Below are 72,089 nucleotides of genomic sequence, written 5' to 3'. Positions count from 1 at the left end.
TTTCCGAAAGATTAAACCCTGCAGGGGTGCTCCAACTAGTCCATCACAAATGTACACAGGCCGCAAAGGCATCCTCTATCACGAATCTCGTGATCTCGTGGATTCCTTAGAGGAAAACCTCAACTGTGGGGAAAACCAAAGCTTCACTGGGATTCCTATATGCAAGATATACCGCTAAGGTAAGACAAGGCTAGCAGGACCTCCCGAAGTGTCAACGACCCTGATAAGAGCCGCGTATCTCAGTCTCAGGACACGCCGGATGAGTCACACTACAGGCATACCAAACCTCAGGTTGCCCTGTGGTGGCCCCATAGTCTGCCCAGTTTGGACCAACACTCATGAGGAGCACTGGCCCGGGTTGTTGATTAAGTTCCTCGGGGTAGCTATTCCCTATGCAGTTAATTATTAAGTGATTAGCAAATTAACACCAATGTTGGGTCCTGCCGGACAAGCCTTAGCACTACGCAATTTATCGAGGGGGTCCCCATAACAACCCGGAACGTGTTAGGAGCGATCAATATGGAATCAAACACCGGTAGCCGGTAACTAAGGCGGCAATAACGGAACAAAGCACCCGGCAAAAGGCTAGGCCTTCCGTCATTTACCAGGTATATAGGTGCATTAATTAAATAACAGAATTTAAGATAATGATATCAAGCTCGTGTTATCACATGAGTCAAAGCACCTGCATCTAGCAACGCTAACATTCGTAGTTGAGCAAAGCCTACTTAGCCATTCAAGTTTTGCTAGGAAGGGATCAGTGTTTGGGTTCATGGCATAACAGGAGGCAATATAATTCAGTGGTAGGCAGCGAGCAATATGACATGGAAACGCAAACTAGCATAACAAGTCTAGAGATGGAATCAAGGTCATATCATCTTGCATGTGATATCCTCAGCTTGGAATGGTTCTTGTTCGTCCTGCACGTACTCTCCCGAATCCACGTGCTCGTTCTCCGATCCCGGTGCTACCCAACATAATAATAACATCCAATGAACAGAAGCACCTCAAGATGCAACGCGCACATGATGCATGAGATAAAAATGAGCATGCATCACTATTTCTATCACTAGCACAAGCAAGAGAAGCTACTACAAGTTTCTGGACAGAAATGTACACTAAGCTATTTTGACATGCATGAGAAGGACATGATCAGATGCGCCTCGTGAAAATGATGCAAAACCATATAAAGAACATTACAATCGGAGCTACGGATCAACGGGAATCAACGAAAGAAGATATGAAGCCCTACGTGTCAAAATCTTCACCACTCACTCAAATGGCACAAATCGGGTTTTCCCAGGTTGCCAAGACATATAACAACCCAACATGAATGGATTGGAGCAAGGAACAACACCACAACATCAACTAAGCACCCACAAACATCAAAATGACAATTCTACATAATCTGCCATAATCTGCATCTTAGCACTTTGTGAGCTACATGCAACATAGCTACAACCCTCCAAATATGACAAATAATATATGTGGCTGTAGCTAGCCAATAATACTACCAGCACAAGCAAGAATCACACAAAAAGGAATTGAACACAGGAAGATACAAGGCTACAAACTTTCCAAAAACCATCAGGTCTCAGGGACTTGGTGAAAATTCCTGCACCTGACTTTCTGTCTTTGTTCGGAAGCTTTTTGACAGCAACCAAAACATAACCTACAGGATTCCAAATGGGATGAAATTTGACAGGGAGCCTCACAAACATATCAGGTCCAAATTCCTAGCACTGAACTAAGGCTAGATCACAAGAAAATGACCAGCACAACCTCATCTACATGAGAAGAAAATGTTTCCAGATTCCCAGACTTAGTGAAATTCCAGATTTCACTAAGCTGGAATTTCCAGCCACATACCCACTTTGGATGGGCGCCACTTGCACACATGGATTCCAAATCATGAATTGAAACCCACATGTGGTAGAGGGGGTCACCCTCTACTACCACAACCAAGCATTAAATACAAGAGCACATCACCATGCATGGAACCAAGCTCTAAACTTAAAAGAAAAGTGCAAATATGACTTTCCAAAAAATGTTCCAATGGAAAATATAAGTTCACCAATGGATTCCTTGGGAAATTCTACCAGAAAATCATATATAATATGTGGGAACTTACTTGGATCAAGTGACCACAAATTAAGGAAGAGGAAACTAGTCCAAATCATGACTAGGGAATAGTGCATCATTTCATGTAGTTTCACTATATCAACTACTACATGGTTGAGCTCATTGGCACAATGACAAAGTGACATGGGGGTTTGAACCCCATGTTTGTGTCATGCACATCAACTTCATAACCACTACTACCAAGCTATCCACACAAACAACATACCATGCCCTCTCACATATGGTCATGTGAAGGTGCAAAGCTTGCTTGCAAAGTTGGAATGCTTCTCTGACACACATCTACTCCACATCACCCACAAGCACATCATGCTCTAGATCAACACACATACCTACACATGCTAAACATAGCTTGCATCACATGGCAAACATACACACATCATAACCCTCATAAGATGCACTTTCACATGGAACTCTAGTGCATCACACACAACAAAAGACTATGCTTGCAATCCTTCCAGTATAGAATAACCTCCACAACACTACTACCAATTAAATATGCACACACACAACAAATCACCAAGGGTTCCCATAACTAACAAACTACCACACTCATATGCTGGTCTGAGAAAGGAAAAAAAATATAAAAGCTCTCATGTGGAGCACACCACAATGCTATAATGAACAGGGCTGCAAGAAGCTAATACAGCAAGGAAGGGAAAAAAATAACAGAACACATAAAAGAAAAGGGGCAGTCTCTGCGAACCCGAGACCTTCTGGTACTGCACATGGGTGCACACCACCCTGCTGTGCCTATTCGCTCGACAAAAAGGGGCAGGTTAACAAGGTAACTATGCTGTTGCGCTCTCCACTGTGCCGAGGAAATAAACCAACAAAAAGGGGTGCCGAGGGGGAATCGAGCCCACGACCTCACAACAGGCACAACAGAACGCTACTACTACGCTACGAATCGGGAGTCTGGCAGAGAGGAGGGCTAAACCGAGATAGGTTAGCACCTCAACTGAATTTACTCTGCACTTGCGCATGCACTGCTGCTCGCCGGCGACAGGGACGCTGGGTTGAGCCACTGCTTCTGCTGCGCACAAATGGCACCGTCTGCTGCTGCGCACAAAGGGCACCGTCTGCTGCTCCTGCTCGACGGCTACGCGGGGAGGGATCCCCAGCTATGCACTGCACCACACACATATCATCACACAGCAGCGAAGCACCTGCAGGTTCTCTGATGACAGAGATCATGGCGACAGGGGTCGGCTTGCTCTGCTCGACAGCAACATCGTTGCTACTACTGCGCCTGAAAGAACTACAACCACCCCCGCTACATCAGCTACCTCTACTGCACATCACGGGATCGACACCCCACTGCCCAACATCAGTTGATGCTGCCGAACTACACCAGAGGGAACACGACGACAGGTTTCCTCGGATCCGGCCGATCTAGGGGGGAATAAGGAAGGGGAGGTGCTAGGTCTCACCTTGGGAGGAAGGGGGAGGCCGATCTGAAGGAGGAGGCCGGCCGGAGAGGAAGAAGAAGCTGAAGTAGTTCCTGCCCTGTCGAACCGAAGAAGAGATGGTAGACCACCGAGTTCGCGGCGAAGACATGGTCGGGGCCGTCGGTGCAGTCGTTCCCCGGGGCTCCTAGCGCCGGGAATGGAGCGCGGGCACCTTCCCCGAGCTCCTGGACATGGTCGCCGGCGACGGTCGACGGAGATGGCGGGGGTAGACGCGGCGGGGCTGCTCTCACCTCTCTGCTAACCCTACAGAGACCTTACCTGACAGAGGAGAGGGGGAGAGAGATGGGGAAAGGAAGGTGGCGGCAGCAGCCGAGGGGCAAAGGGAAACCGTAGGCCGAGGGGGGCACGGACGCCAACAATATATGGGGAGACCTCGACGTTTGTGTCTGACGATGCAACTCTCTCTCTCTGCCTGCTACTGACGGAAAGAACAGAGGGGGCGGACGACGTTAGAAGAAAGAAGAAGGAGGCGCGGGCGTGGGCTCCTAAGCACGAGGGAGGGAGAAGATGGGCCGCTAAGTGGGAGGGAGCCCACTTAGTGCGCCAGATAAGGGAAAATTAATTCCCTTAGGCGTTCTATTTACTGAAAAACAAATAGGGAAGAAGAAAAGCACAAGGAAATATCCAAGTGATAAAAATATCACAAGCACATTCCTGGAGATAGAAAAATAATACCCATTTTAATAAAATAGAAAAGGGATTTTTGTGGCAAGCAAATATTTACAAAACAGTATTTATACCACTGTTTTGTGAATATATAGCACCTCTCAAACAAAGTTTAAAACAACAAATACCTATCTCCACAATCACCACAAAATATACTAAAACATGGACATTTTTAAAACACGGAAGGATCAAGTTAATATTGGGCTTGAGATGCAAAGAGGGAGAGGTTTTGAAGCCTATGCAAACCACATAGTTCATACTAGCAATTGCACCACTCCATCACTCACATGCACTAACAACACATGACATATTCATCACACCACAAACACACATGGATTCACAAAGGCACAAACACAAGACAAGGCATACCATGATATGCTATGCATGCATGCATGGGAAGGAAGGAAAAATACAAGGGACATCACAAGAACTCATGGCACAAATGATATCATCATATCACTGACTAGGTGGACCCACATGCAATAGGTTCCAAATATGGCAAGGTTTACATCTGGGGCACTACAAACATCCTCCATTTCCTCATCATCTTCAGGAATGACGTAGTCAACTCTGAAGGGAACCAGTGAGTAGGATGGAGCTACATTCAGAGGCGTAGCATCCATAGAGGCAGTTGAAGACTTTGGTTGAGTGACCTTTTGGTGATTGGCCTTTGAGGATTCTAAGGTCATTGAAGCTTTTTCTCTTCTTTGCTTCTTTCTCAGCAGCTTTGGTCTTCTTCATGTATGATGCAGATGGAATCATCTTCTTCACCTTTGAGGGTTTAGGTGAAGGAATAGGTTCATAAAGAGCTGGTGCAGACACAGTTCTGGCAGTTTCCTCAGCTGAAGCATTTTCTTCAGCTCAAACAGTTTCTTCAGTTGGAGCAGATTCTTCAGCTCGAGTATCTTGAGGAATTTCCTCTGCAGTAGGTTCACCAGCTTCATCTTCTTCTGTCAGCTGAACCGTGTAGCTAGACTCAGGTAGCTTTTGCTGCACAAGAGGAGCAGCTTTCTTGTTGTATTCATCAACTGCAGTTGTGGCAACCTTGATGAAATTCACCTTGACACACTTTGATGATCAGATAGGCTTGTGTACTTATCTGTCAAGGTTTTCTATTCAGCCTAAGTTGATACAAGAGCTTCATGTGTCAGATTGAGGAGATTCTGCTTGAGGAATTTCTCCTACTTGAGTTTAGCAGCCTTTGCTTGATTGGCCTACTGTTCTTTCCATTTTGCCTCATTGATGAAAGTTTCAACCATGTGACCGACACTAGGGGAAGCTTCAAGTCATCAATGGGAGTGTTTGGATCTTCATACCAGAGGTTGATGAAGTCCAGCAGAACCTTCGGGTCCATGGCAAGAGGAATATAGCTGCCTGAGGCTTGTGCAACTCGTTCCTGCTTGTTTCTGATGACTGCTTGAAGAGTTTCATCATCAAATTCCTCACTTCCTTCTGATGCAGAAGGAATGTTGATGACTTTGCTAGGACTTGGCTTGATGCCTCGTCCAACAGTCATTTTAGTCTTCAAGAGAGATGGTGAAGACTTTGTAGCAGAACTCGTGGCAAATGGCACTGAGGAACTGGAATGATCAGGCTGATGCTTAACTATGTGCTTCTGTTGAGGCTGTGAGGACTGTGGTGCTGCTGAAGGTTTTGGCACTGGTGCAGCCTTCTGAGGCAATTGCTCTTTTGGCACTGAGGCCTTTGGTTTCTTCGGCACAGTCTTCTTTTGAGGAATAGCTGTACCAGAGGCCTCAGTAGCTGAAGAGGTGGCGACAGTGGCAGCAGCAGCAGAGTCATCGTTGAATTTCTTCACGGCTGCTTCTGCTTTCTTCTATAGCTTAGACAAATATTTGTCTTTCTCATCAGGGTAATTCTCAATTGTTTCAACGCTTGAGGGATGAGCAGCTTGTTGATCACCCTAAGGAGGCCTCTTGCATGGTGGCTTGAGGGCGAATTTCTTCGCATATTTTGGAGTTACATAACGGTATTCCTTCCACTCCTTAACCCACCTACGTTCAATTTTCTGAAGCCTTATCTTGCGCTTCGCCATGGTTTCTTTGTCATATATTTCCTCATCCGGAGTGCAGTAGTCAGCATATATTTCTTCAGCAATATCAAGAGTTGTGTTCTGTTCAAGCTGCTTTCCTCCCTTTTGCTTCCTGTCATCTTCCATTTTCTTCAACTGAGGCTTTTGCTGAGGAATATGCACTCTTGAAGATTTTGATGACACTGGTAAAGTTTCTTTGAGGAACACTGCAAATGAGTTAAGTTGATGAGAACCTAGTGATTCATCAGTTGGCATTTTGTACGTGTGAACAGAGTATGGGTGCGAAGAATTTGGAGAGGTCATATGCGTTCTCAGATTTGAAGAAATTGAAATTATTTGGAAGTTGAGGAATTTAACTAGTGGGTTGAGGAATTTGAGTAAGCATTCTGATCTTGGGTTCCAGAGTTGTGCAGATTCGAGAATTTACACAATTGAGGAATCTCATGAAGAATTTGAGTGGCTTAGTGAAATTCATCAAGTGTTTGAGGAATGAGTGTGCGTGGCTGAGAGACACTCTGAGGAAAAACAGATTTCGCGAGTCTAAAGTGAAATAATAGATCAAGAGAGGCAGTAAAATAAGATTTTAATTACCCTGAGCGAAGAACACGAAGAACAGGAGCAGTAAAAGAGGGAAGATCTTCGGTTTAGATCTTCTGCGCCCTAACGTGCATGAATCAGCTACGGCGGTTGCGGAGGGAGAGATTCCACTTCCGGCGTGAGTTCAGCAACGACGAGGGCGAGGCAGTGAAGCTGTTCCTCACCGGCGACGAGATTGCTAGCGGTGGCGCTAGGGTTGAGCTCGAGCGGAGAGAAGATGTGAGGACGAAGAGTTTTAACTAGGGGGGGGGGGGTAAGGACCTATTTATAGCTGAGGTGAAAAACTGTTCGGCCGAAACTTTCGGACCGAACTGCCCTTGCCCATTCGTCTCCACACGACACGTGGAGCCCACGAAGCGGTCGAGTTCGTGGTTATCCGATTGTGGGAAGTGGACCCAGTTACTGTGTAACGTTATAAAAAAGATTTTTGAAGATTGAGGATTTCGTTGCGAAGTTCTTAGCTGATATGGACAAAGTGTCAAATAGAACGCAAATGAAGAAATGAATAGACTGGGTTGAGCTTAGCATAGAGGGGAGTCAGGTCTGATCACTTTCACTTAGATGAAATATCAAATTGAAGAATGAGCTATAAGTGAACGCTGTTGAGGACTTTGAACTCTGTGTCTATATATATATATATATATATATATATATATATGTATATATATATATATATATATGTATATATATATATGTATATATATATATATATACATATATATATATATATGTATATATATGTATATATGCAATTGAAAATCATCAAACGTTTTGAAGAATTTGAAGATTTAAAAAAACTTAAGGATTTTGTGACAAAGTATCAGATTGATGAATTACAACTTTGAAGACAAACAACTTGAAGAATTTCAAAGTTGGGTGGTGGCATGACCCACCGTATAAGAATGATGATTTCAGGCGCCGCGTATAATTGTCGTAGGGCCCTGAGAACCAAATTCTTCATTAATTTCCTCACACTAAGAGTGATATTCTTCATTTATTGAAGAAAATCGATTCTTCGTGTGTTGCACATGTAAGTCATCAATTGTGCATAAGTGTTAGGATGTGTGCATGTTTTCACAAAACATTTGAAGACTCTAAGATATTTAGCTCACACCTCAACCTGCAAAAGATTCTCTCATCCAAGGGCTTAGTGAAAATATCTGCTAGTTGATTGTCAGTCTTCACATGATCAATGATGATATTGCCCTTGAGGACATGGCCCCGAAGAAAATGATGACGAATCTGGATGTGCTTAGTCTTCGAATGTTGTACAGGGTTGTAGGCGATCTTGATTGCACTCTCATTGTCGCAGTAAAGAGGCACATTCTTCATGTTGATGCCGTAGTCTCTGAGGGTTTGCTTCATCCATAACAGTTGAGCACAGCATAATCCAGCAACAATGTACTCAGCTTCGACAGTGGAGAGAGAAACACAGTTTTGCGTCTTTGAGGACCAGCAGACTAATGATCTTCCGAGGAAATGGAAAGTGCCAAAAGTTGACTTGCGATCCACATGGTCACCAGCATAATCAAAATCAGAATATCCAACGACATGAAGATTAGAGCCCTTGCGCTACCATAATCCTAGTGTTGGTCTATGAGCTAAGTATCGAAGAATATGCTTCACAACTTTATGGTGTGATTCCGTCGGCTTTGCTTGAAAACGAGCACACATGCAAACACTAAGCATTATATCTGGCCTAGATGCACATAGATACAATAAAGAGCCAATCATCGAGCGATATACCTGTTGATCGAAATCTTTACATTTTCGTCAGTGCAGAGGTGGCTGTTGGTAGGCATAGGAGTCTTGACGCCTTTGCATTCATGCATGTCGAATTTCCTTAGAACATCCTTGAGGTATTTCTCGTGTGATATGAAGATGCCATTGCGTTGTTGACGAATTTGAAGACCTAAGAAGAATTTCAGCCCCCCATCATAGACATCTGGTATTCTTCACTCATCATGTAAGCAAATTCATCACTGTAACGTTTGTGAGTACAACCAAAGATGATGTCGTCGACATATATTTGGCACAGAAATAGTTCATTATCATAAGATTTTGTGAAAAGAGTCGGATCGAGTGAACCAGGTTTGAAGCCTTTCTTCATGAGGATTTCCTTCGATGTATCATACCACGCCCGAGGGGCTTGCTTAAGGCCATAGAGTGCCTTTTTGAATCTGAAGACTTTGTTTGGATGCTTCGGATCCTCAAAACCTGGGGGCTGAGCAATATATACTTCTTCCTCAAGCTTACCATTGAGGTTTCACATCCATTTGATATAGAGTAATGTTATGATGATTAGCATAAGCAAGTAGTATTCGAATAGCTTCAAGTCTAGCAATAGGTGCAAAAGTTTTATAGAAATCAATTCCTTCAACCTGTGTGTAGCCTTCGGCTACAAGTCATGCCTTATTTCTCACCATTTGACCATCCTCATCTTGCTTATTTCGGAAAATCCACTTGGTGCCGATGATATTGTGCTTGCAAGGATCTGGTCGGTTGACGAGTTCCCACATGCCATTTAGCTTGAATTGAAGAAGTTCATCTTGCATGGCATGAATCCACTCAGGTTCCATGAAAGCCTCAGCAACTTTTGAGGGTTCTGTGATAGACACAAAGGAGGAATGCCCACAAAAGTTAACTAAATGTGAAGCTTTTGAGCGAGTGAGAGGACCTGGCGCGTTGATGTCGTCGAGTATTTTGTCAAGTTCTACTTCATTTGCAATCCTTGGATGAGCTGGTTGAGGATTTTGTGCGGGCTGAGGAATTTTCTCTGGAGCAATTTCCTCAGGACCACCTTCTTGAATTTCATCAGTGTTGGGGACGATTTCTTCAGCAATTTCCTCAGTAGGAACAATGTCTTCAGTAGCTTTGAACTTGATTGCTTGCTCAGGAGATAGTTTATTTGGCACATGAGGCAATTGCTCTCTTTGCGAGCCATTAGTTTCATCGAACCGCACATCTACAGTTTCAACAACCTTGTTGTGATAGGAGTTGAAGACTCTGTAGCTGTAGGTGTGCGAGTCCTTTCCTTAACCAAGCATAAAACCCTCATGTGCTTTAGGTGCAAATTTTGAGCTATGGTGAGGATTTCTAAGCCAACATTTTGCACCAAAGACTTTGAAATAACTTACATTGGGTTTCTTATCAGTGAGGAGTTCATATGAGGTTTTCTTGAGGAACTTGTGAAGATATACCCTGTTGATGATGTGGCAAGCAGTGTTGATTGCTTCAACCCAGAATCGGCGAGGAGTCTGATATTCTTCAAGCATAGTCCGTGCCATTTCAACCAGAGTCCTGTTCTTGCATTGAACGATGCCATTTTGTTGAGGAGTACATGGAGCAGATAATTCGTGAGTAATACCAAGTTCATCAAGATAATCATCAAGACCAGTATTTTTGAATTCTGTCCCGTTATCACTCCTGATGTGTTTGATCTTGATGCCGAAGTTCGTCGAGGAAAATCGTTTGAAGACTTCCTGCACTTCAGTTTTATACAGAATGATATGTACCCACGTGTATCGAGAATAGTCATCAACGATGACAAAGCTATATAAGGATGCTGCATTGGTTAGAGTAGCATAATGAGTAGGTCCAAATAGATCGATGTGAAGCAATTCAGACGAACGAGTAGTAGTCATGATGGTCTTCGAGGGGTGTTTGGATCTGGTCATTTTTCCAGACTCATAAGCACCGCAGAGGTGGTCCTTGAGGAATTTGACTGATTCGATGCCAATGAAAGGCTTCTTCTTCGCCAGCATGTGCAAATTCCTCATGCCTGCATGACCAAGTCTTCGATGCCATAGCCAGCCTTCTGAGGTTTTTTCTAGTAAGCATGTGGCTGGTTGAGGACCTGTGGAAAAATCAACAATGTACAAATATCTTCTCCTAAAGCCTTCGAAGACTTAGGATCTGTCAGATTCCATGATGACTACACATCTATATTTTCCAAAGATAACAATCATATCAAAATCACAAAGCATTGAGACTGACATGAGGATAAACCCAAGGGATTTGACAAGCATCACTTTTTCCATGTGCCTGTCCTTGGAAATAGCCACTTTGCCAAGTCCGAGTACCTTGCTTTTACCTTTGTCAGCATAAGTGATTTGCTTCAGTGGTGATGGAGTCAGTGGCATATTCATCAGCAAGCTTTTGTGCAACCGCTATCAAGAATCCACTCAGTACTCTTGGGTTTGTCATCCTGTAGATGAATTAGTACAGCTTACCATCTCATATGCTTCAGACTTGAAGAATATGCTATCAATTTCATTAGATAGGAATTTCATCATAAACAGTAAATTTGAGGACGTGTGAAATGTTATCATTTCATCAATTTTAGCTTGCGTCCAATCAAGCATTTTCCTCAGGTCTCTAGCAAATTCTTTAGATGATGATTTTCATCTGGAGACTTGACCTGTACAAGTGATTAGTTTAATTTCTTCACCACCCACATCTGAAGGGGTGGCAAAGAGTTCATCATCCCGCGAGCACCATATGAGAAAGGGGGCATTGAAGCTAATGCACTTCTCTTCACAGTAGGGGGGTTAGAGTACTCAAATGAATAGGCAGAGAAGTTCTTTGAGGATTTATGAACATAATGATTTTATGTATAATGCTCATATTCATATCCCTTGTAATTTCTCTGCATATCAGAAGCATTAGCACGAGTACGAGCATAGTTTTGACCAGTTGAGGATTTTGATCCTCTTGAAGACTTTGGTCCACCTGAGGAATTTGATCTGGGTTCTGGTTCTTCACTGGTGGTGTCATGAGGACATTCACCTGAAGATTTTCCAAGCAACTTTTGGGGACCGAGATTTTCTTCACGGGTGGTCCACTCCTGCAGTTAGTTCCAACATATCGAGCAAATACTTCACCAGATTGATTTTTGAACAGTTCATAGTTGGAGTCAAATGACTCATCTAAGGAATAGGATAATTCACATGTAAAGCCTGTTAGATTGCATGGATCAACAGGAGGTCCTTTAGCAGCAACCCATGAGGTTTTGGGATACTGCTCAGGTTTCCAGTGTGATCCATCAGCATTCAGTTTCCTTTCAAAGGCAATTCCTTCTTTCCTCGGGTTCTTGTTCAAAATCTGCTTTTTGAGCACATCGCAAAGGGTTTGATGCCCTTTGAGACTTTTGTGCATGCCTGTCACATACAATTCCTTCAGACCTGCATTTTCGTAAGTAACATGTGTGGTTTCCTCAAGTTAGGAATTTGTTACCAGAGGAGCAGTTGAAGAATTTGTAGCAATAGAAGCATTTGATGTTTCTGGTGAAGAATTGGCAGTTTCACGCTCGATGCATTTGAGACATGGTGGAGTGAATTCAACCTGAGCGAAACTGATCTGTTGAGCAAGTAATGAATCATTTTCCATTCCAAGATCATCATGAGACATCTTCAAGTTCTCAAGATCAAGTTTCCTTTGAATAAATTCATAGGAAAGTTTCTCATGATCATCCAAGAGTGTGCCATAATGATATTGAAGACTATCAAATCTGTACTGAAGACTTTTCACATCTTCAGTGAGGATTTGGGTTTGATTAATTTCATCATTCAACAGGTCAGCGCTTCTGTCTAGCAGTTTTTGATGCTTTTCAATGGCACTTTGTTGTTTAGTTGCAATGTTGGCAAGTTTACTGTAACTAAGTTTTTTATAATAATCAGGTTCACAGTCACTTGAATCAGAGGAGGAAGTGTCATTCGGTACCTTTGAACCTTTTGCCATCAAGCAATAGGTTGGAGCGAAGTCATCAACATAGTCATCAGTGTAGATAGCATTGTCATTTTCTTCAAGGTTGAAGATTGACTTGCTGACGAATGTGGTAGCCAGTGCAAGACTTGCCACACCAGACTCTGAGTCTTCTTCAGAACCTTCCTCTTCATCACATTCCTCAGATTCTTCCTCAGAATCCATTCCCTTGCCAATGAGTGCCCGAGCCTTTCTAAAACTAGTCTTCTTGTGCGATGAGGACTTTGAGGATGAGGATTTTGAAGATTTCTTATTTTTCTACGAGTCATCAGAACTTTCATCCTTGTATTTATTCTTCTTTGATTCCTTCACCCAGCGAGGACAATAAGCAATATAGTGACCAAATTTCTTGCATTTGTGGCAGGTTATTTTCTTGTAGTCCTCAGTTGAAGATTCTGATTTCCTCATATCTCTTCTTGAAGATTTAACAAACTGACCACGCCTTGTAAACTTATGTAATTTCCTCACGAGCATTGCAAGATCCTATCCAAGTTCTTCAGGATCACCAATGCTGCAATCTGAGTCTTCTTCTTCAGATGAGGAAAATGCTTTGGCCTTCAGCGCACGAGGTCTAGAGTAGCTTGGTCCACATAGATCTCTCTTTTCTTCATGTTGGAATTCATGATTATTGAGTCTTTCGAGTATGTCAGCAGGATCAAGCATCTTATAGTTTGCTCTTTCTTGAATCATCAGAACTAGTGTATCAAATGATGGATCCAGAGATCTTAGCAGTTTCTTCATAACTTCATTGTCGGTGATGTCTCGAGCTCCCAGTGCTTGTAGTTCATTTGAGATGTCAGTGAGGCGATCAAAGGTATCTTGACATCTTTCATTGTCAAGCGTCTTAAAGGGATTGAAGAGATTGCGAACAACCTCAACATGAGAGTCACGCTGAGTTGAAATTCCTTCATTGACTGTGGACAACCTATCCCGGATAAACTTCACTATGCCGAAAGCACTCACTCTGCCATACTGACCTTTGCGCAGATGGCCACAGATGATATTCTTTGCTTGAGAATCAAGTTGCTTGAATTTCTTCACATCAGCGGCAGAGACGGTAGCAGCGATGGAGGGAATGCCATGTTCCACAATGTACCACAGATCATTGTCAATAGCCTGAAGATGCAGATGCATCTTGGTCTTCCAATAGGGAAAGTACTTTCCTTTGAAGGTAGGAAATCCTGCAGTAACCTTGATCATACCTGCAGTCGACATAACTAAAACTCCAGGTGGTTAAACCAAAATCACACAGAACAAGGGAGTACCTTGCTCTGATACCAATTGAAAGTGCGTTATACCGACTAGAGGGGGTGTGAATAGGCGATTTTTAGAATTTCATCCTTTTGAGGAAATTCCTCACTAATGAATAACATGCAGCGGAAATAGCGCAAGATCAGAGGTGCAAAGATTACAACAACAGTTTACTTGATGAAGATTATGAGAATCGGTTTGCACAGTATGCAGGCACAAAATAAGCACGTGAAGATTAACTCGTATGACGAATTTGAGGTTGAGGAAATTCAGAGAAAGTCTTCAGCAAATTCTTCAAACAGTGACAATGAAAGTCTTCAACATACAATATTGAGGAATTGAAAGAAGTGAAGAAATAGAACCCGAATCATGATGAACACAGTTGTTGATGACCCAGTTCCAACTGCTGTGACAGTCGTACGTCTGGTTTGGAGCGGCTTGGTATTGAAACTGAAGAACACACAGTCCCAAGACACACAGTCCCTACCGTATTCTCCTTGAGCTAAGGACACACAGTCCTCGCCCAACACTCGTGGTAAGTCTTGAGGGGAGACTTCCAAACCCTCACAAACTCGGTCACCCGGCTATCCACAATTGACTACTAGACGCACTACTGGAATTTAGAAATTTGCCGTCTGCCTTTCATTTGCCGTTTGCTGACACACGGCAAAGAGCTTCTTTGCCGTCAGCTGGCACAAAGCAGATGGCAAAGACAACACCTAAGGCAAAAGTTTTCTTTGCCGTCGGCCAGCGGACGACAAAGGAACCACAGGCGGACGACAAAGGGGTGGCAGACGGCAAAGGGGGTGCCACCCTAGCGGCCGGAGCCCACCCCACCCCACCCACTCCTTTGCCGTCTGCCACCCAGCCTTTGCAAACGGCAAAGGGGGCTCCCTCTCTAACGGCGCATAGCCCCCCACCCCCTCCCCTAACGGCTCTCGCGCCCACTGCCGGCTCTCTCTCTCTTGCCCTGCCCTCTCTCTCTCGCCTGCCCACCTCCCGCCGCCGCCATCATTGGAGTCGCCCCGGCCACCCCAGCCCGCTCCGGCCCTCACGGCACCCCTGCCGCCCCTAGCCGCTCGCCCCCTGCCGCACGCCCCTGCCCCCTGCCGTTGTCCACCGCCGCCGCCGCCGCCCCTGCCGTCGTACACCGCTGCCCACGCCACCCCGCCGGTGAGTTCTTCTTCTTTTTCTGGACCATGACGCCTAATCGTCTAGAGGATTGCTACCTCTTGAGCCTGCGTTGGTTTTTCCCTTGAAGAGGAAAGGGTGATGCAGCACAGTAGCAGTAAGTATTTCCCTTACTTTGAGAACCAAGGTATCAATCTAGTAGGAGTATCAAGACAAGTCACCAATGTACCTGCGCAAAAACAAACAAACTTGCATGCAACACTATAAAGGGGTTGTCAATCCCTTCACGATTAATCGCAAGGTGAGATCTGAAGGTGGAAAGTGCAACAAAGTAAAAGTGTAGAGCTGAAAATATGATGTGAAGTAGACCCGGGGCCCATAGTGTTCACTTGAGGCTTCTCTCATGATAGCAAGTATTACGGTGGGTGAACGAATTACTGTCGAGCAATTGATAGAACTGCGCAAAGTCATGATGATATCTAAGGAAATGATCATACATATAGGCATCACGTCCGAGACAAGTAGACCGATACTGTCTGCATCTACTACTATTACTCCACACATCGACCACTATCCAGCATGCATCTAGTGTATTGAGTTCATAACAAATAGAGTATTGCCTTAAGCAAGATGATATGATGTAGATGGATAAATTCATGCAAGAGATATAAACCCCATCTTTTTACCCTTGATGGCAACAACACGATGTGTGCCTCGCTACCCCTTCTGTCACTGGGTGAGGACACCGCACGGTATGAACCCAGAACCAAGCACTTCTCCCATTGCAAGAATTATAGATCAAGTTGGCCAAACGAAACCCGCAACTCGAAGAGAATTACAAGGATACGAAATCATGCATATAAGAGATTAGAGGAGACTTAAATAATAATCATAGATAATCTGATCATAAATCCACAATTCATCGGATCTCGACAAACACACCGCAAAAGAAGATTACATCGGATAGATCTCCATGAAGATCATGGAGAACTTTGTATTCAAGATCCAAGAGAGAGAAGAAGCCATCTAGCTACTAGCTATGGACCCGAAGGTCTGTGGTGAACAACTCACGCATCATCGGAGAGGCAATGGTCTTGATGAAGAAGCCCTCCGTGTCCGAATCCCCTCTCCGGCAGGGCACCAGAACGTGCCCCAGATGGGATCTTGCGGAGAAAGAAGCTTGCGGCGGCAGAAAAGTATTTTCGTGGCTCTCTCTGATAGTTTTGGATTTTTAGAGAATTTATAGGCGGAAGAAGTTGGGCAAAGGAGCCACGGGGGGCCCACAAGCCTCCTAGGCGCAGCCCCCCAGGCCGTGGCTAGGGGGCTTGTGACCTCCCCGGGGGTCCTTTGCCTTGGTTCTCAAGTCCCCTGCGTATCTTCTGTTATGGAAAAAATCATTCCGCAGGTTTTATTCCGTTTGGACTCCGTTTAATATTCTCCTTTGAAAAAGGTCAAAAACACGGAAAAACAGAAACTGGCACTTGGCACTGAGTTAATAGGTTAGTCCCAAAAAAGATATAAAATAGCATATTCATGCATACAAAACACCCAAAGTTGACAAGATAATAGGATGGAACCATCAAAAATTATAGATACGTTGGAGACGTATCAAGCATCCCCAAGCTTAATTCCTGCTCGTCCTCGAGTAGGGAAGTGATAAAGACTGAATTTTTGATGTGGAACGATACCTAACAGATTTGTCCTTTGTAACTTCTTTCTTGTGACATGAATGTTCAGATCCGTAAGATTCAAAACAATAGTTTACTATTGACATGAAAATAATAATACTTCAAGCAAACTACCAAGGTAATCATGAACTTTTGAAATAACAAGGCCAAGGAAAGTTATCCCTACAAAATCATATAGTCTGGCTATGCTCCATCATCCTCACACAACGAATTTAAATCATGCACAACACCGGTATTGGCCAAGTAATTGTTTTCACACTCTTACTTTCTCAAAAAATTTCAACTCTCATGCAATGCATGAGCGTGAGCCATGGATATAGCACTATAGGTGGAATAGAGTGTGGTCGAGGTTGTGAGGCAAAAAGGTGGAGATGGTCACATCGACTCGGTGTATCAACGGGCTATGGAGATGCCCATCAATAGATATCAATGTGAATGAGTAGGGATTACCATGCAAGGGATGCACTTAGAGCTATAAGTGTGTGAAAGCTCAAAAGGAGAACTAGTGGGTGTGCACTCAACTTGCTTGCTCACGAAGACCTAGGGAAATTTTGAGGAAGCCCATCATTGGAATATACAAGCCAAGTTATATAATGAAAATTCCCACTAGTATATGGAAGTTTCAAAACAAGAGACTCTCTATCATGAAGAACATGGTGCTATTTTGAAGCACAAGTGTGGAAAAAGTTTAGTAGCATTGTCCCTTCTCTCTTTTTCTCTCATATTTTTTTGTTTGGGCTCTTTGGGCTCTTTGGCCTCTTTTCATTTTTTTGGTGGGCAAATTTGGCCTTTTTTTTTATTTGCTCACATGGGACAATGCTCTAATAATGATGATCATCACACTTTTATTTACTCACAACTCAATACTTAGAGCAATGATAACTCTATAGGAAATGCCTCTGGCAGTGTACCGGGATGTGCAACGATCTAGCTTAGCATATGACGGTGAAACATCCCGCTAGCTATCTTACGATCATACAATGGTAATATGAAAGTGACGGCACAAGTCATGAGACAGAACGGTGGGAGTGGCATGGCAACATATCTCGGTATGGCTATGAAAATGCCATAATAGGTAGGTATGGTGGATGTTTTGAGAAAGGTATATGGTGGGTTTGTGTACCGGCGAAAGTTGCACGACACTAGAGAGGCTAGCAATGGTGGAAGGTGAAAGTGCATCTATACCATGGACTTACATTAGTCGTGAAGAACTCATATACTTACTGCGAAAGTTTTATTGGTAATCGAAACAAAGTGCTAAACGCATACTCCTAGGGGAAGGGTTGGTAGGTGTTAACCATCGCGCGATCCCAACCGCCACACAAAGGATGACAATCAATAAATCAATTATGCTCCGACTTCCTAACATAGTGGTTCACCATATGTGCATGCTACGGGAATCACTAACTTGAACACAAGTACTTCTAGATTCACAACACCCTACTATCATAACTCTAATATCACCAAATCCATGTCTCAAAACTTAATTGTTAGGAATCAAACTTATCTTACTAATCAATGCACTTGAATTATGGAAGTTTTTATTGTATCCTCTTTGGATGCCTATCATCTTTAGAACTACTTTCATAGCACAAGCCAATTACCAAGTTACTGAGAGAGAGCACTCTCAAAAAGATATAAGTGAAGATCGAGGGTTTTTATTTCTACAAAATATGACACCGCTGTGCTCTAAAAAGATCTAAGTGAAGCACTATAGCAAAGTTATCTAGCTCAAAAGATATAAGCGAGGCACATCCGAGCTAAATTGCCTAACTCAAACGATATAAGTGAAGCTCAATGAGTATTCTAGCAAATTCATGATGAGTGCATGTCTCTCTGAAAATGGTGTGTAGAAAGGATGATTTTGACAAAAAAAAGACTCCTACAATACACGACGCTCCAAGCAAAACATATATCATGTGGTGAATCAAAATATAGCTCCAAGTAACGTTACCGATGGATTGAAGACGAAAGAGGGGATGCCTTCCCGGGGTATCCCCAAGCTTAGGCTTTTTGGTGTCCTTGAATTTGGCTTGGGATGCCTTGGGAATCCCCAAGCTTAAGCTCTTTCCACTCTTTATCCCATTGTCCATGAGAACATCACCCAAAACTTGAAAACTTCACAACACAAAACTTAAACAGAAACTCATGATATCTTTAGCATAAGAAAACAAACTAAAACAGATACTATGCATAGTTCTCACTTTTCCATGGCTAGTACCCCCCGATACTATCCATAGTTTCATCAAAATAAGCAATCAACACAACAAAAAAAGAATCTATCAAAAACATACCAGTCTGTAGCAATCTGTATACTTCTTATACTTCTGATATCTCAACAATTCTGAAAAATTATGAAAATTAGGGCAATTGGCATATCAACCAGAAGCAAAAATAATCAACTCAAAAGCTCTTTCTGGATAGGAATTAAAAATAATTTTGTGAGCGCAAAGTTTCTGTCTTTTTCAGCAAGATCAAACAACCATCACCAAAACTAGTCATAAAGGTTTTACTTGGCTCAAACACAAAAAGAAACACAAAAAACAAAATCATTACAGAATTATGATGGTGTGGACACAACAAAACAGAAAGCAAAAAGCAAAGATAAAGTCATTGGGTTTCCTCCCAACAAGCGCTATTGTTTAACGCCCTTAGCTAGGCATAAGGTGATAGAATCAAGTATCGTCGTCTTTGGTGCTCAAACCATAAGTAGAGTGAACACTCAACATTTTAAGATCGTCATCTCTCTTACTAGGTGGTTCACCACTGTTTTTAGGAACGAAAACAAACTTGGTGGCCTTATTGTGGGCAAAATTTGGAGTGTTCTGAACAGCGGCAAAAGCGGAACCCAAGTTGGTTATAACATCCTCTAGTTTGCCAATTCTAGCGGAATCATGACCTAGATTTTCGTTAACTGTGGGTTCCCTCTCCTTTAAATTTTTCGAAGTCATTCCCAACTTGGATCCATACTGAGTTATTTGATTGTGGATCTTTTTATCCAAATTTTCAATGAGTTCAATCGTAGAAACTTTATTTTCAATGATATCCAGCCTACGCATTACATGCTCCAAAGTTAAGTTGTTCCATTAACCATGATTGGGGGTGAGCCTACCAAATTTATTAAGGCACCGTTAGAATCAACGGTATGGCTACACAAGAAATTTCCACCTACGATTGTGTCAAGAACGTACCAATTCCAAGGGGAAATACCCACATAAAAGTTGCGAAGCAGAACGGTAGTAGATTGCTTACGAGTAGATCTATTCTGAGCATTGCAAATCCTATACCAAGCATCCTTTAAGTTTTCTCCCTCATTGTGTTTGAAATTAAGAACTTCGCTCTCGGGAGTATCGTTCAAAGCGATAGGACTATCCATAAGGATAGGTAGACTATCCGACACAAGCAAACAGAAAGCAAGCAAAAGAAAAGGGCGAACAAAAAAAGGCAAATATTTTTGTAAATTTTTGTTTTTCAGAAGTGGGGGAGAGGAAAACGAGAGGCAAAAGGAAAAAAAGAGTAAATGCAAGAGATGAGTTTGCGATAGTTACTCGTATAAGTTTCACATAGAATAGTCCGACAACGACGCCAGAAATTGACACGTTGAAGGGAGACTATTCTTGACTTGATACTCCCCGACAACGGCGCCAAAAAATCTTCTTGCTACCTCTTGAGCTTGTGTTGCTTTTTCCCTTGAAGAGGAAAGGGTGATGCAGCATAGTAGCAGTAAGTATTTCCCTCAGTTTGAGAACCAAGGTATCAATCCAGTAGGAGTATCAAGACAAGTCACCAATGTACCTACGCAAAAACAAACAAACTTGCACCCAACGCTATAAAGGGGTTGTCAATCCCTTCACGATTAATTGCATGGTGAGATCTGAAGGTGGAAAGTGCAACAAAGTAAAAGTGTAGAGATGAAAATATGATGTGAAGTAGACCCGGGGGCCATAGTGTTCACTAGAGGCTTCTCTTATGATAGCATGTATTACGGTGGGTGAACGAATTACTGTCAAGCAATTGATAGAAACGCGCAAAGTCATGATGATATCTAAGGAAATGATCATACATATAGGCATCACGTCCGAGACAAGTAGACCGATACTATCTGCATCTACTACTATTACTCCACACATCGACCGCTATCCAGCATGCATCTAGTGTATTGAGTTCATAACAAACAGAGTAACGCCTTAAGCAAGATGACATGATGTAGAGGGATAAATTCATGCAATAGATATAAACCCCATCTTTTTACCCTTGATGGCAACAACACGTTGCGTGCCTCGCTACCCCTTCTGTCACTGGGTGAGGACACCACACGGTATGAACCCAAAACCAAGCACTTCTCCCATTGCAAGAATTATAATTCAAGTTGGCCAAACGAAACCGAGAACTCAAAGACAATTACAAGGATACGAAATCATGCATATAAGAGATCTGAGGAGACTCAAATAATAATCATAGATAATCTTATCATGAATCCACAATTCATCGAATCTCAACAAACACACCGCAAAGAAGATTACATCGGATAGATCTCAATGAAGATCATGGAGAACTTTGTATTGAAGATCCAAGAGAGAGAATAAGCCATCTAGCTACTAGCTATGGACCCGAAGGTCTGTGGTGAACTACTCACGCATCATCGGAGAGGCAATGGTGTTGATGAAGAAGCCCTCAGTGTAAAAGTCGAAACAATAGCCCTGATACTACGTGCGTACGCGTTGGAAGTAGCGTGGGCTTCGTCTGCACGCACTGCTGTGAAAGACGACCCGTCGCTGCGCTCGTGCATGCATTGAAGCGGGCCCACTCTACCGAGCGCATGCATGCGTCTACCACGGCTCCACGGTCCGAGTGCACCTCTTCCCAGCAAACAGCCCACCCTCGCCAATCAGATAGCAGAAATGGCTATCCCACGGATCGTGTGTTACCTCACCCAGATCGTATGACTGCTATTAAGCAAGACCAGATCGCACGACCACGGATAACCCAAATCACCTAGGGTTTGATCAAAATTCAAATATGCATAACAAATTCAAAAAACATCAGAAAAATGAAAAACCTCCCTAAAGCTTCATTTTGGAGTGACTAAGAACGATCTGGGCTTAGTTTTTCATTATCATCTTTTAAACTTGTTTAAATTTTGGTCAAACATAGGGTTTGACAAAAATTCAAATATGCATAACAAATTAAAAAAATCAGAAAAATGGAAAACCTGCACACATAGGCTTCTTATGTCATTTGCTAATGATTACAGTTGATAGACAATATATAAATACATTCAAACCAAAAAAATCATGTATTTAATGTGATATGTCAACTTTGTCGTATGAAGTCAAGGATGAAGAGAAGTGGTTGTGGTTTCGAACATGAAAAATTCAAAAACCTTCCCAAAGCTTCATTTTGGAGTGACTAAGAAGGATGTGGGCTTAGTTTTTCATTACCATGTTTTAAACTTGTTTAAATGTTGGTCAAACATAGGGTTTGACCAAAATTCAAATATGCATAACAAATTCAAAAAACATCAGAAAAATGAAAAACATGCACACATTGTCTTCATATGTCATATGCTAATGGTTAGAGTTGATAAACAAGATATAAATACATTCAAATAAAAAAATATGTATCTAATGTGTTATCTCAACTCCGTCGTATAAAGTCAAGGGTGAAGAGAAGGGGTTGTGGGTTTCGAGCATGAAAATTTCAAAAACCTCCCCAAAGCTTCATTTTGGAGTGACTAAGAATGATCCGAGCTTAGTTTTTTATTATCATGTTTTAAACTTGTTTAAATGTTGGTAAAATATAGGGTTTGACAAAAATTCAAATATGCATAACAAATTCAAAAAACATCAGAAAAAGAAAAACATGCACACATAGTCTTCTTATGTCATATGATAATGATTACACTTGATAAACAAGATATATATACATTCAAACAAAATAATAATAATGTATCTAATGTGATATCTCAACTTTGTTGTATGAAGTCAAGGGTGAAGAGAAGTGGTTATGGGTTTCGAACATGAAAATTTCAAAAACCTCCCGAAAGCTTCATTTTGGAGTGACTAAGACTGATCCGGGCTCAGATTTTCATTATCAGGTTTTAAACTTGTTTAAATGTTGATTAAACCTAGGGTTTGACCAAAATGCGAATATGCAAATTCAAAAAACATGTGAAAAATGAAAAACCTGCACAGAGTATGAATCCAAAACTGAATCATATGGCACAACATCATCCAAAATTGAATCATATGGCGCACTTCTCTTTCTCCGGCCATTTAGTCGACCCTTTTTTGTTGCCCAACAATTTTCCACAACAAGGGGTTCAAAGGGCTCACTTCCATGCTTTCTTCTGAAAAAATAAAACAGAGTATGAAAACAGACTAGTAATTGCAGTAGAAAATGAATAAATTATCAAAAACTTGAACTTACTTTGGTTGTTCTGGAGTGTAACGGCATTTCGGAGATCCAACTCGGTGACCAAGTACCTGACACAACTTGCATCTATTTTTGTTACCTTTATGAGGCCGTTTTGGTTTATCATCTTTTCCCCCTCTTACTATTGCTACCTTTCTCAAAACAGGCCTTGAATCTGCTCATTTTAGGCCTTCTAGCCTTTCTTTTGGCAAGGGGGAACACATAAAAAATTCAAAATTCATTTCAGGCCACCGTGACTGATATGTAAGTGGTGGTATTGGAGTTGCATGCGCAGCCTAGAATCTTGCTACTGAGTAATATTCGTTCAGATAAGGGCGCATGTTTACCTTTGGTTTGGAAGCCAAGAAGAGTATGGCATGCTCACATGGTTTTCGAGTGTGTTGCTACTCGAGGCAAGTGCGTTCATGTAGTACAGTGTCAACCACATGCCTTCTTCCAGTCTTGGTATCTCTCACTTCAGCGCCCCACATTGAAGATTTCTCAACTTCCAAATGTGTAAGATTTCTGCTCCTGTTAACCACTTCTTGTATCACTCTTGGAAGCTTATCCCCATGCATAACATCACCTAATCTTCTTCTCAATTCCCACAATCGCATGATCGTGATCCTGAGTTGGTCAACCATGTCTTGCATAGGCAAGTCTTTCAAATCCTTCACCTTGTTGTTAAAACTTTCTGCCAGATTGTTGTTGATATGATCAGACTTGATGGACGTATTAAATCCTGACCTATACCACAAAAGAGAATGGTATGCTTCCAACCAGTGCTCAAAGTCAGGATCTGATGCAATAACCTTGGCCAAAGTCAGTGCTCAAGGTGATAAGCACGTGCATGTTTAGAATAAGATCTTGCTGCTGGCAAAAGTCGCCCAAAATCTTCTCCTCTATGTTTCTTGATGACATTCATCCACATATGGCCGAAGCACTCGCTCTGCTCGGCATATGGAAATACATTCTTGAAAGCATTTTCTAGCCCTTTACAAGCATGAGTGTGTATAACCACAGGTGCCACTGGGCCAATGCATCTTTTCAACTTTATCATGAACCATGTCCATGAAGTCTCTGCCTCAGATTGAAACAGGCCAATAGCAATAGGAAACATCCAGTTGTGTCCATCTAGAGCATTGCATGGTGCCAATTGACCATTCCACTTTCCAGTCAAATAAGATGAGTCGATGCAAGGATTTAAAGCCATAAAAAAATTGGAGACAGAAAACCTTGTCATCAGGTGCAACCTCGGTATCTATCTCCAGAACACTGCCAGGTGACCTGTTCTCCACCTCTGCCTTGAAACTATACAACATCTTGAAGGTATTTGCCCAATCACCATATAATTCTTTCATTGCCTTCTGTTTTGCCTTCCACACTCTGGTATATTTCAGCTTAATAGGGTACTACTTTTCCATGTCTACTTTTAGTTTCTTTGCAGTAGTGTTTGGTGTTTTGGCTAAAATAGGAGTGATCTTTTGTGCTACCCGGGCCTGTGATGTCAAGGTTGAGGGATCCTGTGAACTAGTAATACAAGTATGTTCATGTGGGATTTGATTAACCCTGACTGTACTTCCATCAGGTTGGTGCAGGGCCACCCCTGGCGTATGGACGGCGGGGCGACGGCCTAGGGCCCATACAGGAGGGGGGGCATAATATAGTATGTATATGAAATATGGACCATTAGAAAAAAATCAGATACACAGATCATCAGATGGCTAGGCCCAGCCAAAAACTTCACGTCAGAAACCTGTTCGTTGGTTCGTGGCCTCGGCGCGATCCGCTGCCCTACAGCCCGGCGCCTCGGTCATACGGCGCCTCGGCCAGTCGGCCGGCTTATCGCCGGCTCGCCGCTGCGTTCCGCGCGTGTGTCGGCCCCCGACAGTCTGTCCATCCATCCACCAGGCATCAGTAGCAGGTACGACGAGCTGCGTCTTCGTTTGGTCCTAGATCGATCTAAGCATCAACAATCAACTGATCAAAGCATCACGGCTTCTTTGACTGTCACAGCTTCTTTTACTTATTGACTATCACAGCTTCTTTGGTCAGTTGAGAATCAGGAGCATGTCGATTCAGATATTGAGGTCAATGAAGATGGCGCAACTAGAGGGGAGCAAACAGATTTTGAAGTTGATGCTGACAGTACAATGGAGGAAAATTTGCAGCCTTCTGCTAATAATGAACATGAAGATTCCCTTTCGTTTATTTTTGATCCAAGAACATGAGAAATTCTTGACCATACCAAAAGGGATATTTTAATTGAGAAGGGACCTATTAGAGAACCAGATCTGGAGTTTGACAAGGACATCATTGGTAGACACTTTTCATATGCTTTATACTCCAGAAAATTAAGTGATGGTGAGTTTGTTGATAGAAACTGGTTCGCTTACGATAAAGCTGCGAACAAAGTATATTGTTTTTGTTGCAAGTTGTTCAAATCAAAACAGAGCAAGTCTATGCTAGCATGTGATGGATTGAATGACCGGAAGCATTTGAGTGTGCGACTCAAAGAACATGAGAACATCGTTGAGCATTTAAGAAACATGAATACATGGAATGAAGTTACGTTGAGACTAAGCAAAAACAAGACAATTGATGATGATATGCAAAAAGAGATTGCAAAGGAGAAGGAGCGTTGGAGACAAGTATTGGTAAGAATAGTTTCTGCTGTGAAGTTTCTTGCAAAACATACTTTGGCATTTCGTGGATCAAATGAGAAGTTGTATCAAGATAATAATGATAATTTTTTCGGCACGATTGAAATGATTCCTGAATTTGATCCTGTTATGCAAGAACATATCCGGCGCATTCAAAGTAATGAAATTCATCATCACTATCTTGGCCACAGAATCCAGAATGAGTTGATCTCAGTTCTTTCCGATGCTGTGAGAAAGGTTATTTTAAAGATCATTAAAGATGCCAAGTATTTCTCGATTATCTTGGATTGTACCCCGGATGTGAGCCATGAAGAACAAATGACTCTCAGGCATCAGTAGCAGGTACGGCGAGCTGCGTCTTCGTTTGGTCCTGGATCAATCTAAGCATCAACAATCAACTGATCAAAGCATCACGGCTTCTTTGACTGTCACAGCTTCTTTTACTTATTGACTATCACAGCTTCTTTGATCAGTTCATAATCAGGAGCATGTCGATTCAGATATTGAGGTCAATGAAGATGGCGCAACTAGAGGGGAGCAAACAGATTTTGAAGTTGATGCTGACAGTACAATGGAGGGAAATTTGCAGCCTTCTGCTAATAATGAACATGAAGATTCCCTTTCGTTTATTTTTTATCCAAGAACATGAGAAATTCTTGACAATACCAAAAGGGATATTTTAATTGAGAAGGGACCTATTAGAGAACCAGATCTGGAGTTTGAGAAGGACATCTTTGGTAGACACTTTTCATATGCTTTATACTCCAGAAAATTAAGTAATGGTGAGTTTGTTGATAGAAACTGGTTCGCTTACCATAAAGCTGCGAACAAAGTATATTGTTTTTGTTGCAAGTTGTTCAAATCAAAACAGAGCAAGTCTATGCTAGCATGTGATGGATTGAATGACCGGAAGCATTTGAGTGTGCGACCCAAAGAACATGAGCACATCGTTGAGCATTTAAGAAACATGAATACATGGAATGAAGTTACGTTGAGACTAAGAAAAAACAAGACAATTGATGATGATATGCAAAAAGAGATTGCAAAGGAGAAGGAGCGTTGGAGACAAGTATTGGTAAGAATAGTTTTTGCTGTGAAGTTTCTTGCAAAACATACTTTGGCATTTCGTGGATCAAATGAGAAGTTGTATCAAGATAATAATGATAATTTTTTCGGCACGATTGAAATGGTTCCTGAATTTGATCCTGTTATGCAAGAACATATCCGGCGCATTCAAAGTAATGAAATTCATCATCACTATCTTGGCCACAGAATCCAGAATGAGTTGATCTTAGTTCTTGCCGATGCTGTGAGAAAGGTTATTTTAAAGATCATTAAAGATGCCAAGTATTTCTCGATTATCTTGGATTGTACCCCGGATGTGAGCCATGAAGAACAAATGACTCTCATTGTGCATTGTGTCAATATGTCAAGCAACATTCCGAGAGTGGAGGAGTTTTTCCTAGATTTCCTAAAGGTTGAGGACACATCGGGATTGGGGCTTTTGAATGTATTATTGGATACTTTGAGTTCCTTTGATTTGAATGTTGCTGATGTGAGAGGTCAAGGTTATGACAATGGTTTCAACATGAAGGGACAATACCAAGGTGTGGAGAGTCACTTGCTTAAAGAAAACCCCAAAGCGTTTTATATGCCATGTGCTTGTCATAGTTTGAATCTCACTCTTTGTGTTATGGCAAAATCTTGCAAACAAGGTACATTCTTTGATATTATACAACAAATATATGTATTGTTTTCACGTTCTACTAAAAGGTGTAAGATTTTGCTTGACAATCTTCCAAAAGGAACAAAACTAACTCTCAAGCCTTTGTCCAATACTCGTTGGGAGAGTCGAATAAAGAGTGGGCAACGTATTAGGTACCAAACTATCCATGTAAGATCAGCTTTGAAGGAACTAGAGGAGACTTCTACTAATGACCCAACAGCTGTAAGTGATGCTCAATCTTTGGTCAGTGCACTTGAGAATTTTGAAACTTTAGTTGGCATGGTTATTTGGCATGATGTTTTGTTCTCTGTAAATATGGTGAGCCAAAAGTTGGAGGAAAAGATGGTATGCATTGATGCTACTATAGAACACATTCAAGGTGTCATATCGTATTTTCAAAAGTACACAGATGAAGGATTTCAAACTAGTATTGAGATAGCAAAAGCCATTGCATCTGATATGGACATTGAGCCAGAATTTCGTACAAAACGTCAAAGGAGAAGAAAGAGGCATTATGATGAAACCAATGATCAAGATGAGGAAATACAGTTGTCAACTATGGAATCCTTCAGAGTTACTTACTTTCTAGTCATCGTTGACAAGGCAATTCTTTCATTGACCACTTGCTTTGATCAGTTAAAGAAATTTGAAAAGTTATTTGGTTTCTTGTTCAATTCAAAATATCTAAAGTCCTTGGATGATACCAATTTACGGGAATCCTGCACTACTTTTGCAAAACCCTTTCTGATGATAACTCATGTGATGTTGATCTTGATGATTTTGTCTCTAAGTTAAAAGTGTTGCAGGCAACTTTTCCAGATGGTTTGATGTGAGCTCTTGAGATTCTTCAGTTTGTTATGGCTGTAGATTGCTATCCAAATGTCTCTATTGCATATCGGATCCTCTTAACAGTGCCTGTGACTATAGCCTTGTCTGGAAGAAGTTTCTCTAAATTTAAACTACTGAAAAATTATTTGAGGTCTACTATGTTGCAAGATAGATTGAATGGCTTGGCTATGTGTTGCATTGAGAAGGATATCTTGGACAATGTTGATCTTGATTGTGCCCTTAATGACTTTGCATCAAGAAACGCCCGAAGAAACTTTTTCTATAGAATTAAATTCTTATTTGAGGTAATCATGTCATTTTAGTTTCATTTCTCTATCTTCTATTATTATTGTTGATTAAGTAAGTTGAAATTTTGTTATTATTATTGTCGATGGAATCAGTCAATTATTATAGTTAAATTTTAAAGTAAAAATATATGATCTTAGAACATAGGGGCCCATGTTGTGGAGTTCGCCTAGGGCATCCCGAAACACAGGGCCGGCCGTTGGCGTCTAGCAGAAATGTACCACTTGCAAGCCTTGGCACCCCCATCAAAGCCTCTGCACTTTGCATAAAATTTCTTTGTATCTGTCCACAGAGTCTTGGTGTCAAACTGCCTCTTCTGTGCATAAGTCCTGAAACACATTCTAAACTAATGCAAGGTTCGAAAAACTTTCCCACTTCAATTACAGGGTTGTCTGTGTCATATACATTTACCATCTCATCATCACTGTCATCATCTACATCATCAACAACTTCCTTCGTCAACTTTGGATCCACATCTTCAGAACCAACAACCGCATTAGCCTCATCCCTCTTCTTCTCCTTGTCTTTATCATCTACCGGAATTCAAAACATTTCTGCCATCTGAGTGTCATCCATTGGTGTAATGACCAAATCAGTAATGTCTTGCAGTTCTACTGAATTCTAGTCAACAACAGACACATTTGCAGCACCATCACAACCCCCTTGTGCATCATCAGCTAACACTGTCACTTCGGTTACAATGGGCATTATTTGTGTACTTGCAGCCCAATCACCATCTTCCATATGCATAGCCAACTTTAATGGCACATATCCTACCCTTGAATCTGATTTCAGATCAACCAGCTCGGCATGAAATGTAGCACGTTTGCTTGTCCAGCCGTCTTGCCGATCGATTTCATTAACAAGCGCTTCGCCATCCTCCAGTGTAACATGCTCTCCCTTCCATTCTTCGAACCGTAACAATGCTAATTCTTGCTCTTGACCCCAAGGAGTACTCTCCCTTGTTTTCTCGACAATAGTCCTCACCGCTTTCTCTTCTTGGTTCACTAGTTCTTGTGGATCAATATCTTCAAATGCAAACTCCCAACTAACTAATCTATCGTGCTCTACGATCCTCAAGCTACCTTCAGCAAGCTTCGCCTTAGATAGAAAAAATTGACAGACAATTCGAAGCTACGCCGGTCATCTCCCCTGTTTTGACAATGGTGTGGGAATGTGAGGAATTGGAAGCGAACGAGCTCAAATTGGAAGCAAAATCAACACGAGAATGATGGATTACCTCGAATTTGACTCCGTCGGCTCCATTTAGCTCGTTCTTATGGGCTGCTGCCGCCGCCCCAAATCTGTTTGGAAATCACGAAAAATCGAGCATGAACGATCAGATTCGTGACTGAATTTAGATGGGAAGGCGACTAGGGTTCTATTCTACTCACCACAGATGCCACCGAGAAGGAAAGCGACTCCCAGGAGTGTGGTGCTCCGCCACCGGCGAGGGAGCTATGACATGCACAATCGGGCTTAGATGGCGTGCTAGGTCACGGTCGGTCTGTGCAGGTTGAGTCGACTAGGGGCAACTGAATGGGTCGCATAGCCGCTAAACCTAATTCCACGGTCCTTAACTAGCACAAATAAGTGACACGGTCATTTCATCACCATGTGTGGGTGGTGGCTATTTTGTTGCCCGCATCCGTCGTACCCGAGCTATTATCATCAACTGTGTCGCTTCCTAGCTAATTCCCCTAAAACACCGCATGTGAGCTATTCACCCCATTCAGTATGAGTTGCTTTCTTCTGACTAAGAATGTATGCATAAGTTTGACGTCCGTCATGGTGAAGTACTGGGGGAGTAGCTCTATTGACAAGAGGTCTTGTCATTGGACTTCATGACAGAAATTAGCTACACCAAAGTGCAAGGGTGGCATGGGGTTTCGTGACCATCTTGTTTTTAATATGTCTCTGCTAGGCAAACAAGGCTGGCGATTATTGGTGAACCTCAACACTTTGTGTGCAAGAGTAATGAAGGCAGGTATTTCCGAGACTCCGATTTTATGCAAGCTACAACCCCGAACAACTCTTCTCCAACATGGGGAGCTATCATCGTTGGTCGGACAACTTTGCTTACGAGAGTGATCAAGCGAGTTGGGGATGGCAATTCCATAGCGGCATGGGATGACCGCTGGATCCCGGGTACTACAACAATGAAACCACTGTTTTGACCACCGAACACTACTACTGTCGGGGTCAGTGAGTTAATTGACAAGGAGAATTGGATGTGGCGAACACAGCTGGTTCATCATACTTTCATTCCACCCGACGCGGAAGCCATACTCAATATTTGATACGTCTCCGTCGTATCTACTTTTCCAAACTGTTTTGCCCTTGTTTTGGACTATAATTTGCATGATTTGAATGGAACTAACCCGGACTAACGCTGTTTTTAGCAGAAATAAAAGTTCTCGGAATGACCTGGAAATTTACGAGGAACTTTTGTGGAATATATAAAAAATACTGGCGCGAGAATCAACCGGAGGTGTGGAGTGAGGAGCCCACAAGCCCAGGAGGCGCGAGCCCCCCTGGTCACGCCTAGCAGGCTTGTGGGGCCCTCGGGGCTCCGCCGCCTCCAACTCTAGCTCTATTTAATCCCTTTCGTCCGGGAAAAAATCAAGGAGAAGAGTTCATCACGTTTTACGATACGGAGGCGCCTCCACCACCTGTTCTTCCTCTGGAGGGCAGATCCGGAGTCCGTTCTGGGCTCCGGACATGGGAGATCGTCGCCATCGTCATCACCAACCTTCCTTCATCGCCAATTCCATGATGCTCTTCATCGTTCGTGAGTAATCTCAGCGCAGGCTTGCTGGACAGTGATGGGTTGGATGAGATCTATCATGTAATCGAGTTAGTTTTGATGGGGATTGATCCCTAGTGTCCACTATGTTCGGAGATTGATGTTGCTACTACTTTGCCATGCTTAATGCTTGTCACTAGGGCCCGAGTGCCATGGTTTCAGATCTGAACCTATTATGTTCTCGTCAATATATGTGTGTTCTTGATCCTATCTTGCAAGTTGTAGTCACCTACTATGTGTTATGACCCATCAACCCCGGAGTGACAATAGACGGAACCACTCCTGGAGATGACCATAGTATGAGGAGTTCATGTGTTCACTAAGTGCTAATGCTTTGTTCCGGTTTTCTATTAAATGGAGAACCTTAATATCCCGTAGTTTCCATTAGGACACCGCTGCCACGGGAGGGATGGACAATAGATGTCATGCAAGTTCTTTTCCCTAAGCACGTATGACTATATACGGAATGCATGCCTACATTACATTGACGAACTGGAGCTATTTACATATCTCTCCGTGTTATAAATGTTATATGATGAATGTCATCCGACATAATTATCCATCACCGATCTAATGCCTACGAGCTTTTCCTACTGGTCCTTGCTACGTTACTCTACTGCTACTGTTACCGCTACTTCTATCAATGCTGGTACTGTTACTGCTACTGCTGTCACTATTGCTACTATTGTCGTTGCTACTGTTGCTACCACACTACTTTGCTACTGATACTTTGCTGCAGATACTAAGTCTTTCAGGTGTGATTGAATTGACAACTCAACTGCTAATACTCGAATATTCTTTGGCTTCCCCTTGTGTCGAATCAACAAATTTGGGTTGAATACTCTACCCTCGAAAACTGTTGCGATCCCCTATACTTGTGGGTTATCAATATTCCGCTTCGCTCGGGTGGAGGTGAAGGTTTTCTCACATGGGCACATGGGACTTCAGGAAACGAAACCGTCAAATCGGCGTACCGAGCTCTAATGACTCAAAACAAACGACAAGCTCTAGAGGAAGGGCAGGATACCGGTCCCTCAGTTAATAAACAACGGCTGTGGAACACACTATGGAAGCTAACTGTGATGCTCAAGGTGAGAGTGTTTTTCTTGCCGGTCTATAAGGGCGTTTTACCGGATGAGAGCATACTTTAACACACGCACTTAAGATAGATAAATCTCTACAAAATCTGCATGGCAATGGAAGAAAAATTGGAGCACGCCTTTCTCAGATGCTCGCATGCAAGACTATCTTGGGAGGAGGCCAAACAACTCTTCGACTTCCATTTGCCACCTTTGCACCCACATACTTGGGCCAAGGATATCATCTGTAATGATCGCTTATCGGGTCGAGAATGGGCCATCATGGTTTCAGTTATGTGGTTAGTTTGGCCCTCAAGGAACAAGCTTATACATGGAGAGGACAAACTTGACTTTCCTCATTTAGTACACTAACACTCCTGGACATAATCCGGTGTCATCGCTTGTGTTACCGGGACATGGATGGCGTCCCCCACACTTGGAGTTCGTTAAGGTCAACACCGATGCCGCTATACAACAGGAGGATGGCTAAGGAGGTGGGGCTGAAGTTGCATGATCAACAAGCTCCTTCCTGGGAGCTAGGAGTAAACCATACCCGGGTGTCACAAACCCACTCATTGTGGAGGCGATGGCAGTGCGAGATGGTGTCATCTTCGCCAAATTGAGGGGTTTTACAAGAGTCGTCCTCGAGATGTATAGTTTGGAGGTAGTTAACCTTTGGACCAATCGGTTTGATTCACGTTCCATTTTGGCACCGATATTAGAAAGCTGGGAAAAAGTGGCAAGCAAACAAAACAGGTGCACGGGAAAAAGCGGGGATGCGTGGAGTAGTTTTGACACATGTCGACGCGCGCGTGCTATAAATCCGGCGCCCCTCCACGTGCCCTCTTCACTGTTCTGCCTCGGCACACACCCTTTTCATCGTTCTTCCTCATCACACTTATTCTTTCTCGCCTCGCCACCGTCGTGTTACCATGCCGTAGCGCCGGCGGGGAAGTTTGGGATATTGTGGCATCCGTGCGCGCCGTTGTGACACCTTCTACATCGAGATCCGCTCTGGTGAGATGCGCCTCAACCTTACCACGTTCGACACCGCCCATGTGGCCGCCTGCGCGTATGACGCAACGGCATGGCGCCTCCGGTGTCCTCGGAGGGAGATGAACTTCCCCGAGGTGGCGACGCGAGAGCGGGCGTAGGAGCTCGCGCCTCCCACATGGCTTGTCACCGACGAGGACCGTGCCGAGAACCGGACCCGGGAGCGCCACACCGACATCGCTGAGATGGACGAGGAGGCCATGGCGGTGTGGCGCCAACGCTTGCCGGAGGACTCTTCAACGAGCGCGAATTCTACGCGCAAAGGAGGGTGGAGCGAGCCGCCTATCGCTAGGACAGGCCTACACGGAAGGAGGCCGCAGTCTTCAACATCGAGCTCACAGAAGCGTCGACTTGGACCGACAATGATGAATGATGGAATGACACCTTCATTACGACGTTGGAGTAGGAGGACACCACCAAGTGGGAGGAGGACCATGTGGAGTAGTTCGACTGCCGGTTTTTCTGTACTGTTTACTATCTATGCTAAAATATGTTTGTTGTAATATGCTATGAATTGTACTATGACTATGTTGGTTTAAATATGGCTACGTTGTTTGAGATATGCCTGGCGTGGAACACTATAGTTTTACGCGCCTGCTAAAGCGCAATAGCGGCGTGTTAAAATTTGCAGCGTCTAGTGAAGCAGCTGCCTATTCGGACGCAAAAACGGTCGTTGTGCATGTTGTAAAATTCTTTTGACGCATCGCGTCTGCGCACGTCTATTGGAGATGCTCTAACATGTTTGTGATGATCATCTATGAAAAATCAACGTCTTCCTCTTGCGTGTCCAGAAACACCAACGCTAATGATGATGAGCTGCGTAAGAGGATACGATGGTAATGGGCGTCGTCGTCTATTAGGTTCCCCCCACCAAATTACCTTACGATCATGTCATCTATTGCCTGCATTTGTTTTCTCCATAGGCCGCAAGATGATAACTATCTTTCTTGTGTATCCAGTGTTTTTGATCTGGAGCCAATTGTCTCGGATGGTTATCGTGCATGTATGTAACTCATACGGCATACATGCTGCCAGAAATAAGACTTATCTAGCCTTAGTGAGAATGTCCACTTCCCTCTTTGATGCGAAGCTAGTTTGTGTGATACTTACTACTCCTTATGTTCCTCAATATATGTCTTTTTGGAAATTTCACTAGGGGACTACATACAAAACAAAATGAATAAATTTACACTTTAAAATATGTCTACATACATTCGTATGTAGTCTTCCCGTGAAACATCTAAAAAGACTTATATTTAGGAATGGAGGGAGTAGATATGATGTCACGTTCATTAGAAAAATTCCTAGTAGCAAAGAATTTGAGCAGCTAACTTGCCTCTGTTTGCATGACGGTAATGTGACCGTCTATAAAGCTCGACCTGTGGCAAAGGTTTTTTCACAAGTTCAAAAAGTTGATTACGATGAGACTTTTCTCACCCGTAGCGATGCTTAAGTCCGTCAGAATCATGTTAGCAATAGCTGCATTTTTCGATTATGAAATTTGGGAGATGGATGTCAAAACAGTGTTCCTTAACGGGTTTCTTAAGTAAGAGTTGTATATGATGCAACTAGAAGGTTTTCTCGATCCATAGAATGCTCACAATGTATGCAAACTCCAACGATCGATTTATGGACTCGTGCAAGAATCTCAGAGTTCGAATCATCGCTTTGATGAGGTGATCAAGGCGTTTGGGTTTATACAAGTTTTTGGAGAAGCTTGTATTTACAAGAAAGTGAATGAGAGCTCTATAGTATTTCTAATATTATATGTGGATGACATATTGCTGATTGGAAACAATATAAAACTTTTGGGAAGTGTAAAGGATTACTTGAATAAAAAAATTCAATGAAGGACCTGAGAGAAGCTGCTTACATATTAGGCATCAAGATCTATAGGATAGATCAAGACGCTTGATAGGACTTTCACAAAGCACATACCTTGATAAGATTGTGAAGAAGTTCAAAATGGAACAATCCAAGAAAGGGTTCTTGCATGTGTTACAAGGTATAAAGTTGAGTAAGACTCAATGCCCAAAGACTGTAGAAGATAGAGAAAAGATGAGTGTCGTCCCATATGCTTCAGCCATAGGGTCTATCATGTATGAAATGATGTGAACAAGACCTGATGTCAGCCTTGCAATAACTATGACGGGAAGGTTTCAAAGTAATCCAGGAATGGAGCATTGGATAGCGGTCAAGAATATTCTGAAGTACGTGAAAAGGACTAAGGAAATGTTTCTTGATTATGGAGGTGACGAATAGCTCATCTTAAAGGTTTACGTCGATGCAAGCTTCGACACTGATACAGATGACCCTAAGTCACAAACTGGATACATATTTATTCTCAATGGGGGTGCTGTGAACTGGTGCAGTTCCAAGCAGAACGTCGTAGCTGATTCTACATGTGAAGCGGAGTACATAGCTACCTTGGAGGGGGCTAAAGAGGTATCTCGATGAAGCAGTTCATGACAGATCTTGGAGTTGTGTCAAGTGCACTGGATCCAATAAATATGTTCTGTGACAACATTGGTTCCATTGCTCTATCCAAGGAACCAAGGTTTCACAAGAGGACGAGACACATAAAACGACACTTCAATGCCATCCGAGATTACATCAAGGAGGACATAAATTTTTGCAAAGTGCACACGGATCTGAATGTTGCAGACCCGTTGACTAAGCCTCTTCCACGAGCAAAACATGATCAACACCAGAATTGTATGGGTGTTAGATTCGTTACATTTTAAAGCATATAGTGATGTGAAGCTAGATTATTGACTCTAGAGCAAGTGGGAGACTATTGGAAATATGCCCTAGAGGCAATAATAAAATAGTTATTATTATATTTCCTGTTTCTATATAATAGTTTATTAGCCATGCTAGAATTGTATTGAATGGAAACACAAATACATGTGTGGATACATAGATAAAAAATTGTCCCTCGTAAGCCTCTAGTTGACTAGCTCGTTGATAAAAGATGTTTAAGGTTTCCTAGCCATGGACAAGAGTTGTCACTTGATAACGGGATCACATCATTAGGAGAATGATGTGATGGACAAGACCCAAACTATGAACGTAGCATGTGATCGTGTTGTTTTATTTCTACTATTTTTTACATGTTAAGTATACATTCCTATGACCATGAGATCATGTAACTCACTAACACCGGAGGAGTGCCTTTTGTGTATAAAACGTCGCAACGTAACTGGGTGACTATAAAGGTACTCTACACGTATCTCCAAAGGTGTCTGTTTAGTTAGCATGGATCAAGACTAGGATTTTTCACTCCGTATGACGGAGAGGTATCTCGGGGCCCACTCGGTAATACAACATCACAAACAAGCCTTGCAAGCAATGTGACTAAATAGATAGCCACGAGATTTTGTATTACCGTACAAGTAAAGAGACTTTCCCGTAATGAGATTGAAATAGGTATAGAGATACCGACGATCGAATCTCGGGCAAGTAACATACCGAAGGACAAAAGAAATGTTATACGGGATTAACTGAATCCTTGACATAGAGGTTTAACCGATAAAGTTCTTCTTAGAATATGTAGGAGCCAGTATGGACATCCAGGTCCCACTATTCGTTATTGACCGAAGAGGGTCTCACGTCATGTGTGCATAGTTCTCGAACCCGCGGGGTCTGCACACTTCAGGTTCGGTGACGTTTCCGTATTATTGAGTTATGTATGTTGGTGAGCGAAAGTTGTTCGAAGTCCCGGATGAGATCCCGGACGTCATGAGGAGATCCAAAATGGTTCGGAGGTAAAGATTGATATATAGGAAAGTTGCATTTGGCTTCCAGAAATATTTCGGTCATTACCGCTAAAGTACCGGGAGCGACAAATGAGTTCCGGGGTTTTACCGGGACGGGCCACCCACCCGGGAGAGGACCTAATAGGCCTAGAGGTGGCACACCATCCCCTAGTGGGCTGGTGCGTCTAGCCCAATAAACCTATTTTCGGCCAAGGTGCAAAAAGAAAAGGAAAAGAAAAGGAAAAGAAAAAAAGGAAGGAGGTGGCCAAGTAGGAAGGGAGGACTCCACCAAACTGAATTGGAGGACGACTCTCCTCTCTTGGCTCGGCCGAACCCTCGTCCTTGGAGTAGGAGGCAAGGTAGCCCTCCCTCCTATTTCTCCTATATATAGTGTAGGTTTTAAGGGCAAACACCACAAGAAAAGCCACGTGATACCCTCTCCTCCATAAATCATCTCCCTCGTCTAGACTAGTCCGTCATAGCTTGGCGAAGCCCTGCTGGATTAGCTCACCACCACCACCACCACCACACCGTCGTGCTACCGGAGAACTCATCTAGCTCTTCACCCTTCTTGCTGGATCAATAAGGCGGAGATCGTCATCGAGCTATAAGTATGATGAACCCGGAGGTGTCGTCCGTTTGGTGCTAGATTGGGATGGAGTTCGTGGGATGGCTTGGGATTTGGATCACGAAGACGTTCGACTACATCAACCGCTTTTCTTAACGCTTCCCGCTTAGCAATCTACACGGGTACCCGATCTCGCCTCTCGTAGATGGTGATCACCATGGATAGGTCTTGTGTGTGCATACACAAATTTTTGTTTCCCATGCAATGTGTCCCAACAGTGGCATCAGAGCTAGGTCTATGCGTATATGATATCTCAGGTAGAACACAAAGGAGTTTGTGGGTGTTGATGTTCAATTTTCTTCCCGCCTTAGTATTTTCTAGATATGGTGGTATTGTTGGATAAAGCGGCCCGAACCAACATTACTCGTATGCTTACGAGAGACCGGTTTCATCGAATGACATGCAACTTGTTGCATAAAGCTGACTGGCGGGTGTCTGTTTCTCCAACATTAGTTGAATCGGATTTGACCGAGGCGGTCCTTGGAGAAGGTTAAATAGAAACTTGCATATCACCATTGTGGTTTTGCGTAAGTAAGATGCGATCATAATAGATACCCGTAGCAGCCACGTAAAATTTGCAACAACAAATTAGAGGACGTCTAACTTGTTTTTGCAGGGTATGATGTGATGTGATATGGCCAAAGACATGATATGATATATTTGATGTATGAGATGAGATGATCATATTGTAATAGTTCAATTTCGACTTGCACGCCGATGCTACGACAACCGGCAGGAGCCATAGGGTTGTATTTAGTTATTTTGCGCTTGTAGATGCTTTGCTTTATCGCTAGTGAGTATCTTTAGTAGTAACAACATAGTTAGCGCAACAACCTCGATGGTAGCACAATGATGGATATCATGATGATGGAGATCATGGTGTGGCACCGGTGACGATGGAGATCATGTCGGTGCTTTGGTGATGGATATCAAGAAGCACAAGTTCATGGGCATATCATGTCACTTATGATTTGCATGTGATGTTAATCCTTTCATGCACCTTATTTTGCTTAGCATGATGGTAGCATTATAAGGTGACCCCTCACTAAAATTTCAAGATACAATTGTGTTCTCCCCGAGTGTGCACGGTTGCGACAGTTCGTCATTTCGAGACACCACGTGATGATCGGGTGATAGACTCTATGTTCACATACAACGGGTGCAAAACAGTTGTACACGCGGAACACTCAGGTTAAACTTGACGAGCCTAGCATGTACAGACATGGCCTCGGAACACAAGATACTGATGTATGGATATGTTTGCAAAATTCTATGCTTGCAAAATGGAGGAGAACGGGTCTGTCAGTGAACATGTGCTCAAAATGTATGGGTACTCTAACCGTTTAGCTGAGCTCGGAATTGCTCTCCCGTCACAGGCTATCACTGAGAGAGTTCTTCAATCACTTCCATCTAGCTATAAAGGCTTTGTGTTGAACCACAACATGCAAGGGATGAATAATTCACTCGCTGAGCTATTTGCGATGCTGAAAGTCGTTGAGTGAGAAATCCAGAAAGAACATCAAGTGTTGATGGTCAATATGACCACCAGTTTCAAGAGAAACGGCAAGGGAAAGAAGGGAAACTCTAAGAAAAGTGGCAAAGCTATTGCCCCTCCGACAAAGAAACCCAAGTCTGGACCCAAGCCAGAGACTGGGTGTTATCATTGCAAGGGGACTGGTCACAGGAAGCAGAACTACCCCAAGCATCTGGCACATAAGCAGGCGACCAATGCCAAACAAGGTATATTTGATATACATGTTATTAATGTGTACCTCACCAACTCTCATAGTAGTGCCTGGGTATTTGTTACCGGTTCTGTTACTCATATTTCCAACTCAAAACAGGAACTACGAAATAAACGAAGGCTGGCGAAGGACGAAGTGACGATTGATACGTCTCCAACGTATCTATAATTTTTTATGGTTCCATGCTATTATCTTGTCAACTTTGGATGTTTTGTATGCATGAATATGCTATTTTATATATTTTTTGGGACTAACCTATTAACTCAGTGCCAAGTGCCAGTTTCTGTTTTTTCCGTGTTTTTGACCTTTTTCAGAGGAGAATACTAAACGGAGTCCAAACGGAATAAAACCTGTGGAATGATTTTTTCCATAACAGAAGATACGCAGGGAACTTGAGAACCAAGGCAAAGGACCCCGGGGGAGGTTACAAGCCCGCTAGGCATGGCCTGGGGGGCCGCGCCTAGCAGGCTTGTGGGCCCCCCATGGCTCCTTTGCCCTACTTCTTCCGCCTATAAATTCTCCAAAAATCTGAAACTGCCAAAGAGAGCCACAAAAATACTTTTCCGCCGCCGCAATCTTCTGTCTCCACAAGATCCCATCTAGGGCACGTTCTGGTGCCCTGCCGGAGGGGGATTCGGACACAGAGGGCTTCTTCATCAACACCATTGCCTCTCCTATGATGCGTGAGTAGTTCACCACAGACCTTCGGGTCCATAGCTAGTAGCTAGATGGCTTCTTCTCTCTCTGTTGGATCTTCAATACAAAGTTCTCCTTGATCTTTATGGAGATCTATCCGAAGTAATCTTCTTTTGTGGTGTGTTTGTCGAGATCCAATGAATTGTGGATTTATGATCAGATTATCTATGAATATTATTTGAGTCTCCTCTGATCTCTTATATGCATGATTTCGTATCCTTGTAATTCTCTTCAAGTTGTGGGTTTCGTTTGGCCAACTTGATCTATAATTCTTGCAACGGGAGAAGTGCTTGGTTCTGGGTTCATACCGTGCGGTGTCCTCACCGAGTGACAGAAGGGGTAGCGAGGCACGCATCATGTTGTTGCCATCAAGGGTAAAAAGATGGCGGTTATATCTATTGCATGAATTTATCCCTCTACATCATGTCATCTTGCTTAAGGCGTTACTCTGTTTGTTATGAACTTAATACACTAGATGCATGTTGGATAGTGGTCGATGTGTGGAGTAATAGTAGTAGATGCAGAAAGTATCGGTCTACTTGTCTCGGATGTGATGCCTATATGTATGATCATTGCCTTAGATATCATCATGACTTTGCGCGGTTCTATCAATTGCTCGATAGTAATTCGTTCACCCACCGTAATATTTGCTATCTTGAGAGAAGCCTCTAGTGAACACTATGGCCCCCGGGTCTACTTCACATCATTTCAGATCTACACTTTTACTTTGTTGCACTTTCCACCTTCAGATCTCACCTTGCAATTAATCATGAAGGGATTGACAACCCCTTTATAGCGTTGGGTGCAAGCTTGTTTGTTTCTGCGCGGGTACTTTGGAGACTTGTCTTGATACTCCTACTGGATTGATACCTTGGTTCTCAAACTGAGGGAAATACTTACTGCTACTGTGCTGCATCACCCTTTCCTCTTCAAGGGAAAAACCAACGCAAGCTCAAGAGGTAGCAAGAAGAATTTCTGGCGCCATTGCCGGGGATTATCAAGTCAAGAATAGTCTCCCTTCAACGTGTCAATTTCTCGCGCTTGGGGACTATTCTAAGTGAAGCTTATCCAAGTAACTCTCACAAACTCATCTCTTGCATTTACTTTTTTTGCCTTCGCCACTCGTTTTCCTCTCCCCCACTTCTGGAAAACAAAAATTACAAAAATATTTGCCTTTTTCGTTTGCCCTTTTGTTTCGCTTGCTTTCTGTTCGCTTGTGTGCTTGTCTGCTTGCTGAGTCACCATGAATGAAAACACCAAATTGTGTGACTTCTCGAATACTAATAATAATGATTTTATTAGTACTCCGATTGCTCCCGCCACTAGTGCGGAATCATATGAAATCAATGCTGCTTTGCTGAATCTTGTTATGAAATAGAAATTTTCCGGCCTTCGTAGTGAAGATGCCGCATACCATCTTAATACCTTCATTGAGTTACGCGATATGCAAAATAAGAAAGATGTGTATAATGATGTGATTAAATTGAAGCTATTTCCGTTCTCATTGCGAGACCGGGCAAAAACTTGGTTTTCATTTTTGCCCAAAAATAGTATTCATTCTTGGAACAAGTGTAAAGATGCTTATATATCCAAGTATTTTCCACCGGCTAAGATTATCTCTCTCCATAATGATATCATGAATTTTAAGCAACTAGATCATGAACATGTTGCACAATCTTGGGAGAGAATGAAATTGATGATTAGAAATTGTCCCGCTCATGGCTTGAGTCTTTGGATGATTATACAAATCTTATATGCTGGTTTGAATTTTGCTTCTAGAAATATCTTGGATTCCGCCTCTGGGGGAACTTTCATGGAAATCACATTAGGAGAAGTCACAATACTCCTAGACAATATCATGACAAACTATTCTCAATGGCACACTGAAAGGTCACCTACTAGTAAAAAAGTGCATGCTATAGAAGTAATTAACTCTTGAGTGCTAAGATGGATGAGTTAATGAAATTGTTTGCTAGTTAAGGTGCTCCTCTATATCCAAATGATATGCCTTTGTCTTCCTTGATTGATAATAGCAATGAGAGCTTGGATGTTAATTTTGTTGGTAGGAATAATTTTGTCAACAACAATGCTTATAGAGGTAACCTTATTCCTAGGCGTTTTCCTAGTAATTCCTTTAATAACTTTGGCAATTCCTACAACAATTCTCATGGAAATTACAATAAATTACCCTCTGATCTTGAGAGTAAGATTAAAGAGTTTATCAACTCGCAAAATATTTTCAATGCGTCCATAGGAGAAAAAATGCTCAAAATTGATGACTTGGCTAGGACCGTTGATAGAATGTCTCTTGATATTGATGCTTCGAAATTGAGATGTGCTCCTCCCAAGATTAATATGGATGAAACTTTGAAAGCTATGTGTGTTTCCATGAATGAGAGTAAATAAAGAACCGCCCAAATTCGTGCTAGACATGAATGGCTTAAAAAGGCGTGTTCTCGTGATGAGAATCACGAAGATCTTAAAGTGCTTGTTGTGACTCCTATTGAATCCTTGTTTTATAATGTCAAACCTTATTATAATGGGGCTGTATATGAATGCACTTTGGTTGAGAAATGCCCCAATGATTCGGAGTCTATCTATCGTGATGCTAAAAGCACTGAAAGTGGAGTAGAGGATAGTTGCTCTTTGATTGAATATATTTCCTTGATGCAATCCATGCTAAACTCTCCACACACTTATAGCCAAAATAAGGCCTTTACCGATCACATCATTAATGCTATGATGAAATATCTTGAAGAGAAACTTGAGTTGGAAGTATCTATTCCTAGAAAACTTCATGATGAGTGGGAACCTACTATCAAAATCAAGATTAAAAACTATGAATGCAATGCTTTGTTTGATTTGGGTGCTAGTGTTTCCGCTATTCCAAAGTCTTTATGTGAAGTTCTAGGCTTCAATGAGATTGATGAGTGCTCTCTTAATTTGCATCTTGTGGATTCTACTGTTAAGAAACCAATGGGAAGGATCGATGATGTTCTTATGATTGCAAATAGGAACTATGTACCCATAGATTTCATTGTGCTTGATATTGATTGCAATCCGACATGTCCCATCATTCTTGGTGAACCTTTCCATAGGACTATTGGTGTTGTCATCGATATGAAGGAAGGGAATATTGGATTTCAATTTCCATTAAAGAAGGGCATGGAAAATTTTCCTAGAAAGAAAACAAGATTGCCTTATGAATCCATGATGAGGGCTACTTATGGTTTGAGCACCAAAGACGACAATACTTGATTCTATCGCCTTATGCCTAGCTAAGGGCGTTAAACAATAGCGCTTGTTGGGAGGCAACCCAATGAATTTATCTTTGCTTTTTTTTCCTTTCTGTTTTTTTGTGTCCACACCATCATAATTCTGTTATGATTGTGTTTTTTGTGTTTCTTTTTGTGTTTGTGCCAAGTAAAACCTTTATGACTAGTTTTGGTGTTGGTTGTTTGATCTTGCTGAAAAAGACAGAAACTTTACTCTCACGAAATTATTTTTAATTCCTATCCAGAAAGAGCTTTTGAGTTGATTCTTTTTGCTGTTGGTTCATATGCCAAGTTCCCTAATTTTCATAATGTTTCAGAATTTTTGAGATACGAGAAGTATACGAAGTATACTAATTGCTATAGACTGGCCTGTTTTTGACAGATTTTGTTTTTGTTGTGTTGATTACTTATTTTGATGAAACTGTGGACAGTATCAGGGGTTACTAGCCATGGAAAAGTGAGAATACAGTAATCTAACATCAATATAAATAGAAATAAAGTTTTCTACACTATCTAAGAGTTGGTAGTTTGTTTTCTTATGCTAATGATACCACGAGTTTCTGTTTATGTTTTGGGTTGTGAAGTTTTCAAGTTTTGGGTGATGTTCTCATGGAAAATGGGATAAAGAGTGGAAAGAGCTCAAGCTTGGGGATGCCCAAGGCATCCCAAGCCAAATTCAAGGACACCAAAAAGCCTAAGCTTGGGGATACCCCGGGAAGGCATCCCCTCTTTTCGTCTTCAATCCATCGGTAACGTTACTTGGAGCTATATTTTTATTCACCACATGATATGTGTTTTGCTTGGAGCGTCGTGTATTATAGGAGTATTTTATTTTTGTTGTGTCACAATCATCCCTGCTCCACACCTTTTGAGAGAGACATGCACTCATCGTGAATTTGCTAGAATACTCATTGAGTTTCACTAATATCTTTTGAGTTGGCAATTTAGCTCGCATGTGTTTCACTTATATATTTTGAGCTAGAAAACTTTGCTCTAGTGCTTGATGACCCACAAGTATAGGGGATCAATCGTAGTCCTTTCGATAAGCAAGAGTGTCGAACCCAACGAGGAGCAGAAGGATCTGACAAGTGGTTTTCAGCAAGGAAATATCTACACACACTGAAATTGTCGGTAACAAGTGATTGTGTGGTGAGATGATTCGTAGCAAGCAACAAGTAACAAAAGTAGCAACGATGCAGCAAAGTGGTCCAATCCCTTTTGTAGCAAGGGACAAGCCTGGACAAAGTCTTATAGGAGGAAAAACGCTCCCGAGGGCACACGGGGATTTTTGTCATGCTAGTTTTCATCATCTTCATATGATTCGCGTTCGTTATTTTGATAGTTTGATATGTGGGTGGACCGGCGCTTGGGTACTGCCCTTACTTGGAGAAGCATCCCACTTATGATTAACCCCTCTTGCAAGCATCCGCAACTACGAAAGAAGAATTAAGACAAAGTCTAACCATAGCATTAAACTAGTGGATCCAAATCAGCCCCTTACGAAGCAACACATAAACTAGGGTTTAAGCTTCTGTCACTCTAGCAACGCATCATCTACTTACTACTTCCCAATGCCTTCCTATAGGCCCAAATAATGGTGAAGTGTTATGTAGTCGACGTTCACATAACACCACTAGAGGAAAACCAACATACAACATATCAAATTACCGAACGAATACCAAATTCACATGACTACTATTAGCATGACTTATCCCATGTCCTCAGGAACAAAAGTAACTACTGACAAAGCATAATCATATTCATGACCAGAGAGGTAATGAGTAGCATCAAGGATCTGAACATAAACTCTTCCACCAAGTAATCCAACTAGCATCAACTACAAAGAGTAATCAACACTACTAGCAACCTAACAAGTACCAATCGGAGTCGCGAGACGGAGATTGGTTACAAGTGATGAACTAGGGTTTGGAGATAAGATGGTGCTGATGAAGATGTTGATGGTGACGAGTCCCCTCCGATGAGAGGAGTGTTGGTGATGACGATTGCGACGATTTCCCCCTCCGAGTGGGAAGTTTCCCTGACAGGATCGTCCTGCCAGAGCTCTAGATTGGTTCTGCTCAAGTTCCGCCTCGTGGCGGCGGCGAAACCACGAAAAAGCTCCTCTCTGATTATTTCCTGGACGAAACCCTCCATATAGCAAAAGAGGGGAGCAAGTGGGCCAGTGGGCTGCCCACAAGCCCTCATGGCACAGCCTGGGGGGTGGTCGCGCCTTCCAGGCTTTTGAGCCCCCTGGTGCCCCTCTGGCACTTCTTCGACCTAGTATTTTTGATAAATCGGGAAAAAAATCCTCGTTGATTTTTACGGCATTTGGAGTTGCGCAGAATAGGTATCTCAAATTTGCTTCACTTTCAGGCTAGAATTCCAGTTGTCGGCATTCTCCCTCTTCATGTAAACCTTGCAAAATAAGAGAGAAAAGGCATACGAATTGTACCGTGAAGTGAAGTAACAGCCCAAGAAGCGATAAATATCAACATGAAAACATGATGCAAAATGGACGTATCAACTCCCCCAAGCTTAGACCTCACTTTTCCTCAAGTGAAAGCCAAGCTCACTAAATATGTCCACATGTTTAGGGAGAGAGGTGTCGACAAAACAAGATACGAACATGCATGCATCATGATCAAGCTCAGAACAGCAATACGAACATATAATCTCTCATGCTAAAGTGATAATTCTTTCACAAAGTAAAGGATGGATCAAGAACCTTACCGAGAAGTAACAACCGATAGCCTTTAGTCATTGAAGCAATTGCAATTTATCACAACATCAGAAAGAGTCAAATAAGAGCTTGTAAAGGAAATCCACATACTCAATCATTCTTTCGTTCTCTACAATTGCCAGAACTCACGTGGTACTCATGAGATCAAAGTTTCAATTGGACGCAGAGAAAGATAGGTTCTTATAGTTTTGCCTCCCAACTGCTTACCTCAAGGGTAATGTAACCAATAATAATTCATGAATACTTACCTCCAAGTTGACATATGAATATAGATCTTTCCCAAGCAAGTGACGGTAGCCAAGATAAAGGCGAAATAAGGAATTGGTGAAGATCACCATGAATCTTTCAAGGGCAAAAAGTAAAGGTACAAGATAGGCCCTTCGCAGAGGGAAGCAGAGGTTGTCATGCGCTTTTGAGGTTTAGATGCGTGTCCTCTTAGTGCGGAGGAACGCCACTTTATATTGCCTCCTATGATAAAGAACTTTATTATGCAGTCTGTCGCTTTTATGTCTTGCTCATCACAGGTTCGTACAAAGCTTATTTTCCACACACTAATAGATCATACATATTAGGGAGAAATTTTTATTGCTTGCACCGATGACAACTTACTTGAGGGATCTTATTCAATCCATAGGTAGGCATGGTGGACTCTCATGGCAAAACTGGGTTGAAGGTTCATGGATGCACAAGTAGTATCTCTACTTGGTGCGGGAGTTTTGGCTAATATGAGGTGGAAGCAATCGTCACATGCGAAGGGATCTCTAATCGTATAACATTGTTCGGAACCAAGCAAACACAATTCATTATGTTGTCTTCCTTGTCCAACATCTACTTCTAGACATGCAATAGTTTAGTGAGTATTCACAATCATAGATGGTGTCAAAGATGATATATTTATATCTGAACCTCTCCTTCTTTATCACTTCCTATTAATTGCAACAATGACCAAGGTCTACATTTGTGTACCCTCAACAAGTTTCAATCATCATTCTTTTTATATGTGAAGCCATCACTTCCCATAAGATCATTACATGATCTTTCATGCTTTTGTTCTTTTCTCATTCTTTTGATCATGGCAAGAGGCAAAGCCCTTCAACTAAGACACTCTTTATTATATGGCTCACGAACAAGAATACATCGGGGGTGAAACAAAGCAAAACTCAAGACTAAAACACTAAGACTTTTACTCTACTAGAAAAAAAGCTGAAAAGGAAAACTGAAACAAAGGTAAAGGCAAAAGCTGTGTTGGTGATACGATACCGGGGCAACTCCCCCAAGCTTGGCAAAAGCCAAGGGGATTTCCCATACCTATGCTCAGTTGTCTTCCTTTCTTGGTGATGGTGGAGTTGTTGCAATCTTTGACTCCAAGAGGGCCATTAATCTTTGATTTATACCTTGGACATCTGCGATATGTTTTCCAGCAAAACAACTTCACGAGTGAGACAAGTATTGTGAGCACGAGTTGTTTCACAAAACCTCAAGAGTTCAATCAAAGATGGAGACAGTAGGTGGAGGTAGGGTTGGAGGAAATCCACTTCTTCAACTTCTTCCTTGTTGAGCACAGATTGCACTTCGTCCCATGCTTGATCCTTCTCCTTAGCTTTGCCCTTGGTTTCTTTAGGTAGCCTTCGCTTAGCCTCCATGACCTCCATCCTTTTCAGATCAGCATGAAATTCTCCATATATTTGACGGAGGTTGTTCTCCCCCACATATTCCTCGGACGACATCTTGACCTAGATCTACGGCAGAAAATAGGCTCGAAACCAAAAAACAGAGGAAATCTGCGTGATGCAGGGGTCAGACCAAACGGGAGTATATATAATGATTTTTTTCAGACCAGAAGGAGTCCCGTGCATAAAAACGGAGTCCGGGAGGCGCACGAGGTGGCCACAAGTCCTCACGGCGCGGCCAGGGGGTGGGCCCGCGCCGTGCAGGCTTGTCGCCTCCTCACGCACTTTCCGGACTACTTCCAATTTTTGTATTTTTTCAAATATTCCAAAACAGAGAAAATTACCTACTGGAAAAGTTTTTGGATTCTGTTTTCTTACCAAATCACATACCTCTTCGTTTACGGAGTCTGAAACAGGCTGATAAACATCCCTTAGGTATTCCTCCGGAGTTATGGTATTGATGATATTGCTTTCAACATTTATGGGAGTACCTGAGATATAATGCTTGATTCTCTGCCCATTTACAATTCTCGGACAATTACCTTCTGTGTTGTTGATCTTGATAGCACCGGAACGATATACTTCCTCAACAACATAGGGACCTTCCCATTTAGAGAGAAGCTTCCCTGCAAAGAATCTTAAACGAGAGTTATATAGCAAGACATAATCACCTACATTGAACTCACGCTTTTGTATCCTCTTATGATTCCACCTCTTAACCTTCTCTTTGAACAGCTTGGCATTCTCATATGCCTGAGTTCTCCACTCATCAGGCGAGCTAATATCAAAAAACCTCTTCTCACCGGCAAGTTTGAAATCAAAGTTGAGCTCTTTGATTGCCCAATAAGCTTTATGCTCTAACTCAAGAGGTAAGTGACATGCTTTCCCAGACACCATTTTGTACGGAGACATGCCCATGGGATTCTTATAGGCAGTTCTATAAGCCCACAGTGCATCCTCGAGCTTCTTAGACCAATTCTTTCTAGACCTGTTGACAGTCTTTTGCAGAATTAGTTTAATTTCTCTGTTACTTAGCTCTACTTGACCACTAGACTGAGGGTGATAGGGAGACGCAATTCTATGGTTGACATCGTACTTAGCAAGCGTTTTACGGAAAGCACCATGAATAAAGTGTGAACCACCGTCAGTCATTAAATATCTAGGGACTCCAAATCTAGGGAAGATAACTTCTTTCAGCGTCTTGATAGAGGTGTTGTGATAAGCACTATTAGTGGGGATAACTTCTACTCACTTAGTGACGTAATCAACAGCAACAAGGATATGAGTATACCCATTGGATCTTGGAAAAGGTCCGATATAATCAAAGCCCCAAACATCAAATGGTTCAATGACAAGTGAATAGTTCATAGGCATTTCCCGACGTTTGCTAATATTACCTATTCTTTGACATTCGTCACAAGACAAGACAAACTTACGGGCATCCTTGAATAGAGTGGGCCAATAGAAACCTGATTACAATACCTTGTGTGCAATTGTATCTCCCGCATGGTGTCCTCCATAGGCCTCGGAGTGACACTTCTGTAGGATCTGTCCCTGTTCATGTTCAGGTACACAACATCTAATAACACCATCAACTCCTTCCTTATAAAGGTGAGGATCATCCCAAAAGTAGTGTCTCAAGTCAAAGAAGAATTTCTTCTTTTGCTGGTACATGAAACTAGGTGGTATATAATTGGCAACAATATAGTTTGCATAATCAGCATACCACGGTGCACTACGTGAAGCATTGATGACATTAAATTTCTCATCGGGAAAGCTATCATCAATAGGTTGTGGGTCATCAAGAACGTTCTCCAACCTACACAAGTTATCTGCTAGTGGGTTATCAGCACCCTTTCTGTCAACAACGTGCAAATCAAATTCTTGTAGCAAGATAATCCATCTGATAAGTCTAGGTTTAGCGTCCTTCTTCTCCATGAGGTACTTAATAGAAGCATGATCTGTGTGAATAGTGACTTTGGAATCAACTATGTAAGACCTGAACTTTTCACATGCAAACACAACTGCTAAAAATTCCTTCTCTGTAGTAGCATAGTTTCTCTGGGCACTGTCTAGAGTTTTAATAGCATAGTGAATAACATTCAACTTCTTATCGACTCTTTGCCCTAGAACAGCACCAACAACATAATCACTAGCATCACACATGATTTCAAAAGGTAAGTTCCAATCAGGTGGTTGAACAATAGGTTCAGTTATCAAAGCCCTCTTAAGTATTTCGAAGGCCTCCTCACAATCATCGTCAAAAACAAAAGGAATATCCTTTTGCAAGATATTGGTAAGAGGCCTAGAAATCTTAGAGAAGTCTTTGATGAACCTTCTATAGAAACTAGCATGACCAAGGAAACTTCTTATACCTTTAATATCTGTGCGGTATGGCATTTTCTCGATTGCATCAACCTTAGCCTTATCGACTTCAATACCTCTTTCGGAAATTTTATGTCCTAAGACGATGCCTTCATTAACCATAAAGTGGCACTTCTACCAATTCAAGACAAGGTTGGTGTCTTTACATCTCTGCAAGACTCGATCAAGGTTGCTGAGGCAATCATCAAAGGAAGTCCCGTAAACGGAGAAGTCATCCATGAAAACCTCGACAATCTTTTCACAGAAGTCAGAGAATATAGCCATCATATATCTTTGAAAGGTGGCAGGTGCATTACATAAGCCAAAAGGCATACATCTATAAGCAAAGGATACCGAAAGGGCAGGTGAAAGTGGTTTTCTCCTGATCAGATTGTGCAACTGGTATTCGGGAGAAACCAGAATAACCGTCTAGAAAGTGTGTGTGTTTAGACAGCCTTTCTAGCATTTGGTTGATAAAAGGCAGAGGGTAATGATATTTCCTAGTGGCCTTATTCAATTTCCTAAAATCAATCACCATCCTATAGCCAGTAATAATACTCTGTGGGATCAATTCATCCTTATCATTAGGGACAACAGTAATGCCTCCCTTCTTAGGAACGCAATGCACCGGTATCACCCAATCGCTATGAGCAACAGGATAGATAATACCCGCTTCCAGGAGCTTTAGTATTTCTTTTCTTACTACTTCTTTCATCTTAGGATTCAATCTCCTTTGATGATCAACAACTGGTTTGAAATCAGGATCAGTTTTAGTCTTGTGCTGGCATAGAGTAGGACTGATGCCCTTAAGATAGTAGCACGGTGCTTCCTCAGAGTTTTTAGTAACTTCTTTTCTTCATGCTCTGAGAGGCTAGCACTAGTAATGACAGGATATATCTCTTTTTCATCATGATAGGCATACTTAAGAGTATCAGGCAACTGTTTAAGCTCAAACACAGGATCACCCTTTGGTGGAGGTGGATCCCCAAGCAGTTCAACAGGCAAGTTATTCTTAAGGATATGATATTGTTCTAAGACAACTCTATCTATTTCATCCCTTTCATCCATATGCATATCATTTTCATGCTCAAGCAAGTATTGCTCTAAGGGATCAGTAGGAGGCACGACAATAGAAGCTAAGGCAATAGTTTCATCCTTGCTAGGCAACTCCTTTTCATGAGGTTGTCTACCAAACTTGGAGAAATTGAACTCATGTGACACACCTTCAAAGCCAACAGTGACAGTTTGCTTCTCACAATCAATATGAGCATTGACAGTATTGAGAAAAGGTCTGCGAAATATGATGGGACAAAAGCTATCTTGTGCGGTAGCACGAGGAAATCAGCAGGGTACTTCATTTTACCACACAAGACTTAACATCCCTAACAATTCCCACAGGGCAGATAGTATCTCTATTGGCAAGCTGAATAGTGACATCTATAGGTTCTATCTCAACAGGTGCACTCTCATCTTTGATTTCATCGTATAAGGATTGAGGTATTGCACTAACACTAGCACCCACGTCACATAAACCATGATAGCAATGATCTCCTATCTTAACAGAAACTACAGGCATGCCAACAACAGGCCTATGTTTGTCTCTAGCGTGAGGTTTAGCAATTCTAGCAGCATCTTCACATAAGTGAATATTATGTCCCTCAACTTCTTCAGACAGAAGATCTTTGATAATAGCAATGCTAGGTTCAACTCTAATTTGCTCAGGGGGTGTAGGTGTTTTAATATAACCTCTACGTATCACAGTTGAAGATTTGGAATGATCCTTTATCCTAACAGGGAAAGGTGGTTTCTCAATGTAAGCACTGGGAACCACAAGATCATTATAGGCAATGACTCTCTCTTCAACTGGAGTGGGTTTAACTACATTGACTTCTAGCGGAGGATGATATTTAAACCACTTCTCTTTTGGGAGATCAATATGACCAGCAAAAGATTCACACAATGAAGCTACTATCTCAGAGTCGAGTCCATACTTAGCGCTAAAGTCACAAAAAGTATTTGTCTCAACAAAGGATTTAACGCAATCAAAAGTGAAATTCGTACCTGACTCCTTACCTTCTTCAAGCTCCCAATCTTCAGAGTTGCGTTTAATTCTGTCCAATAAATTCCATTTGAAGTCAATATCTCTCTTCATAAACGAACCGGTACAAGAAGTGTCAAGCATGGTGCGATCGTCAAGAGAAAGCCGAGCATAGAAGTTATGAATGATAATTTCTCTCGAGAGCTAATGATTGGGGCATATGGCTAGCACATTTAAGTCTCACCCACTTCCTATGCATAGGGATTTTGTGAACAAACAACTTGTTGGAGCAAGAATCAACTAGCATAGGAAGGCAAAACAAGCATAGCTTCAAAAATTTCAACACATGGAGAGGAAGCTTGATACTATTGCAATAAGTAGAAGCATATGATCCTCTCTCATAGTAATTTTCAGTAGCATCATGAATGAATTCAACAATATAACCAGCACATAAGGCTTTCTTTTCATGATCTACAAGCATAGCAATTTTACTACTCTCCACATAAGGAAATCTATTCTCAAGAATAGTAGTGGGAGTATCGTAAAAGACTTGAGCACTACAAATTGTGTCCACAATGAAAAATCAAGGTTTAGCAAAGGGGTTCTCGAGAGTATGACAAGCTTTATCATCCCTCTTCTTCAAAGCATAAGTATCCTCACAATAATCATCACAGATAGGGGGCATGCTTTCATCAAAATGATTTTGATCATTCAAAGTGGAAGAACTAAAAAGATCATCTTCATCAAATATAGCATCCCCAAACTTGTGGCTTTCCATATCATTAGCATCATGGGTATTCAAAGAATTCATGCTAAGAACATTGCAATCATGCTCATCATTAACATATTCTATGCCAAGCATTCTATGTAATTCTTCTTTCAGCACTTGAGCACAATTTTCCTTCCCATCAAGCTCACGAAAGACATTGAAAACATGGAGCATATGAGGCATCCTCAATTCCATTTTTTTAGTTTTCTAGCGAAAGAACAAGAAACAAAAAGATTCGATTGCAGGATCTAAAGATATACCTTCAAGCGCTAACCTCCCCGGCAACGGCGCCAGAAAAATAGGCTTGATGACCCACAAGTATAGGGGATAAATTGTAGTCCTTTCGATAAGTAAGAGTGTCAAACCCAACGAGGAGAAGAAGGATCTGACAAGTGGTTTTCAACAAGGAAATATCTGCAGGCACTGAAATTGTCGGTAACAAGTGAATGTGTGGTGAGATGATTTGTAGCAAGCAACAAGTAACAAAAGTAGCAACGGTGCAGCAAAGTGGCCCAATCCCTTTTGTAGCAAGGGACAAGCCTGGACAAAGTCTTATAGGAGGAAAACTGCTCCCGAGGACACACCGGAATTTCTGTCATGGTAGTTTTCATCATGTTCATATGATTCATGTTCGTTACTTTGATAGTTTGATATGTGGGTGGACCGGTGCTTGGGTACTACCCTTACTTGGACAAGCATCCCACTTATGATTAGCCCTTCTCGCAAGCATCCGCAACTACGAAAGAAGAATTAAGACAAAGTCTAACCATAGCATTAAACTAGTGGATCCAATTCAGCCCGTTACGAAGCAACGCATAAACTAGGGTTTAAGCTTCTGTCACTCTAGCAACCCATCATCTACTTACTACTTCCCAATTCCTTCCTCTAGGTCCAAATAATGGTGAAGTGTTATGTAGTCGACATTCACATAACAACACTAGAGGAAAAACAACATACAACATATCAAATTACCGAACGAATACCAAATTCACATGACTACTATTAGCATGACTTATCCCATGTCCTCAGGAACAAAAGTAACTACTCACAAAGCATAATCATATTCATGACCACAGAGCTAATGAGTAGCATCAAGGATCTAAACATAAACTCTTCCACCAAGTAATCCAACTAGCATCAACTACAAAGAGTAATCAACACTACTAGCAACCTTACAAGTACCAATCGGAGTCGCGAGATGGAGATTGGTTACAAGTGATGAACTAGGTTTGGAGATGAGATGGTGCTGATGAAGATGTTGATGGTGACGAGTCCCCTTCGATGAGAGGAGTGTTGGTGATTGATACGTCTCAAACGTATCTATAATTTTTGATGGTTTCACGTTGTTATCTTGCCTTCTTTGTATGCTTTATGTACCTTTTTATATCTTTTTGGGACTAACTTATTAATTCAGTGCCAAGTGCCAGTTCCTGTTTTTACCGTGTTTTTGACTCTTTTCAGATCTGATTTTGGAACGGAGTCCAAACGGAAGAAAAACCCCGAAATGATTTTTTCCCGAACGGAAGAAGTCCAGGGGCTTTTGGGCCAAGCCAGGTGGGCTCTAGGCAGCCGACAAGCCCCCACTCCGCCACCAGGGGGGAGGTGGCGGTGGGCATACTTGTGCCCTACCTGGCCGACCCCTGACCTAGGTCTTTGTCCTATAAATTCCCAAATATTCCGCAAAAAATCAGGGGAGCCTCAAAAATACTTTTCCGCCGCCGCAAGATTCCGTTTCCGCGAGATCTCATCTGGAGACCCTTCCCGACGCCCTGCCGGAGGGGACTTTGGAGTTGGAGGGCTTCTTCATCATCATCATCGCCCCTCCAATGACTCCTGAGTAGTTCACTTCAGACCTACGGGTCCGTAGTTAGTAGCTAGATGGCTACTACTCTCTCTTGGATCTTCAATACAAAGTTCTCCATGATCTTCATGGAGATCTATCCGATGTAATCTTCTTTGGCGGTGTGTTTGTCGAGATCCGATAAATCGTGGACTTGTGATCAGATTATCTATGATATATATTGAGTCTTTGCTGATTTCTTCTATGCATGATTTGATATCCTTGTAAGTCTCTCCGAGTGTTGGGTTTTGTTTGGCCAACTAGATCTATGATTCTTGCAATGGGAGAAGTGCTTGGTTTTGGGTTCTGCCATGTGGTGACCTTTCCCAGTGACAGTAGGGGCAGCAAGGCACACATCAAGCAGTTGCCATCAAGGGTAAAAAGATGGGGTTTTTATCATTGGTTTGAGATTATGACTCTACATCATGTCATCTTGCTTAAGGCGTTACTCTGTTCTTACGGACTTAATACACTAGATGCATGCTGGATAGCGGTCGACGTGTGGAGTAATAGTAGTAGATGCAGAAAGTATCGGTCTACTTGTTTCGGACGTGATGCCTATAGAAATAATCATTGCATAGATATCGTCACGACTCTGCACAGTTCTATCAATTGCTCGACAGTAATTTGTTCACCCACCGTCTACTTGTTTTCATGAGAGAAGACACTAGTAAACACTACGGCCCCCGGGTCTATTCACATCCATCGTTTACAACTCTGCTTTTACTTTGCTTTGTTACTTTGTTGCTTTCAGTTCTCACTTGGCAAACAATCTATAAGGGATTGACAACCCATTCATAGCGTTGGGTGCAAGCTTTTGTGTTTGTGCAGGATCTTGAGATACTCCTCCACTGGATTGATACCTTGGTTCTCAAACTAAGGGAAATACTTACCTCCGATGTGCTACATCATCCTCTCCGCTTCGAGGAAACAGCAACGCAGAAGGATTCCTGGTGTCGTCAACGTGCCCATTTCTAGCACCACTGGAAGGTCTTTTGTGCAGCAGCATAACGGACATCAGAAGCATTCTTGCGCCATTGCCGGGTATCCCTTTTGAAACATCAGAAGTATTTCTGGCGCCGTTGCCGGGGAGGAGAAATCAAGATCTATCCAAGTAGGTCTCACAAACTCATCTCTTGCATTTACTTTTGTTGCCAGTTGCCTCTCGTTTTCCTCTCCCCCACTTCACATTTGCCGTTTTCATTTGCCTTTTTCCGTTCGCTCTTTTCTCTCGCTTGCTTTCTGTTTGCTTGTCTTACCATGTGCCTTCTTTTAGCTTGCATCTTTGCTTGCTAGAAATCCATTGATATGGATCATCATCCACTAGCTAATCTCCTTAAGAGACCCACTCGTGTGGAACAAATTGCTAGTGAGTTGAGGGCAATTGACTATTTCTTTGGAGTTTTGTGTAAGATGCGTGAATCTGAAAATTGTGAGGAAGAAATTCATGAAGTGATTCACGAGGGCTCCTTGCATGAAAAGCATGATTGCAATGATTTCACTATAAATCCTATTAGTGACAATCATGCTAAAATTATGCAAAACCCTAAGCTTGGGGATGCTAGTTTTTCTTTGACCACTATTTGTTGCAATAATCATGATTGGGGTGATGATCTTTCTTATGATCTTGAAAATTTGTTCAAACCTCATGATGAATATGATATTTGCAACAATATTGGAAGTGGGTTTGGAGACGTCATGACTTTGGTTGATGATAATCCCACTATTTTTGAAGAGCGTCAACTTTGCATGCATGTGGATCATGAAAAGAATGTCCTATGGGATAGCTATATTGTTGAATTTGAGTATGATCCCACATGTAATTTCTATGAGAGAGGAAAATATTTTGGTAGAAACTTTCATGTTACCAAATCACCTCTCGTGATGTTGAGATTGCTCTTGTCTCTTTCTTCTTCCTTGCATATGGCAACTATTGGTTGTCTTGACAATCTGTTTTCCTATAAAATGCCTATGCATAGGAAGTATGTTAGACTTAGATGTGGTTTTCACATGCTTTAGGATGCTCTCGTTGTGCTTCAATTCTTGTCTTTTGTGAGAGCATCATTGAATGCCTAGCTAAGGGCGTTAAACAAAAGCACTTGTTGGGAGGCAACCCAACGAATATATCATTTTTCTTTCTGTTTTGTGTTTTCCACACTTTCATAATTCTCTTATGATTGTGTTTTTTATGTTTCTTTTTGCGTTTGTGCCAAGCAAAACCGTTATGATTAGTCTTGGGGATGATCGTTTGGTCATGTTGGAAAAGATAGAAACTTTCTGCTCACGAAAATAATTTTCATTTTTTTCTGTAAGAGCCTTTGAGTTGATTCTTTTTTCTGCTTATTGCTACGCAAATTTTTCAGACTGTCGTAATTGTTCAAAGTTGTTGAAGTACCACAGGTATACGAAACATACAGATTGCTACAGACTGGTCTGCTGTTAACAGATTCTATTTTTGTTGTGTTGGTTGCTTATTTTGATGAAACTATGGATAGTATCGGGGGGTATTAGCCATGGAAGATTGAAAGTACAGTAACCCAACATCAGCACAAGTATAATTTAAGTTTTCTATAGTACCTAAGGAAGTGGTGGTTTGCTTTCTTGTACTAATGTTATCATGAGTTTCTGTTTAAGTTTCGTGTTGTGAAGTTTTCATGTTTTGGGTGAAGTTCTTATGGACAAAAAGATAAAGAGTGGCAAGAGCTCAAGATTGGGGATGCCCAAGGCACCCCAAGAGATTCAAGGATGACGTAAAAGCTTAAGCTTGGGGATGCCCCGGGAAGGCATCCTCTCTCTCGTCTTCAATCCATCGGTAACGTTACTTGGGGCTATATTTTTATTCACTACATGTTATGTGTTTTTGCTTGGAGCGTCTTGTATCGTAGGAGTCTTTTATTTTTGTTGTGTCACAATCATCCTTGCTGCACACCTAGAGAGAGATACATGCACACACCTTGATTTTGTCGAGCTTCACTTATATCTTTTGGTACACAATTCAGCTCACATGTGCTTCACTTATATCTTTTGAGCTAGATATTTTTGCTCAATGTGCTTCACTTATATCTTTTAGAGCACAGCGGTGCGTGGCTTGGTAGTTGATCTATGCTTTGAAAGTAGTCTCAAAAGGGGTAGTTATCCAAAGGGATACGAAAACTTCCACCTTCATGTGCATTGAATAGTTAGAGAAGTTTGATTCATCTCAATTAGTTTTGAGTTGTGGTTATGGTAATATTGAAGTCATGCTAGTAAGGTGTTGTGGATCTAGAAATACTTGTGTTGAAGTTAGTGATTCCCGTAGCATGCACGTATGGTGAACCGCTATGTGATGAAATCTGAGCATGATTAGTCTATTGATTGTCATCCTTTGCGTGGCGGTCGGGATCGCATGATGGTTTATACCTACCAACCCTTCCTCTAGGAGTATGCGTTGAATGCTTTGTTTCGATTACTAATAAAACTTTTGCAACAAGTATATGAGTTCTTCATGACTAATGTTGAGTCCATGGTTTAGATGCACTTTCACCTTCCACCATCACTATCTTCTTAGTGTCGCGCAACTTTCGCCGGTGCACAAAACCCACCATTAGCCTCCCTCAAAACAGCCACCATACCTACCTACTATGGCTTTTTAAAAATTCATTCCGAGATATATTGCCATGCAACTACCACCATAACATGTGCCACCACTTCTACATTGCCATTGCATGACCGTAAGATAGCTAGCATGATGTTTCCATTGATGTCTATGCCATGCTAGATCATTGCCACGGTACACTACCGAAGGCATTCCATATAGAGTCATAGTTGCTCTAAGTTTTGAGTTGAAAGTGTGATGATCATCATTATTGGAGCATTGTCCCATGTGAGGAAATAAAATAGGCCAAATAATCCCATAAAAAAAAGAGGCCAAATAACCCACCAATATAAAAAAACAAAAAAAGAGAGAAAAAGAGAGAAGGGACAATGCTACCACTTTTTCCACACTTGCGCATATTAAGCACCATGATCTTCATGATTGAGAGTCTCTCATTTTGTCACCACCATATAGCTAGTGGGAAATTTTCATTATATAACTTGGCTTGTATATTCCAATGATAGGCTTCCTCAAAATTACCTTAGGTCTTCGTGAGCAAGCAAGTTGGATGCCCACCCACTAGTTTTCTTTAAGAGCTTTCACATACTCGTAGCTCTAGTGCATCATTTGTATGGCAATCCCTACTCATTCACATTGATATCTATTGATGAGCATCTCCACAGCTCATTGATATGCCTAGTTAATGTGACTATGTTCTCCTTTTTTGTCTTCCAACCTCCACTACATTCCACACCATCTATAGTGCTATAACCATGGCTCACGCTCATGTATTGCGTGAGAGTTGAAAATGTTTGAGGAAGTAAAGGTGTGAAACAATTACTTAGCCAATACCGGGGTTGTGCATGATTTAAATTCGTTGTGCAATGATGATAGAGCATAGCCAGACTATATGCTTTTGTAGGGATAACTTTCTTTTGGCCTTGTTATTTTGAAAGTTCATGATTACTTTGCTAGTTTGCTCGAATTATTATTGTTTCCACGTCAATAGCAAACTATTGTTTTGAATCTAATGGATCTGAACATTCACGTCACATAAGAGGAATTACAAAGGACACCTATGCTAGGTAGCATGAAAGCATCAAAAATTCATTCTTATCACTTCCCTACTCGAGGACAAGCAGGAGTTAAGCGTGGGGATGCTTGATACGTCTCAAACGTATCTATAATTTTTGATGGTTTCACGCTGTTATCTTGCCTTCTTTGTATGTTTTATGTACCTTTTTATATATTTTTGGGACTAACTTATTAATTCAGTGCAAAGAGCCAGTTCCTGTTTTTTTCCGTGTTTTTGACTCTTTTCATATCTGATTTTGGAACGGAGTCCAAACGGAAGAAAAACCCCGAAATGATTTTTTCCCGAATGGAAGAAGTCCAGGGGGCTTTTGGGCCAAGCGAGGTGGGCTCCAGGGAGCCCACAAGCCCCCACTCCACCACCAGGGGGAGGCGGCGGTGGGCAGGCTTCTGGCCTCCCTGGCTTGTTCATCTGGAGACCCTTCCCGCCGCAAGCTTCCGTTTCCCCGAGATCTCATCTGGAGACCCTTCCCGGCGCCCTGCCGGAGGGGACTTTGGAGTTGGAGGGCTTCTTCATCATCATCATCGCCCCTCCAATGACTCGTCAGTAGTTCACTTCAGACCTACGGGTCCGTAGTTAGTAGCTAGATGGCTTCTTCTCTCTCTTGGATCTTCAATACAAAGTTCTCCATGATCTTCATGGAGATATATCCGATGTAATCTTCTTTGGCGGTGTGTTTGTCGAGATCCGATGAATTGTGGACTTGTGATCAGATTATCTATGATATATATCTGAGTCTTTGCTGATTTCTTATATGCATGATTTTATATCCTTATAAGTCTCTCCGAGTCTTGGGTTTTGTTTGGCCAACTAGATCTATGATTCTTGCAATGGGAGAAGTTCTTGGTTTTGGATTCTGCCATGTGGTGAACTTTCCCAATGACAGTAGGGGCACCAAGGCACACATCAAGCAGTTGCCATCAAGGGTAAAAAGATGGTGTTTTTATCATTGGTTTGAGATTATCCCTCTACATCATGTCATCTTGCTTAAGGCATTACTCTGTTCTTACGGACTTAATACACTAGATGCATGTTGGATAGCGGTCGACGTGTGGAGTAATAGTAGTAGATGTAGAAAGTATCGGTCTACGTTTTTTGGACGTGATGCCTATAGAAATAATCATTGCATAGATATCGTCACGACTCTGCATAGTTCTATCAATTGCTCGACAGTAATTTGTTCACCCACCGTCTACTTGTTTTCATGAGAGAAGCCACTAGTAAACACTACGGCCCCCGGGTCTATTCACATCCATCATTTACAACTCCGCTTTTACTTTGCTTTGTTACTTTGTTGCATTCAGTTCTCACTTGGCAAACAATCTATAAGGGATTGACAACCCCTTCATAGCGTTGGGTGCAAGCTTTTGTGTTTGTGCAGGATCTTGAGATACTCCTCCGCTGGATTGATACCTTGATTCTCAAACTGAGGGAAATACTTACCTCCGATGTGCTACATCATCCTCTCTGCTTCGAGGAAACACCAACGCAGAAGGATTCCTGGTGTTGTCAACGTGCCCATTTCTGGCGCCACTGGAAGGTCTTTTGTGCAGCAGCATAACAGACATAAGAAGCATTCCTGCGCCATTGTCGGGGATCCCTTTTGAAACATAACTAATGACGTTGGCGACGATTTCCCCCTCCAGGAGGGAAGTTTCCCTGACAGGATCGTCCTGCCGCAGCTCTAGATTGGTTCTGCTCAAGTTCCGCCTCGTGGCGGCGGAGAAACCAGGAAAAAGCTCCTCTCTGATTTTTTTTCCTGGACGAAACCCTCCATATAGCAAAAGAGAGGAGCAAGTGGGCCAATGGGCTGCCCACAAGCCCTCATGGCGCGGCCTGGGGGGTGGCCGCGCCGTGCAGGCTTGTGGGCACCCCCTGGTGCCCCTCTGGCACTTCTTCGGCCCAGTATTTTTGATAAATCGGGAAAAAAATCCTCGTTGATTTCTACGGCGTTTGGAGTTGCGCAGAATAGGTATCTCAACTTTGCTCCACTTTCAGGCCAGAATTCCAGTTGCCGGCATTCTCCCTCTTCATGTAAACATTGCAAAATAAGAGAGAAAAGGCATAAGAATTGTACCGTGAAGTGAAATAACAGCCCAAGAAGCGATTAATATCAATATGAAAACATGATGCAAAATGGACGTATCAGTGCTTCACTTAGATCTTTTTAGAGCACGGCGGTGTCATATTTTGAAGAAATAAAAAACTCTCGATCTTCACTTATATCTTTTTGAGAGTGCTCTCTCTAAGTAACTTGGCAATTGGCGTGTGCTATGAAAGTAGTCCTAAAGATGGTAGGTATCCAAAGAGGATATGATAAAAACTTCCATATTCAAGTTCATTCATTAGTAAGAGAAGTTCGATTCCTCACAATCAGTTTTGAGACATGGATTTGATAATATTAGAGTTATGTTAGTAGGGTATTGTGAATCTAAAAATACTTGTGTTGAAGTTAGTGATTAACGTAGCATGCACGTATGGTGAACCGCTATGTTAGGAAGTCGGAGCATAATTGATTTATTGATTGTCATCCTTTGTGTGGTGGTCGGGATCGTGCGATGGTTAACACCTACCAACCCTTCCCCAAGGAGTATGCATTTAGCACTTTGTTACGATTACTAATAAAACTTTCGCAATAAGTATATGAGTTCTTCATGACTAATGTGAGTCCATGGTATAGATGCACCTTCACCTTCCACCCTTGCTAGCCTCTCTAGTGTCGTGCAACTTTCGCCGGTGCACAAACCCACCATATTCCTTCCTCAAAACAGACACCATACCTACCTATTATGGCATTTTCATAGCCATTCCGAGATATATTGCCATGCAACTCCCACCGTTCCGTCTCATGACTTGTGTCTTCACTTTCATATTGCCATTGCATGATCATAAGATAGCTAGCGAGATGTTTCAATGTCATACGCCAAGCTAGATCGTTGCACATCTCGGTACACTGTCGGAGGCATTTCCTATAGAGTCATCATTGTTCTAAGCCTTGAGCTGTGAGTAAATAAAAGTGTGATGATCATCATTATTAGAGCATTGTCCCATGTGAAGAAATAAATAAAAAAAGAAGCCAAAGATGCCCACCAAAAAAATAAAAAAATGAAAAGAGGCCAAAGAGCCCAAACAAAAAAAGAGAGAAAAAAGAGAGAAGGGACAATGCTACTATCTTTTTCCACACTTGTGCTTCAAAATAGCACCATGATCTTCATGATAGAGAGTATCTTGTTTTGACACTTCCATATACTAGTGGGAATCTTCATTATATAACTTGGCTTGTATATTCCAATGATGGGCTTCCTCAAAATTGCCCTAGGTCTTCGTGAGCAAGCAAGTTGGGTGCACACCCACTAGTTCTCCTTTTGAGCTTTCACACTTATAGCTCTAAGTGCATCCGTTGCATGGTAATCCCTACTCATTCACATTGATATCTACTGATGGGCATCTCCATAGCCCGTTGATACGCCGAGTCGATGTGACCATCTCCTCCTTTTTGCCTCACAACCTCCACCACACTCTATTCCACCTATAGTGTTATATCCATGGCTCACGCTCATGTATTGCGTGAGAGTTGAAAAAGTTTGAGAAAGTAAGAGTGTGAAAACAATTACTTGGCCAATACCGGGGTTGTGCATGATTTAAATTCGTTGTGTGGGGATGATGGAGCATAGCCAGACTATATGATTTTGTAGGGATAACTTTCTTTGGCCTTGTTATTTCAAAAGTTCATGATTGCCTTGCTAGTTTGCTTGAAGTATTATTGTTTTCATGTCAATAGTAAACTATTGTTTTGAATCTTATGGATCTGAACATTCATGTCACAAGAAAGAAGTTACAAAGGACAAATATGTTAGGTAGCATTCCACATCAAAGATTCAGTCTTTATCACTTCCCTACTCAAGGACGAGCAGGAGTTAAGCTTGGGGATGCTTGATACGTCTCCAACGTATCTATAATTTTTTATGGTTCCATGCTATTATCTTGTCAACTTTGGATGTTTTGTATGCATGAATATGCTATTTTATATGTTTTTTGGGACTAACCTATTAACTCAGTGTCAAGTGCCAGTTTCTATTCTTTCCGTGTTTTTGACCTTTTTCAGAGGAGAATATTAAACGGAGTCCAAACGGAATAAAACCTGCGGAATGATTTTTTCCATAACAGAAGATACGCAAGGAACTTGAGAACCAAGGCAAAGGACCCCGAGGGAGGTCACAAGCCCCCTAGGCGCGGCTTGGGGGCGCCTAGCAGGCTTGTGGGCCCCCCGTGGCTCCTTTGCCCTACTTCTTTCGCCTATAAATTCTCCAAAAATCTGAAACTGCGAGAGAGAGCCACGAAAATACTTTTCCGCCGTCGCAAGCTTCTGTCTCCACAAGATCCCATCTAGGGCACGTTCTGGTGCCCTGCCGGAGGGGGATTCGGACATGGAGGGCTTCTTCATCAACACCATTGCCTCTCCGATGATGCGTGAGTAGTTCACTGATACATCTCCAACGTATCTACTTTTCCAAACTCTTTTGCCCTTGTTTTGGACTATAATTTGCATGATTTGAATGGAACTAACCTGGACTCACGCTGTTTTCAACAGAATTGCCTTGGTGTTATTTTTGTGCAGAAATCAAAGTTCTCCAAACGTCCTGAAAATTTACGGGGAGCAGTTTTGGAAAATATCAAAAATACCCACGCCAGGGTCCACCTCAGGGGGTGGGCCAGTGGGCCACAAGCCCCTGCTCCGGCACCACCCCCCCTGGTGGCGGTGGGCAGGCTTGTGCGGCCCACAGGCACTTGCCGCCCCCAACTCCAACTCTATAAGTTGCCTTTCGTCCCAGAAAAAATAAAAAGAAAAGTTTTCGTCGCGTTTTCGATACGGAGGCGCCGCCACCACCTGTTCTTCATCTGGAGGGCAAATCTGGAGTCCGTCTTGGGCTCCGGAGAGGGGAAATGGTCGCCACCGTCATCATCAACCTTCTTCCCTCTCCAATTCCATGAAGCTCTTCGCCGTTCGTGAGTAATCTATTCGTAGGCTCGCTGGGCGGTCATGAGTAGGATGAGATCTATCATGTAATCGACTTAGTTTTGATGGGGATTGATCCCTAGTATCCACTATGTTCTGAGATTTGATGTTGCTACTACTTTGCCATGCTTAATGCTTGTCACTAGGGCCCGAGTGCAATGATTTCGCATCTGAAATTATTATGTTGTCACCAATATATGTGTGTTTTAGATCCGATCTTGCAAGTTGTAGTTACCTACTATGTGTTATGATCCGGCAACCCTGGAGTGACAATAACCGGAACAACTCCCGGTGATGACCATAGTTTGAGGAGTTCATGTGTTCACCAAGTGCTAATGCGTTGGTCCGGTTCTTTATTAAAAGGAGAACCTTAATATCCCGTAGTTTCCTTTCGGACCCCGCTGCCATGGGAGGGATGGACAATAGATGTCATGCAAGTTCTTTTCCCTAAGCACGTATGACGACACACGGAATGCATGCCTACATCACATTGACGAACGGGAGCTAGCCACATATCTCTTCATGTTATAGTTGTTGCATGATGAATATCTTCCAAACAAATCACCGACCCATTGCCTACGAGTTTGTCCTACTGTTGCACCGAACAAATCACCGACCCATTGCCTACGAGTTTGTCCTACTGTTGCACCAAACAAATCACCGACCCATTGCCTATGAGTTTGTCCTACAGCTGCTACTACTGTTGCTACTAATGTTACTTGTCTTGCTCTGCTGCTGCTACTACTGTTGCTACTGCTGTTACTTGTATTGCTCTGCTGCTGCTGCTACTACTGTTGCTACTTCTGTTACTTGTCTTGCTCTACTGCTGTTCGTACTACTGTCGCTTGCTACTGTTGCTACTTGCTACTACTGTCACTACTGCTGTTCCTTGCCACTGCTATTGCTCGTTACACTGCTGCTACCTGTTACACTGTTGGTTCGCTGGCCGTTGACGGGAATTGACAACTTCCGTCAACGCGGCAACGGAGGTGCCGTTGATACAATCGTTAGGAATAGTCTGCCGTCAACAGATCGTTTTGACACTGTTGTTATCATAATACTTTGTTGTTACCATTGTGCTTGCAGATACTAATCTCTCAGGTGTGGTTGAATATGACACATTCAGCTGCTAATACTTGTAGTTACCTACTATGTGTTATGGTCCGGCAACCCCGGAGTGACAATAACCGGAACCACTCCCGGTGATGACCATAGTTTGAGGAGTTCATGTGTTCAGCAAGTGCTAATGCGTTGGTCCGGTTCTTTATTAAAAGGAGAACCTTAATATCCCGTAGTTTCCTTTGGACCCCGCTGCCACGGGAGGGATGGAAAATAGATGTCATGCAAGTTCTTTTCCCTAAGCACGTATGACGACACACGGAATGCATGCCTACATCATATTGACGAACGGGAGCTAGCCACATATCTCTCTGTGTTATAGCTGTTGTATGATGAATATCATCCAAACAAATCACCGACCCATTGCCTACGAGTTTGTCCTACTGTTGCACCAAACAAATCACCGAACCATTGCCTACTTGTTTGTCCTACTGTTGCACCAAACAAATCACCGACCCATTGCCTACGAGTTTGTCCTACTGCTGCTACTACTGTTGCTACTGCTGTTACTTGTCTTGCTCTGCTGCTGCTACTACTGTTGCTACTGCTGTTACTTGTCTTGCTCTGCTGCTGCTGCTACTACTGTTGCTACTGTTGTTACTTGTCTTGCTCTGCTGCTGTTGCTACTACAGTTGCTTGCTACTGTTGCTACTTGCTACTGCTGTCACTATTGTTGTTCCTTGCCACTGCTATTGCTCGTTACATTGCTGCTACCTGTTACACTGTTGGTTCGCTGGCCGTTGACAGGAATTGACAACTTCCATCAACACGGCAACGGAGGCGCCATTGATACAATCGTTAGGAATAGTCTGTCGTCAACAGATCATTTTGACACTGTTGTTATCATATTACTTTGTTGTTACTATTGTGCTTGCAGATACTAATCTTTCAGGTGTGGTTGAATCTGACACATTCAGCTGCTAATACTCGAGAGTATACTCTCACCTCCTTAGGCGATCTATAAATTGGGTCGAATACTCTACCCTCGAAAACTGCTGCGAACCCACACATTGGTGGGCCATCAACAACATTCTTCTAGTCCCATTACTGGGGAGTGCTATCAGCATTCTTCTGGTGCCGTTGCAGGAGAAGGTTAGTTATTATAAGCATTCGTCTAGCTAACACTAGAGATTGCAGGATCAACACTTTTCTGGAGCCACTGCCAGGGAAGCACAGCTGACGTCATTCACCACAGACCTTCGGGTCCATAGCTAGTAGCTAGATGGCTTCTTCTCTCTCTTGGATCTTCAATAGAAAGTTCTCCATGATCTTTATGGAGATCTATCCGATGTAATCTTATTTTGCGGTGTGTTTGTCGAGATCCGATGAATTGTGGATTTATGATCATATTATCTATGAATATTATTTGAGTCTCCTCTGATCTCTTATATGCATGATTTCGTATCCTTGTAATTCTCTTCGAGTTGTGGGTTTCGTTTGGCCAACTTGATCTATAACTCTTGCAATGGGAGAAGTGCTTGGTTTTGGGTTCATACCGTGCGGTGTCCTCACCCAGTGATAGAAGGGGTAGCGAGGCAAGCATCATGTTGTTGCCATCAAGGGTAAAAATATGGGGTTTATATCTATTGCATGAATTTATCCCTTTACATCGTGTAATCTTTCTTAAGGCGTTACTCTGTTTGTTATGAACTGAATACACTAGATGCATGTTGGATAGCGGTCAATGTGTGGAGTAATAGTAGTAGATGCAGAAAGTATCGGTTTACTTGTCTCGGACGTGATGCCTATATGTATGATCATTGCCATCGATATCATCATGACTTTGCGCGGTTCTATTAATTGCTCGACGGTAATTCATTCACCCACCGTAATATTGGCTACCTTGAGAGAAGCCTCTAGTGAACACTATGGCCCTCGGGTCTACTTCACATTATATTTTTAGCTCTACACTTTTACTTTGTTGCACTTTCCACCTTCATAACTCACCTTGCAATTAATCGTGAAGGGATTGACAAGCCCTTTATAGCGTTGGGTGCAAGTTTGTTTGTTTTTGCGCAGGTACTTTGGAGACTTGTCTTGATACTCCTACTGGATTGATACCTTGGTTCTCAAACTGAGGGAAATACCTACTGCTACTGTGCTGCATCACCCTTTCCTCTTCAAGGGAAAAACCAACGCAAGCTTAAGAGGTAGCAACGATGCGCGTGGGAAATGGTTCCAAGGTTGATGCGATCACCGTCGGCACGCTCTCACTTCAACTACCGTCGGGGTTAGTGATAAACCCAAATAATTGTTATTTAGTGCGTGCGTTAAGCATGAACATTATATCTGGATCTTTTTTATTGTGAGACAGTTACTCAATTAAGTCAGACAATAATGGTTGTTCTATTTATATGTGTAATATCTTATATGGTCATGCACCGAATGTCAGGGATTTGTTCATGTTGAATCTTGATAGTGATGACACTCATATCCGTAACATTGAGAACAAAAGTTGTAGAGTTAATAATGATAGCGCCACTTTGTTGTGGCACTGCCGCTTATGTCCTATTGGTATAAAACGCATGAAGAAACTCTATGTTGATGGACTTTTGGAGTCACTTGATTTTGAATCACTTGACACATGTGAACCATGCCTTATGGGCAAGATAACTAAGACTCCGCTCTCCGGAACTATGGAGCGTGCAAGTGACTTGTTGGAGATCATACATACTAATGTGTGCGGACCAATTATCATAGAGGCAGGCAGTGGATATCATTATTTTCTCACCTTCAGTGATGATTTGAGTAGATAAGGTTATATTTACTTGATGAAGCACAAGTCTGAGACACTTGAAAAATTCAAGCAATTTTAGAGTGAAGTTGAAAATCATCATAACAAGAACATCAAATTCCTACGATCTGATCGAGGAGGTGAGTATCTGAGTTACGAGTTTGGTGCTCACTTAAGACATTGTGGAATTATTTCACAGTTGACACCGCCTGGAACACCACAGCGTAATGGTGTGTCCGAACATCATAATAATACTTTATTAGATATGGTGCATTCTATGATGTCTCTTACTGATTTTCTGTTATTGTTTTGGGGCTATGCATTAGAGACAACTGCATTCACTTTAAATAGGGCACCATCAAAATCCGTTGAGACGACACCATATGAACTGTAGTATGGCAAGAAGCCAAACTTGTCGTTTCTTAAAGTTTGGGGATGTGATGCTTATGTCAAAAAGATTCTGCCTGAAAAGCTGGAACCCAAAGCAGAAAAGTGCGTCTTCATATGATACCCAAAAGAGATAGTTGGGTACTGATACGTCCCAAACGTATCTATAATTTATGTTTGTTCAATGATCTTTTGGGTGACATTGTTATATGTTTTGCTACACTTTTATATCATTTTACACATATTTGGACTAACCTACTAACTTAGTGCACCCAGTGTTAGTTTCTGTCTGCTGATGACTATTTTGCAGGAGCTTTTACCCAATGTTCCGAAGCCCGAAAAATTCCAGGAATAATATATAAAAAATCAGCGAAACAGAAGCTTCTTGATCACCGAAGATGGGCCAGAGGGGGCCAAGGGCTGCCCAGGTGACCTGCTCGCACGGCAAAGCCATAGGCCGCGCCAGGAGGCCGCCTGGGTGGGCCCCACCTCCTTCGGTGCCCTCCTTTGGCCTATATTTAGAGTTCCGAGAGGAAACCCTTCGAGAACTTCCAGAATCGCGACTTTCTCCATCGTTCCGCGCTGCAGCGATTGCGAGATCGGGAGCGTCAGGAGACCTCTTCTTGGAACCCTATTGGAGGGAGGATTGACCTCCGGGAGCGTCTCCACCGCCATGGACGCTTCCCGGACGTGACGTGAGTAGTCCTACTTGGACCATGGGTCCATGACGAGTAGCTATGTGATGTCTTCTCTCAAATCTTGTGCTTCAATGGTTAGTCCTTGTGAGCTGCCCTACATGATCAAGGCATCTATGTAATTCTCTTGCTATTGCTATGCTCGGTTTGTTGGGATCCGATGGATTATGTGATTATGTTCAGATTGTTATGAGTTATATATTTGATTATCCTTTTATATTATGTTCCTTAGTGTATCATGCATGTTCTCCATTACTATTTATTTCTTTGGTCGAGTAGTAGATTGTAACTCCAAGAGGGAGCGTTATGCATGATTGTGGGTTCATGCCCCTCGATGTCTAGCGTGAGTGACAGAAACATGAGACTAGGGGATGTGCTGTTGCCACCAGGTAAAAACAACGATGCTTCCGACCACGGTTGCAAGGATTGTTTACCTTACGCATAGTTCGTTAATGCAATTGTCCGTTGCTTTGAGTTTACATTTGGGTGGGGCTCGCAACTTAATACCGGCGAGATGTTCTGGATAGATATCTCAAGATGGATGATTAGTAAGTAGATGGTGATGAATATACGGTCTACTTGTCTTGGCGTACCGCCCATTACTATTGAACCTCTAACTATCAAGTAGCATAATTAGCATTGCGTGCGTTCATAATTCTGTCAATTGCCCAACTATGATTTGTTTACCCAAGCATAGTTATTTATCGTATTTTGGGAGAGAGACATCACTAGTGAACATCATGCGACTCCGGTCCATATCACCATCATTGTTTACACCACCACCATTTACCGCTTCAATTTACTTTCCCGTTGCAATCACTATTACCTTTCCCGCTTGTGTTTTGATCCTTTGCAAACTACAAGGCCAGAGAGATTGAAAACCTCTATGTACTCGTTGGGAGAAAATTTATTTGTTGTGTGTGTAGGTCCACGACTTATGCTGACCAGGACAGGACACACCTACTTGTTGAGCCTAGGAGTCCTTCTGGTTCGATAAACCTTACAGTCTCCGTGTAAGGGAAAACTTGCTGCTGACTACATCTCAACCTTCCACTTGGGGTAACCAACGAGGTGCGAGAAGTATATACATCATCTCGTCATCAAGAAAAGTTTTCTGGAGCCGTTGCTGTGGACTCCAGACTTCAAGATAGGGGAGTCGCACGCTATGTTTTACCTTTGCTTTTTAGTCTTGTTAGTTTGCTTTTTAGTTTTGCTTTGGAATCTTATACCAAAACCCACAAAAAATTAGTTGCTTTGTTCTTGCTTGTGGCCGCTGCTATGGGTTCCACTGAAAACACCAAGTTGTGTGACTTCACTAGTCACAACAACAATGACTTTATCTGCACTCCTAATGCTGCTCCCGCCACTCGATCCACGTCCTATGAGATTAAACGTGCTTTACTGAACCTCGTTATGAAAGATAAATTCTCCGGTGCTGGAGATGATCCTGCCTTGCACTTGAACAATTTAGTTGAGCTCTGTGATATGCAAAAATATAAAGAAGTAGATGGTGATATTGTTAAACTTAAGCTTTTCCCTTTCTCATTGAGAGGAGGAGCCAAAGTGTGGCTTCAATCTTTGCCTAGGAATAGCATAGATTCTTGGGATAAATGCAAAGATGCTTTTATTGGGAAGTATTACCCGCGTGCTAAGATTTTCCAGTTGAGGAGTAACATTATGAATTTTAGGCAATTGGATAATGAACATGGTGCTTAAGCTTGGGAACCTATGAAATCTCTTGTTAAGAATTGCCCTACACACGGTTTGACTACTTGGATGATTATCCAAACTTTCTATGCTGGATTGAATTTTACCTCGCGGAATCTGTAAGACTCGGGCGTGGGAGGAACCTTTATGTCAACTACACTTGGAGCTGCCACAAATCTATTGGATGAAACGATGACAAATTATTCTCAATGGCACACCGAGAGAGCTCCAACAGGTAGGAAGGTAAACTATGTTGAGGAGACCTCCTCCCGTAATGATAAGGTTGACATGATCATGACTCTACTCACTAAGCAAGCTCCTATCGATCCTCATGATGTTCCTTTAAATTCTTTGGTTGCTCAAGAAAGAGAGCAAGTGGATGTTAATTTTATCTCTAGGAACAACTTGAATAACAATGCTTATAGGAGTAATTTTGGTAGCAATCCTAGACCGTTCCTATCCAACAACCATGGGAACAACAACAATTATCCTAGCACCAAAAACTCAACTTCTGAATTAGAGATCATGCTTAAAGATTTTATCACTTCTGAAAAAGCCTTCAAGAAGAGTGTAGAAGAGAAACTAGAAAAATTAGATAGTCTCTCTTT

This window comes from Hordeum vulgare, chromosome 4H (genome assembly GCF_904849725.1).
Source record: "Hordeum vulgare subsp. vulgare chromosome 4H, MorexV3_pseudomolecules_assembly, whole genome shotgun sequence".
Taxonomy (NCBI): Eukaryota; Viridiplantae; Streptophyta; class Magnoliopsida; order Poales; family Poaceae; genus Hordeum; species Hordeum vulgare.
This window is presented reverse-complemented; position numbering follows the sequence as displayed.